The 72,089-nt window shown below is 42.0% G+C and overlaps 3 protein-coding genes and 1 non-coding gene across 5 annotated transcripts in view; 2 read left to right on the forward strand and 2 right to left on the reverse strand.

The window, feature by feature from the left end:
* Window positions 1–3,194: 3,194 nt before the first annotated feature.
* Window positions 3,195–7,339, forward strand: LOC142531065 (putative LRR receptor-like serine/threonine-protein kinase At1g67720). 2 transcript variants are annotated; one of them, XM_075637080.1, is made up of 15 exons: window positions 3,195–3,429; window positions 3,508–4,048; window positions 4,116–4,627; window positions 4,716–4,842; window positions 4,912–4,983; window positions 5,080–5,148; window positions 5,225–5,296; window positions 5,389–5,457; window positions 5,535–5,716; window positions 5,790–6,043; window positions 6,163–6,289; window positions 6,360–6,425; window positions 6,490–6,676; window positions 6,745–6,877; window positions 6,951–7,339. In XM_075637080.1, exons 1-15 carry the CDS (start codon window positions 3,357–3,359, stop codon window positions 7,257–7,259), a joined length of 2,793 nt encoding a protein of 930 aa, XP_075493195.1. In that variant the 5' UTR covers window positions 3,195–3,356; the 3' UTR covers window positions 7,260–7,339. The 2 variants fall into 2 exon arrangements, with proteins under 2 accessions (XP_075493195.1, XP_075493203.1); XM_075637088.1 differs by having other exon boundaries at window positions 3,198–3,429; window positions 5,553–5,716.
* A 48,455-nt stretch (window positions 7,340–55,794) lies between these two features.
* On the forward strand, window positions 55,795–55,882 carry TRNAS-GCU (transfer RNA serine (anticodon GCU)). The gene has a single exon. It is a non-coding gene; the product is annotated as a tRNA-Ser (tRNA).
* A 4,776-nt stretch (window positions 55,883–60,658) lies between these two features.
* On the reverse strand, window positions 60,659–61,675 carry LOC142537557 (uncharacterized). The gene is made up of 2 exons (XM_075643065.1): window positions 61,161–61,675; window positions 60,659–60,908 (listed from the first exon to the last, which is right to left on the reverse strand). The coding sequence occupies exons 1-2, from the start codon at window positions 61,673–61,675 to the stop codon at window positions 60,659–60,661; spliced, it is 765 nt and encodes a 254-aa protein (XP_075499180.1).
* Window positions 61,676–69,786: 8,111 nt separating this feature from the next.
* LOC142537558 (uncharacterized) overlaps window positions 69,787–72,089 on the reverse strand; it is a 4,798-nt gene continuing 2,495 nt past the window's right edge. The window contains exons 5-7 of the mRNA XM_075643066.1: window positions 70,883–72,089; window positions 70,206–70,316; window positions 69,787–70,095 (exon numbers count right to left, since the gene is read on the reverse strand). The exon at window positions 70,883–72,089 is cut by the window's right edge and continues 664 nt beyond it. Coding sequence (XP_075499181.1) covers window positions 69,787–70,095; window positions 70,206–70,316; window positions 70,883–72,089 — 1,627 coding nt within the window. The remainder of the gene's footprint in view (window positions 70,096–70,205; window positions 70,317–70,882) is intronic.

A 72,089-nucleotide genomic window follows, 5' to 3' on the forward strand; every position in this document is an offset into this window, starting at 1 on the left:
AAAAGACTTGCCTACATATTCATCAAGTTTCGAAAATAACACAACAAATCGAAAAAGTAAATGTATTTACCTTAAAACAGTAGAAATTAGATGAGAATATGAGATGAGTAAATTTCCTCCCTAAACCCTGCTATCTCTGTGATAAAGGAAGACGACGCTATAGTTTGATGAGGGTTGGGTTTTTTTTTTCATTAGTTTAATTATTTATTTTCTTTTATCAAAATTCTCAATTCACTTATGGCCTTAGTCCATTTCTTTATTATTTTAATTTAAAGCCCACTATCATTTGATTAGTATTAAGATTAAATATATTAATATGTACCTAAGCTTTGGGGTGTTACAAAATTAAACCGTAGAACACCGCCGTTTGAAGAATACGATTATTTACAATTGTATTGCCGTATATTGACGACATTTGAAAACAACACTTTTGAAAGTGTTGATTGAAGATTCCATTTTGTTGATCTAGTTTTTGGCACATAGTTTTTGCATTCTTTAATTATTATAGTGTTATTTTTATAATTCAATTTGATTTCTTAATTTGTTAGGGAATATAGTTTTTTTTTTTATATAAAATCACTAATGTTGGTATTGTAAACTCAATTTGTTTTCCTAGTGATTATTTCGTCTTGAGATATCGCGCAAGTATTTATATTTGTGCATAATTATCTCTGAGTTATTTTTATTTAAATTATTTATTTGTATGTTTTAATATTTCACTGCGTGTTGTCGCTAGTAGGTACAACATCTATGACAACTTAGATATCCGATACACACAATGTTTTTATCGTTCACGGAAAACAAGATCCTCTTACAGAAGCAACACAGCCCATGATTTTCTTAGGCTTTTCTACTGTCCATGATCCAAAGTTTACAAGGTTTTGCTGATGTTAAAATTTATACATGCAAGTGCTATCGTTAATTCCCTTATCATTGATACTGGGTGATTTAGCTTGTTATACACCTCTAGTGTGGCTTCTTGAACAAAATATATTTGAATGGCTTTAGCAGAAAGATGATTTTGGGGAATCTTATCTCATTCACAACCTGCATAATAATAAATTTTTTAGTAAAAACATTCAGAAAACAAGTGATGAACACGTGTGTCAGTATCAAGCACTACAAAATCATTTCAGATACTAAAAGCAAATGTGTTGTGCTTGAATTTTGCTAAGCTAGCTTGAGCTTCAACTCAAAGAATTTTGTTGGAAAATTAATCTCAATCCTTGATACATCTTGGAGATTGGTCTGATGCCATAAATATCTACTTTTGCTAAATATCGTTTTTTTTTTCAAATTTCCAACTACGTACTTTCTTAAGTTGGGTGATCAGCTTAATATGGAACCATTTAGCTGTGGGTCTGGTTTGGTTATCATTTATGTTGCTGAAAAATTTTCATTGGTGGTGGAAATGTTGAGGTAGAAATTAAGACGTATTTTATGGCTTAACTTGAGTTATTGTTACATTTATCTCCTGGTTTAATCCGTTAAAATACCAGCAGCCCAAAAATATTGCAACTGGTGAAATACCCGGCTCTTGAGGATACATCTATTTTCTTCTCGTCATTTTTCAGAAATTTATGCCATATTCTCCAGGTCTCTTGTAATTCCTAGCTGAATCTGTAAGGTGAAGATTCCACATGCACTTAACGATATACGCTTTTCTTCACTCGAGTAGCTGAAAAGGCTTTGTTTTTGTGGAACAAAGAACATATTGATAACCTCGTCAGACAAAACCGTGAGATTATACTGCCATGAATTGTTTCTTCGTTTCTTCCTCTTTTGTTGTTTTTAAATATCTTTGAGAGTTGGGGATTTAATTAGCTGCTAGATTAACACTTTAACTGTTAAAACGTGATTTATAATCAATTAAGTTATTTATAATTGCAGGACACATGAGTCTACATTTTTGTGCCACCATCTGACTTCTAACATTAGCACAACTACTTTGACCTTTAGATAAACAATAGATGTATACACTTGAAAACTACACCATGAAAAAAAACCTTCACCCAACACGCTCACTCTCAGTTTACATGAATAAAATTCCGAACTCCCAACATTTTGGGATCACCAGTTTTACCAGAAAGAAAATCGTTCAACTCCAAATCCGGAGGAGCCACTTATGGAGATTCAAGTAGAACCAGAAAATCTCATGGAATGAGGCTGTATAGTTTCGAAGTAGATGTTTTCCTAAGTCTGACCCATCATCAGCTTCAGAGCGGAGGACCTGAAAGATTTTTTGGCACCTAGATGATGCATTGTTGGTAACCTTCAGTATTGTCAAATATGATGTTGCGAGGATCTTCGTCGAAACTAGAAGCTCGGTTAATATACTAATTAGGAAGACACTTGATCAAATAATTAAGAAGGAAGACTTATGATTTGATCATTTACCTACAGCCTGATTCGAGTCACTGGACATGCAGTGCAGCCATTGGGTCAAATAATGTTCTTTTATCTCTAGGGATTGGATCACATCGTGTTACTAAAATGACATAAGCATTACATGAAGCACAAATGCTGCAACGAATCGAAATCTAAGGATCCAAAAGGAAAAACTTTTACTGTTTCTAGGCTAATAAATAAGTGAAAATTAAAAGAAAAAGCGGAGATTTGTAAATTGAAATATCAGCTACTATGTTGCTGGCTAACTGATATTAGTGTTTGCCAATAAATTTTTTTTCTTTTTGAGAATGTTTTTACTAGTATTTTGAAAAGTACAAGTCCTGATAGTTTGGGAGGCCCACCAAGTCTAATAGCGAAGAAAACCAGAGGCAAATTAAAAATCCACGGCTATTTAAAAAAAGAAAAGAAAAAACTCTTGAGGAAGATGTTTGGTAAGAAAAGAAGCATTGATTACTTTCGAATCAAACTTTATAAAGTGAGAGACAACGAAAAAGAGAAAGTAGGAGATAATATTGTTCTATCTTCATATTCTTTTTTTTTTTTAAATAATGTATTTTTGTTCAGACGATGCACCTTTAAGCATGGGTCAAAATGCATGTCACCATGTATTATTATTTTTTTAAAAAAAAATTTAATCCGGTGATGGATGTCGTGAGATATAAGCGGAAATTTTAAAATTCTAAGGTTCCCTGTAAGTTAAAGTAAACCATGGACATGTATTGGTTGGATACGGAAATTGAGTAAACAAACAATTACATAAAGTTATGATCTTGCTTTTATGGTGTCACATTCATATCCTAATATTCTTTTCTAAAGCAAACCTTTTCCTTCCTTTGAGCTAGCATTGCACCAATCAAGAAATAAAAAGTCTGATTTTTGGCCTAATTAAGGACCTTATTATCTCTTCGTTCACTCACACACAATAGAGCTGTTAGTGGATCTTCCATATGGGATCCGTCGTACATGTCTTGCTTTCAATATTTCTGTGGTTAATACCATCCATTTTATGCCAAGCTACGGGTAAGGCTTACTTACACCAAGCTTAGAATGTAGTTCTGTACGCTATTTTCATCTGTTCTTGTTTGATTCATCATGCAGAATTCATCAGTATAGACTGTGGAGGGTCAACTAATTACACAGACAAAGACACTGGTTTAGCCTGGATTTCAGATGCCCTAATTGCAGCTCAATTAGGCAAACCAGTGAAGGTAGGAAAGACCGATGAAAACTCAATTCAGTATCAAACACGGCGAGATTTCCCCACAGACACCAAGAAATACTGCTACTCACTCACCACAGAAGAAAGGCGGCGTTATATTGTACGAGCGACGTTTCTTTATGGGACTTCTTTAACTGAAGGATCATACCCCAAATTTCTGCTTTATCTGGATGCTACAAAATGGTCCACGGTAACTGTAATGGAAGCTGCAAGAGTCTATGTCAAAGAAATGATCATCCGGGCCCCCTCTAAGTCAATTGATGTGTGCTTGTGTTGTGCAACAACGGGCTCCCCTTTTATATCCACTCTTGAGATAAGACCCTTGAATCTGTCAATGTATGCCACTGATTATGAAGAAGAGTTCTTCATGAAATTGGCACAAAGAGTGAATTTTGGAGCACCAAGTCAAGAATCCATAAGGTAATCCTTCTGCTTTTAAAGATATTCCGATGCTGTGATCAATGACATGATACGAGGTTTCTTTCAGGTACCCAGATGACCCCTATGATCGAATATGGGTGTCTGATCTTGAGAGAAGGCCGAATTTCTTGGTAGGCATTGCGCCTGGAACGGAGAAAATAAGCACGACGAAAAGCATAGATATAAACACTAGAGAATATCCACCTGTTAAAGTAATGCAAAGTGCGGTAGTTGGAAGTAGAGGAAGCCTCAGTTACAGGTTAAATCTAGAGGATTTTCCTGCGAATGCTCGAGCTTATGCATATTTTGCTGAAATTGAAGATTTAGGAGCAAATGAAACGAGGAAATTTAAAATGGAGCAACCTTACTTTCATGATTATAGCAATGCTGTCGTGAACATAGCTGAAAATGCCAATGGAAGTTATACGCTATATGAACCTAGCTACATGAATGTCACATTAGAATTCGTGCTGTCTTTCTCATTCATGAAAACCCCGGATTCAACACGTGGACCACTGCTAAATGCAATTGAAATTAGCAGATATGTTCAGATTGTAGCCAAGACTGATGAACATGATGGTAGGGATATGATTTACTGGTAAAATTTACTTAATCCATCAATTTTATATCTTTATGACTTGACAAGTTCCATTGTTGATTGTGGAAGTGAGTAACCTGAATGCCCTGCGATTAGATAGCGGTGAATGGCTTGAGGTAGGTGGTGATCCTTGTATACCTACTAACTGGGAATGGGTGAGTTGCAGCTCTTCCACACCACCAAGAATCACCAAGATGTGAGTCATCTCACCAAACCTTCTCATGAAAAACTCAATTCTCTATTAATTCACCGACTCCTTAAACAGTTTCTTGTCAGGAAAGAAAATGGAGGGTAAAATCCCATGGAAGCTTAATGACATGGAAGAGTTAACAGAGTTGTAAGAACTGCAGTAGCATGCACAAGTTTAAATTTATTTCTGAATCATATATACATACAACCCCACATGGTATTTTGGTTGGTTTCATTTGTGTAGATGGCTGGATGGAAACTCTTTGAGTGGGACAATCCCTGATATGAGTAATCTTGTCAATTTGAAAATATTGTAAGCTCTTCACCGGTGTGCTCATTCTAACCAATTGAATTGATTTTTGTCATTATAAGTTACTTGGGATATGCAGGCATCTAGAGAACAACAAATTGACTGGTCCATTGCCTTTATACTTGGCGAGTCTACCACATTTACAACAACTGTAAACAGTTATCTTTGGCCGTCTTTTGAAAGTTTCATGGTATCATGTTTATTTAATTATTATTATTATTATTATTATTATTATTATTTCAGGTACGTACAGAACAACTCTTTGTCTGGGGAAATACCTAGAACATTGTTAAGGGGAAACTTATCCTTCGAGTGAGTATGCTTATCGTTTTCCTACACCCATCGTGTATGAACAATAGAATAAATCCAATACTCCATGTTGTAAATAGTATCTTTTTCTTTTTCAGCTATCAAGGCAATCCTCATCTTAGACGAGTGACAAAAATGCATAACAAATTAGTTCTTGCAACTTCTGTTGGAGTGCTGGCTATTCTTTTTGTCCTATCCATCGCAAGCATAATACTAGTTCGTTTTTTTAGGACAAGGATAACTTCAATAAGGAATGATAAAGGTTCTTGCCAGTTATTTTGCATGTTTTTCATTCTAGCTCATTAATAACAGAGCAAATATGCTTTACGAATCAGGAAGTTTGTGGTGCACCAGTAACAAGCCTTTGACGGGCTATTCAATGGGACGGGGTGGATTTTTGATGGATGAAGGCGTAGCATGCTATATTCCGCTCACAGACATACAAGAAGCTACTGCTAGTTTTTCAAAGAAAATTGGAAAGGGAAGTTTCGGACCAGTTTATTATGGGAAAATGAAGGACGGGAAGGAAGTTGCGGTGAAAATCATGGCTGATTTATCTAGTCATGGTACCAAACAATTCATGACCGAGGTGTATACCAGCATCTTTAATTTTTTTTAGAGGCAGAAACTGTGAGACGAAATGTCAATTTAGACAGTTGCAGCAAGTAATTTTATACCAGCGATTAATATCAAGAATCCATCTCACAGGTTGCACTCTTGTCAAGAATACATCACAGAAACTTAGTTCCTTTAATTGGATACTGTGAGGAAGAGAATCAGCGCATGCTTGTCTACGAGTACATGCATAATGGGACCTTAAGGGATCATATACATGGTTTGTATCTATATAGATGCGACTATCTTTAGATTTTTTTTCGTAGTAATGAGATAGACTTGCTCGACAGATTTTGATGGGCAGAAGCAGTTAGACTGGCTTCCACGGCTTCATATAGCTGAAGATGCAGCTAAAGGTTGATAATTCAACTTTTTACCCCTGTTCATTAATTTCTTACTCAGAAAATTATACTTGAACAGGTCTTGAGTACCTGCACACCGGATGCAACCCCAGTATCATTCATCGTGATGTTAAAACAAGCAACATTCTCCTAGACATCAACATGAGGGCCAAGGTATCAGATTTTGGACTGTCGAGGCAAGCTGACGAGGACTTGACACACGTATCAAGTGTGGCACGAGGAACAGTAGGCTATCTCGACCCAGAGTACGTAAGCATAGTCTAAATGTGTTTAGTTACTGGCTGAAACTAACTGTGTTGTCGTGTCCCCCAAGGTACTATGCAAATCAACAATTGACTGAAAAAAGTGACATTTATAGTTTTGGCGTGGTTCTCTTAGAACTTATCTCTGGGAGAAAGCCTGTCTCCACGGAGGAATATGGTTGTGATTGGAGTATTGTTCACTGGGTAACCTCTCTCAATCTTTTTGTGAGTTCTCACTTTAGAATTAACAGGAACTAAGGTTATTTTCTTTTCGTAGGCACGGTCATTGATCCGTAAAGGTGATGTAATTAGCATTATAGATCCTAGACTGGCAGGGAATGTCAAAATAGAATCCATATGGAGAATAGCAGAAATTGCGATCCAATGTGTTAAACAATATGGCTACTCGAGGCCAAGAATGCAAGAAATCATAGTGGCCATACAGGATGCAGCTAAGATTGAGAGTGGAGCAGATTTATCAACGAGTTCAAATGCACAATCTTCAAGGAAAACACTCTTGACAAGCTTTCTTGATATTCAAAGCCCTGATCTTTCCAGTGGAGCCTTAGCCCCGTCTGCTCGTTAAATACTGTTAATTATGTTTGAGTTGAACATTTTCATATTCTTATTTGTCTTATCATAATGAACCATTTAACCTTCACATCACGTAGCTAGTATATACCACAAAAAATATTGAAACTAGTGTTGGCATGCAATCACGTTGTAGTATAATAAATAAAACACATCAACTCCATTCTTTTCCCATAATTTTTATATTGAAACCACCAAAAAAGTGGTGGGGATTACTGATTAGGCAACAGCCCCTCTATGTTGAAAACCAAATCATGGAGAGGAACACTTGCTGCCAGAACCTTCTTATATCATATATAACTCAGTCTACCGGTCACCATTACTGAAAGAAATAGCTGTTTAAAGAAACAAATTTCATAACCTAACCAACTGGTCCTCATAAAAATATGTGAAATTTTAATATTTGTTTCTTTCAATCTTCTTTGAGATTTGAGAAAGTGTAACTGTAATAAAAAGTTTTTTCTAGAAACACTTTCCATTCAAACTCCTTTTTTTGTTGTTGAAGTTGTCGCTTATTTGTTGGTTGAGAAAGTGTTTCAAGTAACCATTGTTACTATTTCTTTGAAGTAACGGTCGTGGTTATTACTATTTTATGACTAGTGTAATTTTCAAAACTGTGAAGTTATGTTAATAGTCATTTGAAGTAGAAAACATATTGTAGTTGCTTCGGTTTTACTTCGTAATTTGATTTTTAACAAGAAAAGACGTGAGAAATCAGACACAGGTTTGTTCAACGCCTCAATAACCAAAATAACATTATATTCAACTAAGACATGCTTGCTCTTTAGCCAAATGAAGGCCTCTCGAAATAGCGGAAAAGATGAACACAAAAACAACTAATTTTCTTCAAAATAGGATTGACCAAGCAGAAAGATCCACCCAAGAAGAAACAGTAGCTCAAATGTGCAAATCTTTACATAGCATATCATAGCTGCATATGTTAACACAATGCCATCAATCCCGCCTACTAAAGAAAACCTATCGAGTCACAAATAACAAGCCACACTACGTGACTTAGAATTATACACAATACCAGTTTGTCCTACAGCTTCAAGAAAGAAGAGCCCAGGTCAACATGGGATACTACCGATAGTAATCGCAAATGTAAATTTAAGGGGGATGTATTCAATATAGGAGATTTATTGACTTTTAATTACTTTTGTAGATTTTAAAAGTCTAGATGTATTCAATTAAGACTTTTACATACTCTATAGAAGTCTAGTGATGTGGATTCCTTAGCTCCTAATCGTTATTACAATGCAATCTGATTAGGGTTAACTAATTACAGCGAAAAACGAGTTTAAAATTTCTTTACAATGAGCCCAAATCATTTTATTTGAATACTAAAAATAGTATTTAATCTCACATCATAAACATTCACACACGAAATCATAACCAATCATATACAAACAACTCATATCCTCGGGACATGCCCCGGTATATAAATACATATACATATATACTGGGAACAAGACATAAACATAAAACCTCAGCCCAAACCGTGGCTCCCTCCAGAAGTACTCTCTCCGGCCTCCTGATATCCTGGAGTACCTGCCATTGTCCACACACAAAGACAACAACAGCCCCCCTTGGGGGTGAGCAAAGCTCCGTATGGAACAACCATCATATATACCACAAGTATCTAAACAATGATATATGGTATGCAATGCATGTATGTCGTGGAGGTATCGGGTCAAATGCCCATCCACTGAGCACATGTCAGAATCAAACGAATCGCTATCAAATCAATGCTCGAGCTGGCACACCGGCCTCAATAAGGGATACTCGTATGATAGCGTCGACAAAGCGCCATCAAATCCCAGATCTCATATCCAATCGGGGCCACATTGTCTATGCTTTACGGGTCATATAATACCAACAAAGCAATTGTGTTCACAAACCCCAGAATCCAATCAAATCATATCAAGGTATCCAAGGATCATAGCTCAACGTGCATGTCATGTATCGATGTATGCACCAAACGATGTGTGTTAACAAAACATTTATTTTATACATCGATATATCAATCTCAATGTCATGTATGCCACATCAATCAACAAATAAGGCATATAGACATGTATTCTCTTTCCAATCAATCAAATCAATCCGACATATATCATATAATACAGATACCTGTCGTATGTTACCCGGTCGCAACATACCTCTATTCTTCGTTCCAGTTGATGTAGCCTGAAGATATCGGTATAATACTTTATCTACATCAATAACACATTCATTTCATTCAATAATATATTCAAATTCAATAATATAAGTTTCAAATATATTTTGAAACTTCGAAAATTCATATCAAATTCAAATCATAACATAATTCAATTTCGATTTCAAAACTTAGTTTCTTGTCGATTACTCTACCGCATATATAATCAGAATTAATAACCACTGACAAATAATTCTTCAATCTCAATTGTTAAATTCCCTAATTACAATAAATTGGGAATAATTCAAAATAACATCACTATAATCATCTCTTTTTCGTTAAAATCATACACTATTCAACAATCTTCAGTTTCTGTATGATTTAACAATTTATCGGATTTATTCCAAAAATTGATGAATTTCAAACATCACCAAAAATATAAAATTTATACCTCAAATCGAAGACCTCGTGTCAACGATCCCAGATCTGAAGTCAGTTCGTCGATTAGATAAACCGATAAATCGTACGATCGAAAAGAAAATAAAAAACCCTGTTTTTTTTCACCTCTCTCGTTCCTCTGCTTTAGGAAGAAATGAAACATCTCGTGAGTTTCATTTATAATTTTTAATTTAATTTTTTTATATTATATTATATTACATTAATAATATATAATATAATATATATACTATTTAACATTTTAACATCGGTATATCCCTTCGGACTAGTCAAACGATCAAATTTTCCAAAACTCAAAACATGAAACTTCTCTATCTTTGAGTTTTCTACGTTATATCCAAATTTCAAATCATTTGGATTTCATATGACCAAGGTATGTCATATTTTATTTTTTAAAATTAATTCATTATTTTTCAACTTATTTACGAAAATGCCATCAAAATAAATTCAATATTTTTCAACTTATTTATTAAAATGCCATCAAAACTATTTTATTTTCGGGTCTCATAAGTGGTATTCAAAATAGACTTTCATAGAGTTTTAAAAAGTCAAGTGGTATTCAACTTTGACTTTTAAAAACTTTATAAAAGTCTATAAGTATTCAAATTTTCCATAGACTTTTAATAATTTCATGGAATTCATTAACATACAAACATTATAAATTGTAAAAAATTGTATTTGGTTCAACCCAAAGTGCGTGTATTCAATTCAGAGTTTTGATGACTTTTAATGACTTTTTGAAATGATATACTTTTATGGATTTGATAGATTTTTATTGACTTCTAAAGAATTTCATAGATTTATAAACAGATTTATGTGGATTTATATAGACTTTTTTGCAAGATTTTTATAGACTTTTGTGGACTTTTTTTATATAGAATTTTATAAATTTTGTACTTAATCATAACATATTATTTTTTATTAATTTCTTTGAACCAATAATTAATTGACATATATAACATATTCAGTTTGAAATTATTTTTCAATATTTATATTAATAAATAAATTTACTTATTTAAAAGTTAAATCATTTAATCCTTACATGTGTATATATGTGAGTTTGTATGCATGTTCGTAACTTTTTTAAAATACATCAATTGATTAATCTTTAACCTTGTTTTTAAATTGATAATATACATGTGAAAATAATATTATTTAGTATGGTGTGAATATAATTTTGATAAAAATATCACAGCTTACATATTAATTGAAAATACTAAAATGAATTTAAAAAATCATGGTTCTTACGAGACTATTTAATTATTAAGAATTAAGCAACATCTTTTATTATTATTGAATATTACATTAATTTGTATAAATCATAAATTAAAAATTACAAAATCAATTCTAAAATTCAAAATTTCATGTGATATTAAAATAAAAAAAATTATTAAATGAACAGTCATCCAAAAAATGAAAAATTTGAAAAAGAAAGATGAAAATATATATAGAGATACACTTCGAAAATTTTAGAGAGTGATAGAGATATATGAGAGGAGAAAAGATAAGACGAGAGGAGATGTGAAGCGACAGAGAGAAAAATAAATAGCTTGTGTATGAGTTAGAAGTTTTAAAAATCCATCCAAATCTTTGGGTTGAACCAAATACAATTATTTACAATTTATAGTTGTACCTTAGGCTTTAATGTTTGTATGTTAATGAATTTCATGAAGTTATTAAAAGTCTATGGAAAATTTGAATACCTATAGACTTTTATAGAATTTTTAAAAGTCAATGTTGAATATCACTTGGCTTTTAAAAACTCTATGAAAGTCTATTTTGAATACCACTAGACTTCTGTAGAGTATGTAAAAGTCTTAATTGAATACATCTATACTTTTAAAATCTACAAAAATAATTAAAAACCAACAAATCTCTTATATTGAATACACCCCCCAAAGATTTGGATGGATTTTTAAAACTTTTAACTCATACACAAGCTATTTATTTTTCTCTTTGTCGCTTCGCATCACATCTCTTCTTATATTCTCTCCTCTCATCTATCTCTATCTTTCTATCAAATTTTCGAAGTGTATCTCTATATATATTTTCATCTTTTCTTTTCAAATTTTTCATTTTTTGGATGATTGTTCATTTATAATTTTTTATTTTAATATCACAGGAAATTTTGAATTGTAGAATTGATTTTGTGATTTTTAATTTATTATTTATACAAATTAATGTAATATTCAATAATAATAAAAGATGATCCAAAAAAATGTTGCTTAATTCTTAATAATTGAATAGTCTCGTAACAACCATGACTTTTTAAATTCATTTTAGCATTTTCAATTAATATGTAAGCTATGATATTTTTATACAAAATTATATTCACACAATAATAATAATATTCTTTTCACATGTATATTATCAATTTAAAAACAAGGTTACAGATTAATCAATGGATGTATTTTAAAAAATTTCCAAACATGCATACAAACCCACATATAAACACATGTAAGGATTAAATGATTTACTTTTTAAATAAGTAAATTTATTTATTAACATAAATATTGAAAAATAATTTAAACTGAATATGTTATATTTGTCAATTAATTATTGGTTCAAATAAATTATTATGATTAAGTACAAAATCTATAAAATTCTATAAAAAAAAAGTCCACAAAAGTCTATAAAAATCTTGCAAAAAAGTCTACATAAATCCACATAAATGTGTTTATAAATCTGTGAAATTCTGTAAAAGTCAATAAAAATCTATCAAATCCATAAAAGTCTATCATTTGAAAAAGTCATTAAAAGTAATCAAAACTCTGGATTGAATACACCATACTAGACCTTTTTGTACGTTAAATGTGAATGTGTGAAGCATTTTCAGAGATATCCAAGAAAGCACCAATTAAATTATTTATCTTCCCCAAGAAAAACAGAGTATTGCCTCTCTACTCCTGAGTAGAACTATTAAAGAAAAACTTAAAGTCGATAATTTAATAACACGTCCTCCAGAAGTCGTGATATATTATGATTACTGCATTACCCTATGGCGAAGGGTAAAGGTCTTTGTTATGATGGGAAAAAAGTAGTTTTTCACTAATAATTGCAGGGAGGTAAAAAGAAAGAGAAGGGGAACAAAGCTCGATAAAAACCATTACTTAAAGTTTACATTATAGCTACTTCAAGAAAACGAAAGGATCCACCGTATTCGCTCTACGCTTGCAGTGTTGAATAATAACAGATAAGAATTGAGTGCAGCGGCGACGCACAACAACAGCAATAGGAACATCCATAGAGAAAGGAGTTGGATTCTTAATGGCATTACCGTACTATCTTCAAAAAAAGAAACAAAAGGATGAATAAAGAAATATATAATTTTAATGAGTTAGCTGAACATTTGAGAAGCTAAAGTCCAAAAGTAAGTTGTAAATCACAAAGATGGTAAGTAGAAAACTTCATTGTCAACAATATAGTGTGCGACTAACACAACCACACATCTAACTACAAAATTTGCTATATAATAAAAGGAGGCTTTTGAGAATTGATATATTAGCAAGTCCAACTATTCTCTCAAGACCAGACTATGACTATGCTACACCTGAAATTTTACACATTAGAGAAATAAATTAGATATTCAAATTAGAAATTATGTCTTTTCTTACACATTTTGTGATGTAGAATATAATTTCTTTAACTCACATATTCAAAATGGCTGGTGCAATTATGGTGAATTTAAAAATTGGCTTCAACTAGCATTTAAAAAGGCTACAATATGTAAACTGATACTAGTGATTAGACATTAATACGGAAATTAAAGACAATAGTATTAATTTGAAACTATGAAATATTTTGTAGAAAAATCTAAAAGAAATAACTTTTCTTTTCCTTTTTTAAAAAAGACTAATAAAATTCTCAAAAAATTATCAATCCTCAATTTTTTTAAAAATTAATACATGAAGAAATGTTCTGATTGAGGTCCAAAAAAGTAGATATAAAGACGTCATCGTCCTCAAACTCGAAGATACTGTTGCTTTTCTTTCCCTGTATTATATTCTCCGACAAATAAGAAAAATGCACACATTGAAACGAAACGATGAATTCAATAACTCACCTATGACTTCTCCAAATGCACTAAACTTGTTAAGGAAAAATGAGGAAGGAAATATATCTTGAGACGAAGATATATCTGTATATTATGGCTGCATCCTTGTCCTGCAAACAAGAAGATGAATGCGTGAATAGGCGCCGGAGATGTGTCCAACATGGTCACTCCGATGCTTAATTAAGCAGGTGAAGATGATGAAAACGACTGTGCGTGTTGGTGTATGAGTATATATGAATCTGTGACTATGCGAAAAAAATCCTTTGAATAGAGATCAAACCTGCTATTTATTGGAAGGAAATCAATGATTAACTTGTTTTTAGTACCCACTTACTAATAGGACAAGATGGTTGCTCATACCCTACTTCTGACACTTTTCTGATACGCCAAACCCTTACGATTCTGACAGTAATGATTGCCAAGCATATAGTATCCCATACTGGTGCACTCGAGTGAGGTGATACTTTCGAGGTGGCCCTTGTAGAAATCACCCGAGAGCTTGTCTGAAAGCCCAGGCTTATGGTAGCCCGGGGTGAAGATGACTTGGGCATTCACCTGTAAGGACCTCGTATCGTATTATCATAAATCCTATGTTAATTATCGATAATTCATGAAATTGTTATGCTATTAAGTTTCTGAAGTACATAATTGACAATGAAAGTGAGAAAATAGGCTGTGATAATGAAAGATTGTATTAGAAATTGATTTGTGTTGAAAAGTATGCTTAACCGCAATGTAAAAGTAACACATGTTACAATTTTTACCATAATTATATGAGTATTAGTCCAAATGAAATGAAACCAATTTCATTAGAAAGCTAATATATAGTGATAAAACTTTCATGTATTGAGTTTTGTCCAAATCCATTTGGAAATAGGGGCAAAATCATTCTGAAATGTATCGTGTGCCTTGCAGATCCTGCACTGACACATTTTGGGAGAATAAGCATAAATCTCGCGTCCGACATCCAAATTGAGTGAGGTTGGTGGAAAATAAAAGCTAAGACATAGATCTACAAACTTCATGTTGACCACTTGTGCTAATTCGAAACTTAAATTAGGGTTTTGGACAGAACAAGAAGCGCTAGGGCGCAACCTCTTGCGCGCCCCAGCGCGTGGCCAAGAAAAAATGCGTTCCGGCCGAACCAGGCGCTAGGGCGCCACTTAATTTGCGCCCTAGCGCAAATATCTTAGTTGCACAATATTTAAGGCTGATAAGAATAAAGTTTGCTGCAAATCCTTTGAAGCTTAGAGAGAAAACAAGTTGGAAATCAAATTCTATCGCGAATCTACCTCGAAACGTTATTGAAACTCGAGACAAATTATATATTCGGAATCCTCGTGTTGAGATGTTCTTTTGAGGTAAGTTTCTTTTGGTTTCAGCACCTTTATTTATTGAATCGCTGGAATAGCATGTATTTGATATTGAGATCAATATATGCGATAAAATAACCGACAATAAACTAAGTTTTAAAGTCGGAATCAAATTATGTTACTACGAATTTTCAATGTTCCAAAAGATAATTGAAACTTGGAATGTTGATTTTAGATGAATTTATTGATTTAAATAAATATGTTGATTATGTAGATAGATTTTCTATACTGAAATCTTAAAGCTACGTTGACTAGAGACGAAGAATTAAGGTATATTACGACCGAGTAACATACGACATGTATCTGTATCATATACTACATGTTTGATTGATTTGATTGAGAATATGTGTCTATATGTCTTATTTGTTTAGTTAAAGTGGCATACATGACATACATGTTGAGCTATGATCCTTGGAGACCTTGATATGATTGGATTTGATTCTGAGGTTTGTGATCACGATACTATGTTTGGAATTATGTGGCCTTAAAAGCATAGTCATCGTGTCCCCTATGATTGATTGATTGAGATTTGGGATTTGATGGCGCTTTGCCGACGCTATCATATGATTATCCCTTATACTTGATTGAGGTCGGTATGCCAGCTCGAGCATTGATTTGATAATGATTCGATTGATTCTGATACATGCTCAGCGGATGGACATTTGACCTGATATCTCCACGACATACATGCATTGTATATCATATATCATTGTGTAGATATCTGTTGTATTTATTATGGTTGTTCCATACGGAGCTTTGCTCACCCCCAAAGGGGACTGTTGTTGTCTTTGTATTTGGACAATGAGAGGTACTCTAGGATATCATGAGACAGAAGAAGATACTTCTAGAGGGAGTCACAGTTTGAGTTGAGGTTTTGTGGTCTTTCCCAGTGTATATATGTGTCTATATATCGGGGCATGTCTCGAGGATATGAGTTTGCTTGTCTATAGTTGATTTTGATTATGTGTGAGCTTATTTTATATCATGACGTGTTTAGACGAGACTATATTATATACTATTTTTAGTATTATAATTACAGCTGACACGTTTTGGGTTCATTATAAAGAAAATTTTTACCCGTTTTCTGCTATAATTAATTAACTCTAATCAAATTGCGTTGTAATAACGATTAGAAGTTAAGGGCCCCAAAGGTTATGGTATCAGAGCATAGCTGGAAATGCTCAATCCATTGAGTCTTGTGTACACTTGAATATGCACAAATGAATTATGCGTTTGTGTTTGATCTATTTGTATTACTTGTTCCTACTTGATTTAGTATGAGTAAGTTGTTGACGAGATTAATGATATGAGATGATGATGATGATGATGTGTAATTGATATTTATTTATGATATTCATGCTATATTTTGTAGATGGATCCCACAAATGAAACTGCGAGTAGTATTACTGAGAGAATGGTTGGACAATTCGAAGGAATATCCATGGATTTGGTGATGGATCGATTCCAGGATCAGAAACCACCGAGGTTCTTTGGCACCGAGAGTGCAGAAAGAGCAGATGCCTGGTTAAAAGATATCGAGCACTTGTTTAATATTGTTGAATATTCCAAGACTCGAAGAATGAAACTTGCTCTTTATTAATTAAAGGATCGAGCAAAATCTTGGTGGGAATCCGCTGAGATTAGATTAAAAGAGGTCGGTATTGAAGTCACATGGGATGTCTTCAAGGCCCAATTTCTTGAGCAGTACTCTCCTCCTTCTTACTATACTGCCCAGGAGAATGAATTCAATAGTCTGCAGTAGGGAACGATGACTGTTGCAGAATATGATTCAAAATTTTCTACTTTATTGAAGTATGCGCCTCATGTAGCTGCAAATGCAAAAGCGAAATATAACAGGTTTGTGAATGATTTACATCCTTTTATATATACTTTTGTCATTTCTGGTTGGCCTACTAGCTACGCAGAGGCAGTTGAACGAGCCAAGGCAGCCGAAGCTGGATTAAGGCGAGGAGGTCCTCAGTATGTTCCTCCACCTCAAGTATCAGCTCAGCAGCCTACTTTGCGTCCAAGAGGCAGAAAGTTTAAGAAGACCGGTTCTACTACTTTTTCATCTTCTTCTAGTTCCAGTGGATCCCATCGAGGGAGTCCCGTTATCGCTCCTTATTGTAGCCATTGCGGAGACAAACATACTATCGAGCAGTGTCGTTATATGTTTGATACTTGTTATCAGTGTGGACATGAATGCCATTTCTCCCGTGTATGTCCGAATATGGGTATGTCTTCGTCTCAACCCCAGCCAGGATTTAGAGGTGGCCCTAGTATGATGAGACCTGCTATTCATGTTCCCTATTTTCAGCAGTCGAATGTTCCACGATATCGAGGACCTGGTAGTCAGAGTGCCCAATGCCCTCCTCAAGTTAGATTGTATTCCATGACCAAGGATCAGGCAAAGGAAGCTCTTGGTGGTGTGATTTCAGGTATCCGCATGCTTTGCGATTATCCTGCATGTGTTTTATTTGATACATGAGCATCTCACTCATTCATATCTCATGCATTTGTTGCATCTCGTGATATTATGTGTACTCTATTGTATGACACTTTGTCGATAGCCACGCCAGCAGGAAATATTATTTTGTCTGAGCAAGTTGTGCGTAATTGTATATTGATATATGAGGATGATGTGATGTTCCTGAATTTGATTGTCCTTCCAATGTACGGCTTTTATTGCATTTTTTCCATGAATATCTTGACAACCAATCGAGCTACTGTCGATTGTTTTCATGGAATAGTTCGATTTCGACCTGTTGATGGACCCAAATGGAATTTTTATGGTAAGGGTTCCCAACCTAAAATTCCATTGGTATCCTCTTTAGAAATGTCCCGACTTTTGTTTAGCGGGGATGAGAATTATTGTGGTGGCCCGTGATCCTGATTAATGTTTAATGACAAAAAAAACTGGATTCATTAATGTAAACAGCGAAAGCGAATAAAAATTTTTTCTTTTGGGCCAATAGAAATTTCGACATGTCCCCCCCATAAGTAGGATATCCAAAAAATTTCCAAACAACACAAACAACATTAATATACTCGAAATAAAGTCATAACATCAATTCACCAACCTACAACCACACTGACCAAAACTAACACATGCAGAGCCGACAAGGCTCGATCACACAAAAATAATCCAAAATATCGTAAAAGTAACACTACAATTACGCAGGGCATCCCCTGTCAGATATATAACTCGATAAGATAATACATACATATATTTACTTATATAGATGAGAACTCTCAACAATAATCCAACTACTGGGCAACGCTATCTGACACTCCACCAGACGCGTCAAATCCTCCAGGATAATCTTCTATGGCATCAAAAATACCGCAGCATAAACAGAAAAGAAGGGCCAGGCTCCAGTACGACGAACCAGTAAAATTATGACAATTATAATTGACATGAAATAAAATCAAGTAAAATGCAATTCAATGCATGTAGGTAACAACGAAATAATGGATACCAAAACGGAGTCCAAATGAAATGTATCAACAACAGGAACAGTGGCCACCCGTGCCAGGAATGCAACAACGAAACATGAAGTCACCGCTCATCCATGCACGTAGCATCGAGGGTCCGTAACGACCCGGTGAGTCCTCATGCAGTCATCAGGAGTGTGCTAATCATATCACTTGTTCCATCGATGAGATGTCAGGAGTGATCTAATCCTATCACTCGCTCCATAGATGACGCAACAGCTCAACAGATCAGTAATGATAGCAATCAACAGAGTCAAGGCTCGAAATGATATGCACTAATAGTATCAACTAAAATAAATGCATGAATGCAATCACGTATTCACAGAAGCACATAAAGCACACTACAACTCATTACAAAATACTTAACATCATTCCACATCACTATATACGTCATAATAAAACAGTTCATGCGTACCTCAACTGAACACCTAATATACGTCATAATAAAACAGTTCATGCGTACCTCAACTGAACACCTAATTATTTAACACTAAAATTCGAAAATCCAATTATAAAACTCTGAATTTTCAAAATTATGTCAAAATAAATTCTGAATTTTGTTAATACCTCCAATTAGCTCCGATATAGCACCTACAATCAATAATACAATATATATTAATGATTGGAACTCAATTGAATTAAAATGCCAAAATTCGAAACCCTAAAATCTGGATTATACCTCTGCAAGATTCGAATTTGGTTCTAAGCTTCGAATTCAAGCTTCAAACACTCTAAATCAAAGTTTCCTCTTGATTTTTAGACGAAAATAGGCGGCGATCTCTGACGAATTTACGGGAGTCGCGAGTTTCATAGTACCACGAAACGGTGATACTTTCAAAAAAACCTGATTGCCAACCTGAAACTCTAAAGGCCTACGCCTTCTATTAGCATAGCTGGCTTGACGATCATGAGCTGCTTTCATTCTTTTCCTGATCATATCAACCTTTTCTTACATTTCTTGAATAAATTCTAGCATTGACATCTGTCGTTCTCCTACATCTTTCCAGCATATCAAAGATCTACACTTTCTGCTGTATAAAGCTTCAAATGGTTTCATCCCGATGGTTGCCTGGAAACTGTTATTGTAAGAGAATTCAACAAGTAACAATGATTCTTTCCAACCACGACTAAAATCCATCACGACTACTCGCAACATGTCCTCGAGTGTCTGAATGGTCCTCTCTGACTGACCATCTGTCTGTGGGTGATATGCAGTGCTCATTGTCAACTTTGAACCCAATGCTGATTGCAAGCTGCCCCAAAACTTCGAAGAAAACCTAGGATCACGATTTGATACTATGGTTACAGGCACACCATGCAATCTCAATACATGATCAATGTACATTTTTGCCATTTTCTTATAAATACAAGCACGATCATAAGGAATAAAATGGGCTGATTTAGATAATCTATCCACAATCACCCAAATCTCATCACATCCACGATTAGAACGAGGTAGGTGTGTCACAAAATCCATAGAAATGTGCTCCCAATTCCACTGTGGCAACATACCACCAGGTCTCATTCTCTCAGCCTTAACCTGTTGGCATGTCAAACATCTAGCCACAAAATCAGAAATCTCTTTCTTCATACCTTCCCACCAGTAATGGGATTTCAAGATATGATACATTTTTCTGATTCCAGGATGAACACTGTGTCGACTACAATGAGCTTCTATAAGTATAACTTCTTTTAAGTCTATCAAATTTGGAACCACAAGTCTACCATTATAGCGCAGACATCCATATGAAGCAACACTAAACTTGTCTGATTGACCTGTCTGAGTCAATTCTTTCAATCTATGAACATGCAGATCAGTTCTATGTGCTGCTTTGATTTTAGAAACAATATGTGGTTCAACTTAAATAGCTGAAACTATAAAGTAGTCGCCCCTAGACTGGTAAGTCCATTCCGAAGTTCCCAAATGCTCATGAACTTTTGAAATAGTCAAAGATGCCAACATTTTATGCTGAACCTTTCTGCTCAGAGCATCTGCAACTTGATTCATTCGCCCTGGTTGGTACTGAATCTCACAATCAAAGTCCTTAAGTAATTCCAACCATCGACGTTGTCTCATATTCAAGTCGGATTGTGTGCAAAGATATTTCAGACTCTTATGATCAGAATAAATCACAAATTGTTCTCCGTACAGATAATGACATCATATCTTTAATGCAAACACAATGGCAGCTAACTACAAATCATCAACTGGATATCGAGTCTCACGTGGCTTCAACTGACGAGATGCATACGCAATCACTCGCCTATTTTGCATCAAAACAAAACCCAGTCCATTTAGAGAAACATCTGTACAGACAACAAATCCACCTGAGCCTGAAGGCAAAGCTAACACTGGAGCTGTGGTCAACTTTTCTTTCAAAGTCCGAAAGCTAGACTCACTTTCCACAGTCCACACAAAATGTCGATCTTTCTGTGTCAACTGGGTCATAGGCCTAGCTATTCTAGAAAATCCCTCAATGAAACGCTTATAATACCCAGCTAATCCCAAAAATCTTCGAATATCCGACACATTTGTTGGTTTAGGCCAATTGGTAACAGTTTCAACTTTACTAGGATCAACAGACACTCCTTGTGCAGATATAACATGGCCTAAAAATAAAACTCTGTCCAACCAAAACTCACACTTAGAAAACTTGGCATACAATTGCTCTTCTCTGAGTGTTTGGAGAATTAATTTCAAATGTTTTTTGTGCTCTTTCTTTGACTGGGAATAAATCAAGATGTCATCAATAAAGACGATAACAAATTTATCTATGAATTCCAAGAATACACGATTCATTAATCCATAAAAACCGCTGGAGCATTAGTCAAAACAAACGGCACGACTAGGAATTCATAGTGTCCATAACGTGTCCGAAATGCTGTCTTAGGAACATCTTCCTCTTGGACTCTAAGCTGATGGTATCCGAAATAAAGATCAATCTTGGAATACACAGAAGTACCCTGCAACTGATCAAACAAGTCATCAATACGCGGCAGAGGATACTTATTCTTCACAGTAGCCCGGTTCAACTGCCGATAATCGACGCACATTCTCATCATTCCTTCTTTCTTCTTTACAAACAATACTGGATCTCACCAAAGCGACATACTGGGTCTGGTATAGCCTTTTTCCAGTAAATCCTGAAGCTGTTCTTTGAGTTCTTTCAACTCTGTCGGAGCTAAACGATATGGTGCTCTAGAAATAAGATTTGCCCCTGACATCAATTCAATGCTAAGATCTATTTCCCTTTGAGGCGGAAAACCCGGAATCTCATCAGGAAATACATAAGGAAAATCCTTGACAACATGAATATCAGAAACTTTCAATCGTTCTTCTTGTGCCACGTCATGAGCATAAATCATAAAACCATTATTACCTATTGACAACAATCTGAACATTTCTATTGCCGATACTAACGGGATGCGAGACTGTGAATCATAACCATAAAAGTTCCATTTAATGTCGTAATACAGTTTAAATCTGACAATTCCATGGAAACAATCCACAGTAGCTCGATATTTTGTCAATATATCCATACCGAGGATACAAACGAAATCAGACATAGCTAACTTGATTATATTAGTTATGATAATATTATCCTCAAATCTGATCACACAATTTATGACTATCTCACAAGACATAAAGTATACACCGGAAGGAGTAGCCACAGACATAGTATCCAACAACGAAATAGTAGCAATCTCATGCTCATCCACAAATGTAGCAGATAAAAATAAATGAGATACTCCAGTGTCTATCAATATACGTGCAGGATAATCAAAAACATATCAAATACATGCAATCACTCTTCCTGGTGCATTCTGAGCCTGATTCTGAGTCAATGCATGTACTCGAGCCTGCTGCGGAACTGGAAATTGTTGCTGAGGAGGACCTCTAGGTGGTGGATAACCGGACTGCTGAAATTACCGTGCAGGAGCATATGACTTGAAAGCTGGTCCTCGTGGAATCTGTCCAGACTGTTGTGGCTGAAATTGTTGTCTTTGTGCATTGGGGTATACTTTGGCATAATGCCCAACTTGGCCATAGACATAACAAGACCCCTGAACTCCTACACACTGTGTACTGAAATGTCTTCCACCACATCGATCACAGTACACAACATTCGATTATCCAGCTGCACCGCCCCCTCTAATATTGCCTGAACTGGAGGAGCTAGATTGAGATTTCTTCTTGAATTGTTTGCCTCTTGCCTTGAATCTTTGTTGTTTCGGTTGCTGGGATGACTGTAGAGGCTGGTAAGGAGGTAAACCTACTGGCATCAACATATTACTTCCAGATCCCTGAGAAATAGAAGCTGGAACTAGAACTGGCTATGGTTATCCCCTAAGCAAACTAGTCTCTATCTTCTTCGCCATCTCTACTGCTTGAACATAGGTATTAGGCAATCCAGTCATAACCAAAGTATGAATACTCCTTCGTAGTCCATGCAGGAAACATGAAAGTTTGGACTGATCATTTTTTGCAACATGTGGCACATATGGAAAAAGAGCAGAAAACTGAGAAGCGTATTCAACAACTGTTTTATTGCCCAGCACCAACAGGTTAAACTCTTCCTCCTTGGCATAATAATATGAAGGTGGTGCATATTCCTGTGTAAATTGAGCAGGGAATACTTCCCAAGTAATGATTTCGCCAAATGCTTTAAGTGCTTCCTCTGTAGCTTCCCACCAAAGTTGTGCTCGGTCTTTTAACTGATAAATGGCCAGCTTCAGTCTGACACTTTGAGAATATTCGAGCAAATTGAATAGATGGTTTATACTTTTCAACCATCCCGCTGCTTTTTCGCCACTTTCATTGTCAAAGAATTTAGGAGGACGTAATTCTTGGAATTGAGATATTATCAACTGCATCCCTCCAACTTTCTGAGTCAATTGTTCTACCTCTTGGTTCACTTCTTCTTCCACATTTCTAGCGACCTGGGCTGCAGGACGACCACGTTTACCCCCGACAATATCCTCAAGTCCTCTGACATTCTGTGCTTCTGACTCCTGTACAACTTCTTTCCTTTTTTTGCCTTTTCCTCAGGTGCCATTCTATAAGACACAATGATTTAATACCAAGGCAAAATAATTTAATAAGCACAAAATAACTAAAGGAAAGCTTAAACTTATTCTAGTAGGTAGTTATTAAACCAAGTTCAAAGTCTAGTCAACTACTATTGCTAACTCAAGCAAATTCAAATAAATCATAGCACATAATTCAAACAAGAGCAAATAGTCAAACACATACGCAATCATTTTATTTGTGTCCAGACTCAAGCGCCCTATACTCTAATTAAATCATATCTCAGTTACGCTATGATACCAACTATGGGGGCCCCTGCTCCTGATTAACGTTTAATGACCAAACAAACTTGATTCGTTAATGTAAACAGCGAAAGCGATTAAAAAGTTTTCCTTTTGGGCCAATAGAAATTTCGGCATGATCTCCCTATCAGTAGGACATCCCAAAAATTTACAAACAACACAAACAACATTTATATACCCGAAATAAAGTCATAACATCAACTCACCAACCTACAACCGCACTGGCCAAGACTACACATGCAGAGCCGACAAGGCTCGATCACACAAAACTAACACTACAACATCGAAGGGCATCCCCTGGCAGATATATAACTCGATAAGATAATACATACATATATTTACTTATATAGATGGGAACTATCAACAATAATCCAACTACTGGGCAATGCTATCTGAAGCTCCACCAGACGCGTCAAATCCTCCTGGATAATCTGCTATGGCATAAAAAACAACCGCAGCATAAACAGAAAAGAAGGATCAGGCCCCAGTACGAAGAACCAGTAAAATTATGTGCGATAGAATAACCGACAAGAAACTAAGTTTTAAAGTTGGAATCGAATTATGTTATGATTTCAATTTGATATGAATTTTCAAAGTTTCAAAAGATAATTGAAACTTGAAATGTTGATTTTAGATGAATTTATTGATTTAAATAAATATGTTGATTATGTAGATAGATTTTCTATACTGAAATTTTAAAGCTACGTTGACTAGAGACGAAGAATTAAGGTATGTTGCGATCGAGTAACATACGACATGTATATGTATCATATGATATATGTTTGATTGAGAATATGTATCTATATGTCTTATTTGTTTAGTTAAAGTGGCATACATGACATACACGTTGAGCTATGATCCTTGGATACCTTGATATGATTGGATTTGATTCTGGGGTTTGTGAGCACGATAATATGTTTGGAATTATGTGGCCTTAAAAGTATTGTCATTGTGGCCCCTATGATTGAATGATTGAGATTTAATATTTGATGGCGCTTTGCCGACGCTATCATATGATTATCCCTTATACTTGATTGAGGCCCGTGTGCCAGCTCGATAATTAATTTGATAGCGATTTGATTGATTCTGATACATGCTCAGTGGTTGGGCATGTGACCTAATATCTCCATGACATACATGCCTTGCATATCATATATCATTGTGTAGATATCTGTTGTATTTATTATGGTTGTTCCATATGGAGCTTTGCTCACTTCCGAAGGGGTCTGTTGTTGTCTTTGTATGTGGACAATGACAGGTACTCCGGGATATTAGGAGACATGATAGGGTACTTCTGGAGGAAGTCATAGTTTGAGTTGAGGTTTTGTGATTTTTCCCAGTGTATATATGTGTCTTTATACCGGGGCATGTCCCGAGGATATGATTTTTCTTGTCTGTAGTTGATTTTGATTATGTGTGGGCTTATTTTATATTGTGACGTGTTTAGACGAGACTATATTATATAATATTTTTAGTATTATAATTACAGTTGACATATTTTGGGCTCATTGTAAAGAAAGTTTTTACCCGTTTTCGCTATAATTAATTAACTCTTATCAACCCCAGCCAGGATTTAGAGGTGGCCCTAGTATGATGAGACCTGCTATTCCTCTTCCCTCTTTTCAGCAGTCGAATGTTCCACGATATCGAGGACCTGATAGTCAGAGTGCCCAAGGCCCTCCTCAAGTTAGTGTGTATGCCATGACCGAGGATCAGACAAATGAAGCTCTTGGTGGTGTGATTTCTGGTATTCACATGTTTTGCGATTATCCTGCACGTGTTTTATTTGATACATGAGCATTTCACTCATTCATATCTCATGCATTTGTTGCATCTCCTGATATTATTTGTACTATATTGTATGACATTTTTCGATAGCCATGCCAGTAGGAAAGATTATTCTGTCTGAGGAAGTTGTGCATAATTGTGTCATGATATATGAGGATAATGTGATGTTCCTGAATTTGATTGTCCTTCCAATGCACGACTTTGATTGTATTTTTGGCATGGATATCTTGACAACCAATCGAGCTACTTTCGATTGTTTTCATGGAATAGTTCGATTTCGACCTGTTGATGGACCCAAATGGAATTTTTATGATAAGGGTTCCCAAGCCAAAATTCCATTGGTATCCTCTTTGCAAATGTCCAGGCTTTTGTTTAGTGGGGATGAGGATGATCTTATCTATGGTATTGATGTCTCTAAGAAGGATATTTCTTTATCAGATATTCCTGTTGCGAAATAATTACCGGATGTATTTCTCGATGAGATTTGTCCGGCTACTTATAAGCTCATGCTGCAAACTCACCATGATTCGAGCTACCCATTTAATGTCCCGGGTCATCCATGACATGGGGTCTTCCAAAGGTAACACCACCCCGCCCTTAAATAGTTGGGTTAGAGTCTTACTCGATGTCCCGATCAGTCATGCTTGGACTTCAATAGAAAGATAATCAATTCTTATAAAATCATCGAAGCTTCATGCCTCTTGGACATGAAACAAGGTGCCGGGGCCTCATGTCTCCCAGGCTTAGAATAAGATGTTGGGGCTTTATGTCTTCCAGGTTTTAGAAAAAGATATCGGTGCCTCATGTCTCTCCGGACTTAGAATATTTTTGTCGTTTCATATTCTCGGGTGGTAGGGATGATGTCATGATGACGTGTGCCCTAGAATTTGAACGGCCCAAAATGCTTCGAATTCAAATAATGCTATCAGTCTGAGACACCTCGATTTTCGAGCATGTCCTTTCATCTACCCGCATGATTTCGAAGACACCTCCTGATCGTCCGATTTATCTTTAGATCAACGGTTGAGATAATTCTCCTTTGTTTATATAAAACGATGAGACCCATTCATTTGTCACTTTTACACTCACTCTCCAAGAATTTCTACTCCTCTCTCCGTCGTATCGCGGTTCTTCGCTCCGGTGTTTTCCAACCAACAAGTCCTCCAATCAATCAATCTCGTAAGTTTTTTCTTCCATTTTTCTTCAAAAATGTCGAATTCCACTTCTTCTACCTCCGGAGCGAATGTGCGAGGCTCTTCTAGTTACGAGTCCACCGCAATGCGCTCCGATTCACCTCCTTCTCCTCCCCCAAAACGTTTTTCCACCCACCTTTCTTTAAGAACCAAAACCTTAAAATCCAAACTTTCCTCTGGTGGCCCGTCCCGAGCTGTGAAAAAGGCAAGGGTAAGGGCAAATCTTGGGCTTCCAATCCTCCATTCTGAGACCCTTGGAGCTCCTTGGTTCGCTTCAATGAACAACACTTTGCGCTCGGGTGCGGGTGCGGACGAGGAACTCATGGTTCTCGGCTATGGGGCCCTAAACTGCTAATCATTATTACAATGTAATTTGATTAGAATTAATCAATTACAGTGGTAAACGAGTAAAAAAATTTCTTTACAATGAGCCCAAAATATGTCAACTATAATTACAATACTAAAAATAGTATATAATAAAATATCGTCTTAACACATCACATCATAAAATAAGCCCACACATGGCTGAAATCAACTACATACAACCAAATCATATCCTCGGGGCATGTACCGGTATATAGATATATATATACACTGGGATAGACCAATCTACTTCAGCTCATATATGATTATCTCTAGAAGTACCATCTCGATCTCCTGATAACCTGTTGTACATGCCATTGTCCACACACAAAGACAACAACAGACTATTTGGGGATGAGCCAAAGCTCCGTAAGGAACAACCATAATATATACAACATCTATCTATACAATGACATATGATATGCAATGCATGCATGTCGTGGAGATATCAGGTCAAATGCTCATCCACTGAGCATGTATCAGAACCAATCGAATCTCTATCAAATCAATGCTCGAGTTGGCACACCGGTCTCAATCAAGTATAAGGGATGATCGTATGATAGCGTCGGCAAAGCGCCATCAAATTCCAAATCTCAATCTATCATAGGGGACACAAATGACTATGCTTTTAAGGGCCACATAATGACAAAGATGACATCGTGCTCTCAAACCCCAAAATCAAATCCAATGATATAAAGATATCCAAGGATCATAGCTCAACGTGCATGTCATGTATCGATGTATGAATAAAATGATGTGTGTTAACAAAAGATTTATTTTATACATCGATATATCAATCTTGAGTGTCAAGATAATCAATCTATATCATCAACATATTCATTTAAATCAATGAATTCATTTAAAATCAACAATTCAAGTTTCAAAAATCTTTTGAAACTTTGAAAATGCATATCAAATTGAAATAATAATATAATTCGGCTCCGACTTTGAACATGAGTTTCTTATCGGTTATTTTATCGCATATATTGATCTCGACTTCAAATACATGCTATTCCAACGATTCAATAAATAAAAGTTATGAATCAAGAAGAAAATTACCTCAAAAGAACGCTCTCGACGCGAGGATTTTGAATATATAATTTGTTTCGAGTTTCGACAACGTTTCGAGGTAGATTCGTACGATACAACTCGATTTCCAACTTTTCTTTCGAAGCCTCCAAAGGAAAGAAGAAGAAATGCAGAGAACGCGAGAATTATGCTCATTCTCCCAAAATGTGTCAGTGCAGGAACTGCAATGCACACGATACACTTCGGGATGATTTTGCCCCAATTTCTAAATAGATTTGGACACAACTCAAATCTTTCCTCCTTGAAATTGTCGGCCATTGTCCGATATCAATTTTCTGGGAAGCCCAAACCTGCAAACAATTTTTTTCCATGAAAACCTTAATACCTCAGCTTCGGTAATTTTAGCCAATGGCTCGGCCTCTTCCCATTTGGAGAAATAGTCCACTGCCACCAAAAAGAACTTCTTTTGTGCTCGGGCCATTGGGAAAAGACCCACGATATCCAGTCCCCATTGATCAAAGGGACAAGACACGCGAATAGGCTTCATGAGTGAAGCCGGGTTATGGTTGAAACTACCATGTCTCTAGCATCATTCGCAAGTTCAAACCATTTCCCGGGCATCAGTACTCATAGTGAGCCACCAAATCAAGAAAATAAGGCGTTCCTGGTGAGGGCTATGGAACCCAGGTGGTCCCCACAAGAGCCCTCATGAATTTCCTTTAAATCATAATCAGCTTCTTCTCCAGATAGACACTTCAACAGAGGACCCTGAAAAGATCACCGATACAATTCTCCACAAATATTACTAAAGCAAGGCCCCTGCCTTTTAATTTGTTGATCTTGCTGGGGATCTTCAGGCAATTTATTCATAAGGATAAAATTGAGCATATGGGTTTTCCAAGAATCTTCAGGAACAATGATCGGGTTGGTTTCTATGGCTGAAACTAACCGGGCACTTTGAATGACACCACCTTCAACTTCGTTTGTCAGAGAGGAGGCCATCTTGTCCAAGACATCAACTTCAACATTCTCCTCTCTAGGTATCTGCTCCACACTCTATTCAGTAAAATTATTAAATAACCCTTGGATAACCTTCAATACTCTTTCATTCTCCCTTCTCGAACTTCATATGAGCCTTTAACCTGTTGGATGACCAGCTGAGAATCTTAGTAAATAATGATCCGGGTGGCTCCAGTCTCTTGGTCAGTCTTCATTCCCAACACCACATACTCATACTCAGCTTCATTATTTGATGCTCGGAAATCCATCTTTATGGCCACTTTCATTTTTTCCCCTGTAGGAGAAATGAGAACAATTCTTGCTCCATTTCTCTCATTACTCGACGCCCCATCCACAAACACTCTCCATACTTCCTCTTGTTCTGGTTGTGCCATCTCTGTAAGAAAATCAGATAGAGACTGGGACTTTATAGCTATTCTTGGCTGATATGTAATGTCATATTCTCTCAGTTTGATTGTCCACTTCACCAGTCTTCCCGAGATATCCGAGTTAGTCATGATTTTTCCCAAGGAACTGTTGGTGAGGACTACGATGGGATGTGACAAAAAATAAGGCCTCAGCTTTCCTGCCGTTATTATCAAGGCTAGAGCTATTTTTTCCAATTCAGTATATCTCATCTCGGGTCCTCTCAAAGCATGGCTTACATAATAGACCGGTCTCTGATCTGTTCCCTCTTCTTGAATAAGGACTGAAATGACCGCACAATCGGTGGATGATAAATAAATCAACAATTTTTCTCCCAACCCAGGCTTCACCAAAACAAGCAGTCCGGCTAGATGTTTCTTTAATTCCTGTAAGGCTTGCTCGGCCTTGTCATCCCACCCAAACCTTTGGTGTTTTCTTAAAATTTGGAAAAATGGGTAGCTTGGGTGTGCTGATCAGGAAATTAAACGAGACAGGGCAACAATTCTCTCTGTCACGGCCCAGCCCACTTGTGATATTGTCCGCTTTGGTCCGAAGGCTTCACGGCTTTAAAACACGTCACAAGGGGTTGCTACTCGCTCATTTAAATGCCCAGCATATCTCCCGTTGTTTAGCGATGTGGGATTTTGCCTAGGGGCTTTTTCACCCCCCTTTCGAGACTCAGCGTCCTCGCTGAGGTTTGCCCCACCATCCCAAACCCACATGGAGTCGCTCTGATGCCAAATGTCACGGCCCAGCCCACTTGTGATATTATTCGCTTTGGCCCGAAGGCCTCACGGCTTTAAAACGCGTCACATGGGGTTGTTACTCGCTCATTTAAATGCCTAGCATCTCTTCCGTTGTTTAGCGATGTGGGATTTTGCCTAGGGGCTCCAAGCGCATCAAACACTGAAAGAATCAACGAGAGAAAGAATCTATTGGTGCGATTTCACTTGGTCTCTACTCTATTTGATTAATAATGACATCTATGATCATAAATTCAACCCGTTACTAATCAAGAATTATCAATTAATCTAATATTAATTCCAATATCTGTATTAAGAATCAAATATAAAATAATTTAAACTGCACCATAATTCTTTCCATGGATTTATAAACCTCTCGAAATCTATGAAAACCAACGATGTATTTTCCTATGGTTCTATTCAAAATCTCCTCTCTCGAGTGATAGACTTCAAATAAATATCAGAATTCAATTAGTGATCAAGTAATTGGACACAATTAATTCAAGAAAACACAAATAAACCAAGAAGTAAATTGAATATATAAATCAACGATTCAAAAATATAGTCTTGACCAAGCTACGTCGTCCCTTAGATAATTAAATTTGTTAATGACACAATAACAACAATAATAAATCATGTTTCTCAACGTAAACTAATTAAACAGAAAACTAAGAGGAAAATAAGGAAAAAGATCGAATCCGAATTTGTGACTCCGTCCTTGGAAGATGCGCTCTTCATCTTCGTTCCTCGTTTTTCGTTCTTCATCGCTCTCTATATTTTGGCTTGGTCTGCGGCTTTCCTCTCTTTCCTGTGAGGCTAGGGCTTCGTCTTTTTATATCCGTGAAAAACTTGCAAAATTCGAGAATTCTGGTTCTGCAGGTCTGCGTCGCGCACGGGTGCACATGGAGAACGCACAGCTGCACGCATCTTTCTGTTATGTGCATGCATCTTCTTTTCGCCGCGCAGCTGTGCGTCACCAGCGCGCCTCTTCCTATGCTATGCTACTTCATCGTGTGCGCACGGCCGCACAATGAAACCGTGAGGCTGCGCACTGTGTTTTGCTTCATCTTGGGAGCTCAGGCGCGCGATTGCGCAAGGACATCACGCAGCTGAGCACTTGTTGCTATCATGCACCTTCATTTGGACTTGGTTTCCTTTCCTTGGCTCATCATTTCCATTCCATGGCACTCTCTTTCGGTCGCAAGTTATGTGCTATGGTCCGCTCAACATCTAGCCTAATCTATGTTAAATCATAGGATAATTTTAGTGCAAAAAATCGCACTTATCAATCATCATCTACTTGCAGTGTTTTATCTACCCATCATAAATTCAAATTTTGGTCGAGTCGTTTATACACTTGCCACCTCTCATCTTCAAAACAAGTGCAATATGTTCTTTGAATCTCGTAATTCCTCCGTTTATGGTTTTTCCACAAAATTTGCATATTATTATCTTCCGATTATCACCAACGATGTGACCGAACTCCCAACCAATATCGGGTTTTGGAGCCATTCTACAAAATCAAGAGAGGGATTTGGGATAATTAAAATTTGTCGATGATTATATTTTCAACAAGATTGACAAACAAGTAGAGAAAAAAAACAGAGAAGAATGAAAAAAAACATCACCTTATTTAAAATTTGTCGATGATTAGCTTGCAAATCCAAATGAAAAAACAATCCGCAAATAAAATGATGCATCACCAATTCGGCAAAAGGCAATCAATGAGAAGATTTTTAAAATTTTTGTGTGATACCGAAAGACTTTTTTTTTTAAAGCAGATACCGAAAGAAACTTGAAGAAGAGAGAAGAATGGGGAAAAAAAACACCTTGTTCATACAGCTCACACAACACAATTATTGTATAATTACACAGATTACTTTGTTTTATAAATTGAAAACTTTCTTTATTTTATATTATATTTTTTGGCTTCATTTGTTTATTATTTACATCACAAATTTACTTCTGAATCGGATGATCTTTTTTGTCTTTTTTTATGTAGTGCAATCAGCGTCATGTATCACTTCCTCTTTCCAACTCACCACTTCAATCATCTTCTTCTCTATCAACAAAAACAAAACTCATGTCCATGTGAAAGTTGAAAATTCGAATTTCCCGTTCCGCTCGGCCGTTCTGTTCCGCATCGCCGTTAAATCGCCGCTAAAAAGTTGAAGAACAGCGCTGCAAAACAAGCACCGATTTGCCCCGAAACTTTGGAACGGTGTAATAATACCCAAAGAATGATGACGGGAAAGCCGAACAAAGGACTTTTGGCGCCTAGGAATACTAATGTGATTGTGGAAGCATTTCGTAGGTATGATTTACTTTTAACGGGGCAAATGCAATGTAATACTATACTGATACCAAACAATTTATTATTAAAAAATAATCAGTCTATTCCAACTAAGTAAACATGTTTAGAATACCTTTATATCAGTGGATATTTCGGGTTTGACACTAAACCACCATGTATATAATCAAATCAACCACTTGTTTCGGTTTTTGTTCAAATGAAACCCAATTGCTTTGATACGATTCCATCTTCGGCCCTATTGATTTCAATTCTGGTTTGGTTGCGGTACCAATGTATTTGGATTAAATTTTTTTCCTCTTAAGTTCAAAAAATCGAAACAAAAATGATAGCACAGCTTATAAGATAATTGAACTGGTAACAGTTTTGTTATGAAATTTTATAAATATTTAAATTTTATCCAAAGATAATAAATTTTGGAAGTAATTCTACTTTATATAAATTAAATAGACCGGTCGAATAGATTATTTAGAATGCAAAATCATATTTTAAAGATTAAATTAATATTTTTTTATCAGCGTTGTCGGAAAACATATCTATATCATAAATTGATACGTGAGACTATCACAAAAAATTTTTGTGAATTAAATTATAATCTTTTAATGGTAGGTTTCTTATGAGATGATATCACGAATTTATTACCGTAAGACGAGTCAACACGATCCATACTTAAATTAAAAGAAATTTTTTAGCATAAACTATAATATTTTTTATGAATCGGATCGGAATCCGTTACACAAAACAGATCCATGAGACCGTTACACATAATTTTTTGGGTTATTTTAAAATTTAATATAAAATTAGACAAGTTGGTTCCAGTGGGAAGTTGGATTTGTAATTATTGAGAGGCGAGGAAATCACGGAAAAAGGTGGAGTTCCCGGAGCCGCCTTAGGGGAAAAAGAGGGCTAGGACTGCAAGGGAAAAGCTAATTTCGAGCGATTTGTGGGCTGCTCATATTGAAAGGTACGTAACATTTTTTTTTATTAACTGTAAAAATATTGAAATTTACTTGCTAATGGTATTCATTTATGATGTTTGGGGGTTGAGTAGTTTGTGGAAAGATGTGGACGGTAATTATTGGTTCCGGGCATGGTGGTATGTTATTCCAGAAGAGACATCCGCGGGAAGACAACCTCATAATTTGAGGAGGGTGCTCTATTTGACTGATGATTTTGCTCACTACAAAAAAAAAAATTCAGCTTAGCGATGGAAATTAACACCGTCGCTAAAGTCATCGTCGCAAACATATTGCGACGGTATTTCAAAATTCGTCGCTAATTAGCGACAACTAAAAGAAAATAAACCGTCGCTAATTGCAAAACCGTCGCTAAATTAGCGACGGTTAGCGACGGTTTTGACAACAACCGTTGCCAATTTAGCGACAAAATATGCTCAAAACCATCGCTAATTGTTTCGTTTTTTTATAAAAAAGAGTTGTCTTATAATTTCTTAAAAAGTTTATTTTTATAATTATTTATATAAATTTCTAAATAATCTCCTCAATTCATCTAAAATAATGATTTTCAAATTTGTAAATAACGTATGAAACAATTAAATCTTGCGATAATAAACAAACAACAAAAACGCTTTAGAGAGAAAAATATATTACAATGTGGAGGTGTGGAGAAAATGGATCGGAACGCCCAAATTTATAGACAAATTGTGATGGTGTTTTGAAAAATCGTCACCCGTAGCGACGATTATTTTAAACGGTCGCTAATAGCGACGATTTTTAAAACCGTCGCCGAGTTAAATCGGCGACGGTTCAAATAACCGTCGCTATTAGCGACGGGTTTATCTAAAAAGGTCGCTAAATATAGCGACTGTTCTAAAAACGGAAAACCATGGCTAATTAGCAGCGACAGGCCTCAAAACCCTCGACTGTTCTCTAGTTAGCGACGGTTGTTATTAAACCGTTGCTAATTAGCGATGTTTTATTAACTATCACTAAAATTTGCGACGGTTTTTATATAACCGTCGCAAATGTTTATGTTTAAACCGTCGCAAATTTTTGCGACTGTTTTCCAAAAATCATTGTTAACACCTGATTTTTTTGTAGTGAATGAGAGGGATGATGTGTTTTTTTGTGAATACGAGTACAAGATGAAAACGAGAAATCCAATTTTTTTCGTGAGTATGAAAGGCCAATTGCGAAATATTGATCCCGAATAATATAAGTCAATCACAATTTCCAAAAGGTAGAGCCCAATTACAACTCTTTGAAACCTTTATGTAATTTTGTCACACGTTTGAGGAGGTTTTTCTTCATGTGTCGAGACCGACCCATAAATGTCGAACTTTAGTTTGGCGGTCGTCATGAGATCTCCCAATAATATATGCCAAAGTCATGAGAGTTCCATGTAGTTTACATCAAATATGTTAGTAAAAGTCATAGCTTTCCAACGTCCAGGCCTCCCCAATGATATGAGCCAGATACTTACTGCAGATAGCGTTCATCATTCAACTACTGTTGATAGAAGACTAAATTATTAAACTTTCTTTTAATTATCCTTTTAATGAGCTTGATTTAAATTTTGAATCTAATCCAAAATGAGGGATTTTAATTTTAAAATTTTGTCTCATCATTAATTTTAAAAACTCATGCCATGATTGTTTGTATGATTATCGGATTGATGCAACTTTTCTTATTATATTAATAATAACTGACATACTAATTATTTATCACATGTATCATAAATAATAAAGAATGATCGATAACCGAGATCTAAATGATCCGTACGAGTCATATACGGATTCATGTCCATAACCTAGCTAAATGCAGGGATGCAAATACAATATTACATAAACTTCCAACATTTTACACGTCTTCGATATTCAAAACTCCTTCCGGTGATCGAGCCCACCGTATTCAAATCTTGTTCTCCCATTAATTCTAATATTTACATTAAGTATCCATGGCACATTGAGATACAAATTTAGGGTGTGAGAACGTACCATAAACCAGGTCCACTTTGTTTTTTTATTTAGGGTTCGGGTTTCGGGTTTGGGGTTTTTTTTTAAAGAAGGAAACATCGCCGTAAGCGTGGGGTTTAGGGTTTTTTTTTTCTCAAAAAACACCGCCGGAAGCAGGGGGTTAGGCGGACATCTACCTGTATATATCAACAAAATGAAACAGTACATAAATAAAATCCTAAATGGAGTGGAAAACTAGACCAAGACCTCTCTAACAAGGTGACTAAGCAAAATACAAACAATAAAAAACCTAAGGTAGCAAATACATCAGCAAAAGCTAAACCCTAGAAAAGCGCATAAAAAGCTAAGCAACATAGACCAGCGCAAAAAACAACAAAATAAAAGTAAGCATATCTAAATAGTAATGATCAGGCTCTGGAACATGTGCAAAAAGACAATCAATAGCACCCGTCCCTGATCCATCTGCCTCTGAACATCCAATCTGATAGTAACGTAAGTAGAGATCTGATAGTGAGCTCATGATACCATAAATCCCAAGGTAGATAGAGCTCCAAGACAGGAATCCACTGAGAAGGGATCTCCAGAGCCACCAAAGTACTCGGCTAAAGTAGAGAAAAGAGATGAAGCAGCAAGCAAGGAGAAGCCTGCAGTAAGTGCCCGCTAGAAACTGGTGAAAAAGAGAGAAGAGAAACCACCGTAGAAGGTGCCTGAACTAAACGCCCACCAGTAACCAGGGATGGGCCAAATAGGAGCACCAATTGAGAAGATGTTGAAGCCCACCCGAAAGAAGTAGCAAAAAGAGAGCCAAAAAGAAGAAGGGGCTGCAAATGGCTAAAAGCATCTGTATCTGAGGTATGGAAGCCCTGAACGATCAAAGTGAGCAAGGATGGAGATGTTTCTAGGTAGTGAAGGACCTAATTCTAAGGTATAATGCCTAAGGGTATGAGCCTTCGCCGCCAAGGCATCCGTCACTGAATTTCCTTCCCGATAAATATTTGATAAATATACAGAACACCCCCTCAGTAGCAAAAGAATCCATGTATGAGAATGTTCAAGACCCCAACAGCACCGATAGGAGCGAAGTATAAGAAGAGAAATCCTAGAGTCAGTCTCAATCCAAAGGGGGAAGAGATTAAGATCAGAAGAAATGAGAAGACCCCTCCAAAGAGCCCATAGTTCAGCCCGGACATTGGTCCCAACTCCGATGAACTCACTGAAAGAAACCACCAACTAATCAGAGGAGTCACGAACAACGCCACCAACAGTAGAAGCCCCGGGACTATTACTCTGATCCCTATTTCCTCGGGGGAGCCCGACTTGGCTATTTGGGTGCACAGCTTAGGGTTTAGGGTTTTAGCGGTTTAGGGTAAGGTTTTAGGGGTTTAGGGGTTTTACGGGTTTAGGGTTTGGGTTAGGGGTTTAGGGTTTAGGGTTTTTCTTTGGGGTTTGGGGTTTAGGTTTTAGGGTTTTTTTTTAGTGTTTAGGGTTTAGGGTTCGGGGTTCCGGGTTCCGGGTTCAGGGTTCAGGGTTTAGGGGTTTTTTTTAGGGTTTAGGGTTTCGGGTTTCGAGTTTAGGGTTTAGGGTTTTTTTTAAAAGGGTTTAGGGTTTTTTTAGGGTTTAGGGTTTTTTTTTTAGGATAAACACCGCCGGAAGCGGGGGGTTAGGCAAACCCCTACCTGTATACATCATCAAACACAAAATACAAGATAAAACCTAAAGAGAGGAGGATAAAATCAACACCTCTCAAAAGGCTAGTCATACAAAAAGAAAAACAGAAACCTAAGGTGGCAAATACACAAGCCAAAAACTAATCTCTAAGTAAAATGCATAATACAAATAAACACAAGCGATCAGCGCTAAATACATGAAAACAAAGCGAAACATATCTAAACAGTAGTGATCCTGCTCAGAAGTAGGTGCAAAAGATCATCGATGGTACCCATCTCTGAGCCGTCTGTCGATGTAAAGCATCCCGCAGTCAAAAAAGTAAACAGCTGTAAAGTCACATCATGAGTCAAGCGAATGAATGGAATTCTAGGCCAAATAAACCACTGAGAGAAAATATCCAGAAACTCCATATCACTCGGCAAAAAACATAAGAACAGAAGTCGGCGGACAAGGAGAAGGCTGCAGAGAACGCCCGCCAGATAAGAGGGGTAGTCCAAAGAAAAGCACCAACGAGGCAAGTGCTGGGACCCACCCCAACCCAATGAAGCAAAACAAGGAGGGTGCAAGTGTCTGGGCCCACTTGCACAGGACAAAGTGGGTGCGAGAGTCTGATCCCACTCACACAAGACTAGCAAAACGGGGAAATAAAGAAACCCCCGAAATAACAGTACCTGCAAAGAAAAAATATACATATACATATAGAAAGATCGAAGAAATGGATCCAAGTGAAGGGAAGGGCTGCAAACAGCTAAGAAGATCTATATCTCAGGTAGGGAAGCCCGGAGGTATCCGAGCGAGCAAGTATGGAAATGTGCCTAGGGAGGGAAGGACCTAACTCTAAGGTAAAGTGCCTAAGGTTATGGGCCCTCGCCGCCAACGCATCTGCCACCGAATTACCCTCCCGGAATATATGCGAAATATGAACAGACCGCCCCCTCAAAAGGACCAGAATCCTGGATACAATGTGATCAAGACCCCAGCAACATCGACGGAAACGAATGAGCTGAATAGAAGTCAGAGAATCAAGGTCGATCCAAAGAAGGAAAAAAGAATGATCAGAACAAAGGAGAAGACCCCTCCAAACCGCCCAAAGCTCAGCCCGGACAGAAGACCCAGCTCCAATGAACTCGCTGAATGAGAGCACAACCCTCCCAGAATCATCCCGAACAACGCCACCAGCAGAGGAGTCCCCAGATAGACCACGCGAGCTCCCATTCACATTAAGCTTGAAACACCCGGATGGCGGTCGCAGCCAGCGAACAATCGCCGTCCTATGGAATCTGTGGAGAGCGACCGAAATACCCATCAATCTCGCCACATGAAACACACCCATCCAATGTCTGGGCTTGACAGTACGCGCAGAGTGGGCAAGATGCAGGTAAGACAAAATCTGATACTTCACCATCTCCCCAGAAACAGGGAGATGACGGTGCTTAGCATCGTTCCGTGCAGTCCAGAGGAACCACAGAACGATGCAGGGGAGAAACTCCCGCACATGGCCCCCCCGGGACCAGAGCAAATCCCTCTTCCACGCACTGAGGAACAAACTGAAATCCTCAGTGTCGGGAATACGAACCCGAAACACGGCGCCAAAGAAGTGCCAGACAGACCGAGCAATCGGGCTGCGAATGAATATGTGTGTGAATGTCTCTGACATATCACAACACTGACATCTCGAGGCTAACGCAAAACCCCGGCGCTGGAGCACATCATCAACAGGGAGCCACTGATGCCAGAATCTACAGAGGAAGAACGACATGGTAGGCCTCAACCAACTCCCCCAACACGGGCGGAATATATCATAAGACGGAGCACGTTGACGGATCAGCTCCCAAGCAGATCTCACAGAGAAAGCACCATCGGAGCTATGGATCCATCGTGCCAGATCAGGGTCTCCCGCAAGAACAGGAATCAAAACAATCTCCTCGGCAACCGAAGGAGCAACAACCGCACAAAAGCGATCAAAATCCCAGGACCCCTCAGACAGAAAATGAGAGATCCGAACATCACGGCCCCCGCGGATCACACACCGGGAGGACAAAGGAACGTCCCCAAACCAAGTTTCATCCCAAAAGGAAACATCTCCGAGTCCAACTCGCCAGCGAATGCCACGCTCCACGCGAGGGCGGATCCTGAGGAGACGACGCCAAATGGGGGATATAGAACCACGGGCGGGGACACAGGCAGGAGCATCCAGTCGGCAATACTTCCGAAAAAGGAATCTCGCCCAGAGAGAGGAGCCCTGCCGAAATCTGAACCACAATTTTATAGAAAAGCATTCCACGAGATCTTTCAATCTGCGGAAGCCAAGGCCCCCCTCAAGCACAGGGAGACAAGCCCGGGACCACCGGGCCCAATGCCACTTCTTCTCTAAGGGTCTCGACCCCCAGAGGAAGGCATTGAATGTCAGCTCAAGCTTCTCCATGACAGCCAGAGGTGGCTGAACCACTTGAAACATATAAATCGGCATGGAGAGGAGCACACTGCGTATCAGGGTCATGCGGCTACCCGGAGAGAGGGTCCGAATCTCCCAACCCTCTAACTTCCTACGAACAGACTGTAGGAGGGGCTCGAAAAGGGAGCATGCCCGATTACCCCGATAAAGGGGAACTCCGAGGTACTTGAGGGGCAGATGACCCTCGGCGAACCCGGTGATGCGCAAAAGCCGGGAGCGGAGGCGCCCAGAGCACCTCGGAGGCAAAATCAAAGAACTCTTGGCAGCAGTCACACGCTGCCCCGAACAGTTCTCGTAGTGATGCAGAAAGTCTAGAAGGCGCTGCATACCACGAGACCCACAACTGGCAAAAATAATGACATCATCAGCATAAGCCAGGTGTGAGATCAAAATATAACAATCAGAACGGTACCTGAGCGCAGGATGCTGCAGGTAGAGGCGGTCAAGGCCACGAGAAAGATACTCCGCCCCCAAAATGAAGAGAAGGGGAGACAATGGATCGCCCTGCCGGAGGCCTCTGGTGGAACCAAAAAACCCCGATAGAGAACCATTGATGTTCACGGAGAAATGACAATGGGAAATACAGGCCGAGATCAAAGCCACAACACGCTCTGAAAAATCAAAATATCTCAAAACGTCAAATAGGAAATGCCACTGGACCCTATCATAGGCTTTGGCCATATCCAACTTCAAGATGACATTATCACCACGAGTGGGAGAGAGTAATGCTGTGAGTGAGCTCCTGGGCAAGGAGAATATTATCAGATGTCATCCGCCCCGGAACGAAGCCACTTTGATTCGGAAACAAGTCTCTCCACCACATCCCTCATCCGAGAGTACAACAGCTTCGAGATGATCTTGTTCGTAACATTGCACAGACTGATCGGACGGAAGTCCGACCAAGCACGTGCACCCTCGACTTTGGGAATCAGAGTGATCGTGGTGGCGGTAAAACCCTGAGGCATAGGAGAACCCTGGAAAAAATCAAGAACAGCACCAAAAACATCCTGATGGACAATCTCCCAGCAATGCTGAAAGAATGCCGAAGAGAAGCCATCAGGGCCAGCAACGCTATCAGGGTGAATGGAGAAGACGGTCGCGCGGACCTCCTCCAAAGAGGGAATCGCAGCAAAACCATCATTCTCCACGTTAGAGAGAACCGAGGGAAAACCCGAAAAATCAGGGCAATCGAGCGCAGAGGGCTCCCCCGGTAAGAAGATCCTGGAAAAACAAGGCTCCCGACTGCTGAATGAAATCCTGAGATGTCAGGCAGACCCCATTCTCCCAAATGCGGAAAATCTTATTCGCAACGCGCTTTTTCCTCACCATGTTATGGAAGAGTCTGGTGTTCCGCTCACCATCCTCAAGCCAATGGCAAGCCGCTTTCTGTTTCCAAAAATCCGCCTCCATGGCGGTGATACGGGCCAGATCCTCATTGCGATCGGATAGGGAAGTCCAATTCGCGTCAGAAGAGTCGGCCTCACAGATAGCCTCGGCTGAACGAACAGCCCTCTCAGCCTCAGTGAGTCTATCAAAGATGTTACCAAAAACATCCCGATTCCACCACCGGAGGTGATGCTTGAGACGCTTCATCTTGGCAAAAAGCCGAGGCATGCCGCTCAGACTGCAAGGCATATTCCAATTAAGCCTCACAGTCTGCAAAAAACCATGGTGCCTAACCCACATACGCTGGAAGCAAAACGAGCTCGGCCCACGGGCAAAAACAGGAGCGGTGACCAAAAGCGGACAGTGATCCGAGACAGTACGAGCGAGATGTTCAACCCGAATCAAGTTGAAATGATCTCCCCAATCAACAGAAACCAAGACCCTATCCAACCGCTTCCAAATGGTCTTATTCGCCCAAGTGAACGAAGACCCCTCAAAACCAGCATCGATCAGGCCAGAATCTAGAATAAAAGTATTGAACTCCTCCATGGGTTGCAACCTACCACCACGGGAGCCCAAGCACTCAGACGCATCCCTGACGACATTAAAGTCGCCACCAACCAGCCAGGGACCCAAAACAGGCTTAACCAAAAGCAAAGAAGCCCAAAGATCCCTACGCTGAAGATAATCAAATCTAGCATACACAAAAGAACAAAATATCTATGTCGGCAAGAAAGAGGCAGAGACTCTGATGTGGAGGAACTGAGCATGGTCAAAAACACACTCCGCCCTCACATCAGCAGCAAAAAATACCCAGATATGACCGGAGAGATTAGAGATGATTCCAGAAAACCCAAACGGCGAGTCATGTATCTCAGATCCAGATCAATCATGGGCTCCAAAACAGCCAAAACCTTAATCTGTTTCTCCAACACAAAGGCATGAAGCCTCTGCTGAGACTCCGAACCACGAAGTCCCCGGATATTCCAGATTAAGAAATTCATGGGGAACGGGTGGAAGAAGGATCCGATCGCTTTTTACGCGATCGCCGACCATAATCCTGAGGTCTTTTTCTGGGATTGGACATGTCAGTGTCCAGAATACTACACTCAGACCCACAACTAACTCCAGACACAGAATGTCGATCAAAATCCTGATCAGGATCATCCGCCGACATGTGACTGGGAATAATCTCAAGAATAGGGGGTCCCTGTCGAGCAATCAACTCTTCCAGCATAGAAGTGGCATCAGCAGGGGATGCAGGAAAAGATGGGACCGAGTGGCTGCTATGATTTTCAATACAAACCTTCGGGGGAACAAACACAGTCACCACATCCGGGCGTGGAGATCCAAGGTCATCCACGCAATCCACATAAGGAACACTCTCATCGTCCTCAGCCACCGTGACCTAAGGGTGGTCAGAAATAGGGGCCTCCTGATGAGAACTCAAACCGACAGAGGGATCAGGAACACCTAATCCAAGCTCCTCAGAGCCTACCTCTGTCTCCTGCAAATGGGAAAGAACTCCAAAAGAGTTCGAAGCAAGAGGATCATCCCTCGGGAGAGCTTGACGAACAGGCCGCCGTCTCTGTCTATGTCGGGGACCATGGCCATTGACATGAAGCTGGGGTTGTGGTCCCGGAACAACCTCAGGGGCAGCACCCTCCTGGTGTGACTTTCCCACAGTCTCATCCTGAGTCGGGGGAACAGTACCAGCAGGTCTGATCCGGACTGGACGGGGATTCTTCCCATGCGAATAACAAACAGTGGTCGCATGCCCCAGCATTTTGCAATCAGAACAATAAGCTGGAATCTTTTCATAGACTACCTCAATCTCCTGAACGTGATCACCTCAAGACACCTAGATGGACTGGACAGAGGGCTCCAAGACATTAATCTCAACACAAATGCGAGCAAAGGCTCCCCGAGTACCATCTGCTGTGTGATCATCAATCTTAATGGGAGTGCTCAAAAGCTTCGCAAGAGCACAAAGGCTCTTCTTATCATAAAGATGGAGTGGTAACTCCAGAAGTCGGACCCAAACCGGAGCAAGTGGGGACTTCGCCTGGAAATTGAACTCCGGGGGTCCACTTGGAGATTCTGATACCAAGTGGACCGATAAACAAACTGCCCTTGGTCCAAAGACGTGCATAATCCTCCTCACAGGAGAGGACAATCACAAGAAAACCCCTTGGCAAGAATTTCAAATTATACGGTCGCCCAAAACCGAAAGTGGTAAAAGCCGCAGATATAGCATGATTGGGCACAATCGATCGGTTGCCAGAAATTTTACCGACCAAAGCAAACTTGAACGGAGCAGATAAAGATGAAATAGTCTCATCCGAGAAGTGAATGCCCGGCTTACCGTCCTTAAAGGACGGTGCAGGCATCTCATCCATCGACCCAAGAACATCCTCGAAATTGTTCTTTGTCGTCCGAGAGGACGACGGGGCCAAAACATCTCTAAAAGACAGTGGTGGTGTAACAGTAGCAAAAGGGCCAGAAAAACCCGAAGAAGAACCTGGATTAACCGAAGTGATTTTCCGTGATCTCGGGTTTGACTGTTGACTTTATAGTTGACTTTTCGATCGAAGGACCACCGGTGAATGGCGACGGCGAGCAGAGCACAGAACCTGGTACCAGTCGGAGCAGAACCGGTCGGCGGAGGGGTCAAATCAGAGGGAACAGTAGCCGGAAAATGAGAAGAAATTGAAATTTGGGCGTTTCCGGTCACGATCGATTTTTCAGAAATTGAAGATACAGGGCTCTTACCCATGCCTGGACGATCAATCCGTGAAGAGGAATTGAAAAAATAGGCCGGGGAAACGCCAAAAATCGAAGAAGAAGAAGACGTGAAGATCGCGCCCTTCGCTGGAATCGTAGATCTAAAATCGCCTGGCGACTGAGAACGGCGTTGGAGTTGAAACCGGTGCCATTGTGATCGTCTGGGGGTGGGCATTACAAATCGGGGATGGAATTGAACCAAGGTTGGAAGAAACGGCCGGAATCGAAGTAAGCATTTCCGGCGATTTGATGAACAGTGAAGGCGTCACTTTGAACGCCGATTCCGGTGGATTGACTGACTTATTGTGAGCGAGGATGGTGCCAATCGAATCGTCTGGTAAAGGCGATCAAAGTGATGGCTGTCCGGCGCCGGCGAAAAGATGGACGAAAAATGCGCATGTTCAGGCGTGAAATTGAAGGGGTTGCCGGACTCCAAATGTTCTGAAATTTTGTAGGTAGTGTCACCGGACGATGGCGGTTCAAGTGGGGGTGGTGGCCGGCCGGGATCCGGCGGCGGTAGCATAGTGGCAGTTGGGCGTGAATAGTGACGAAAGTTGTGTGTTTTTTCTCACGCTTTTAGTGTGTGTTTTTTGAGAGCTGGTTTAGGGTTTGGGGTTTGGGGTTTGGGGTTTGGGTTTAGGGGTTTGGGGTTTAGGGTTTAGGGTTTAGGGTTTTTTTTTTAAAACGCCGCCAGAATGGCGGGGGGTTTGGCAGACCCCTACCTATAAATAACTGAAACATAAAAATGTCGTCCGTACAAAGAAAAGAAAACCTAAGTGAGAAGGGGGACTAGACCAAGACCTCCTCAAAAGGCTAAAAGCATATGAAAACAATAATACGTGAATCAAAAAACAGATAATATAAGGGTCACTCCAGTGAGAGCAGAATAGCAATAGACTAAGATGACACAAGGGAGGCGTATGATCCCGCCAGAACTCCCTGGTAAGTGGAAAGCTACAGTGGCGAATCAATGCGCTGAAAGCAAGCATCTAAATCTCCAGCATATATGGGTCCAAAAGAGTGACCCTCCTAAACCCTGAAAAAGGTGGCAATGGGCGTCTGGTCCCACCCTAGAGGCAAAACTGTCCTTCATAAGAAGTTTATCAGGCGTCTAAGATCCGACAGAAGGGGGCGCACAATACCAAGCAGTAAGAAACTGAGCAGCATCCTCCTCCTCCGCCTCCTTGGCCCAGGGACGAGCTAGAGGGGCACATTTGATCGAGAGGGATGCCTGCGACGGACTTGGAAGGGTAGACTTACTAGCAGGAGTGAGCGGGATAGAAGGAGAAGGGTGCGAAGGCACGAGAGGGGGATCGGGACCACGGCCCGTATCCTCATACAGATGCTGAAGGACCTCGAAGGGGTTAGAGGTGGACGGATCATTTCTAGTGTGAGTTGGTCTCACATTGCGTCTCCTCCTGCGTTTAGCAGCTCTAGTTTGGGGAGGGATCTGGGCAAGCGGCTCCGACGAGGAGGTGTGTGGGCCCTCCTCAGTGGGTGGATGAGTCGAGGGTGATGGGGTAGGGGTGGGGTGGAGCGCCATCCCCTGGGCTCTAGGTCGAGGGGGGCGAGGGTTTTTGCCGTGGGAAAGACAGAGCTCAGTAGAGTGCCCCAACATTTTGCAGTCCAGGCAGTAAGAGGGGATTTTTTCATAGATGACAGTGATGTCCTGAGAGAAGTCACCCCAACCCACCCAGATTTGGTCCCTACGGGGTTCTAAGACATTAATCTCAACACAAACCCTAGCAAAGGCGCCACGGGATGCATCAGCCGTGAAATCATCTATCTTAATAGGGTTCCCCACAAGTTTAGCGATGGAAAAAATGCTTTTTTTGTCGTATAAGTGTAACGGCAATTCTGGAAATCTAACCCAGACAGGTGCTATGGGCGATTCCGCCTGAAGTTTGAACTCCGGAGTCCATTTGGAAAAACGGATTCCAAGTGGGCCCACAAACATGACACTCTTGGACCAGAGGAGAGCATAGTCAGATTCACATGATAGAATTATAACCAGAAAACCTTTGGGAAGGAATTTCAGGCTATAAGAACGAGTGAAACCAGCTTTAGAGAAAGCAGCATCTATTAAATTGTTAGGAACGATGGATCGGTTCCCCGAAATCTTCCCAACCAGGGCATGCCTAAAAGGTTCGACTAGAGTAAAAATCATCTTGTCGGGAAATCGGATACCTAATTTCCCATCGACAATGGATGGCTCCGGAATATCCTCCATTGAATTACGGATATCATCGAAACTTTTTTTAATCGAACGAGGTGAGGGAGGGGATAAAACATCACGAAAAGACACGGAAGGAAGTGACGTACCTGGGAGAGAAGCTGCCGAGTTCGAAGCAGAGTTGACCCGCAAGGGTTGACTCGGACGAGTTGCTGCGTGGACTCGGGCTGAGGGTGGCGGCGCACCGCCGAGGGACGACGAGGAGGCGGAGGGCCTGGAACCAGGCTGGAAAGCAGCAGACTCGGTCAATGGGGCAGTGCCGTGGTGGTGACTCGGTGGTGGACTCGGTGAGGGGAGGGGAAATTGGGCGTTTTGGATCGAGACCGACGATCCTAAAATTGACGGTGCAATCGGAGGGGTAAATGAACTCCGTTTGGCTTGAAATTTTGACAGTAGACTCGTCTCAAGAAGACAAATCTAACGGTGTATCATTTGTGGGTAAAGGATTCGGAATCGGTGGGGACGACGGTAAGGCCGGAATTTTCGGGTTTTTGGGCAGCGATTTGGACGAGTAATCGATTTCCGATTGGTCTGATTTTTCAGTATGTTGTTCTCCATGGGGTGGCGAATCATCGGAACTGGTGAATTGACGGTGAACTGGCGGCGGCGGCTTGGAGGACATATTAGGGCAAAGGTAGGGAATATTTGGAGCTTTTTGGCAGAGAGAGCATTTTTTTTTCTAGGGTTTAGGGTTTAGGGTTTCGGGGTTTCGGGGTTCGGGGTTTAGGGTTTAGGGGTTTAGGGTTTAGGGTTTTGGGGTTTTGGGTTTAGGGGTTTATGGGTTTAGGGTTTAGGGTTAGGGTTTTGGGGTTTGGGTTTGGGTTTTGGGTTTTGGCTTTTGGGTTTTAGGGTTTTGGGTTTGGGGTTTGGGGTTTAGGGTTTGGGGTTAGGGGTTTAGGGTTTAGAGTTTAGGGTTTAGGGTTTTTTTTTTTTTTTTCCGGAAAACACCTGCCGGATGCGGGGGGGTTAGGCAGACCCCTACCTGTATATAACCACAAAATAAACAGTAACAAAATACAGAATACAGAAAAAAAACCTAAAAGAGGAGGTGGATAAAACCATAACCTCCTCAAAAAGGCTAAAGCAGTAGAAACATAAATACAAAGCAACCTAGGGATGGAATTACAAAAGCAAAACGAACCCTAGAAGACTACCAAATAAGCGGCAACAACTAATCAAAAAGGAGAAGCGCTATGAACCACATGCTGAGGAAGACAAAATGATAACGGCGAGATGATCGCAGAGTCCATGCAAAAGCTCTCATCCCGGAGCTATCATCCTGGAGAGTCCAATCTGTCAATATAAATATAATCTGGTAGCTGTCAACTGTACCAAACCACTAGTCAAAAGAAAATCTGGCCAGGAAGCCACTATACAATGGCGATCACAGAGTAATATATAGATCGCAATCCCGCCAGAACAAAAGATATCTAGCATCTGAATCAAAAGAGCAGAGAGCTCGATCCCATGAAGTAGGAGTCTGACGAACATGTCATAAAAAGCAGAGGATCCTTTAGAAAGCACCCCATGAATCCACCATGACATCCAGCAAACACCTCTACAATAACTGATACGGCGGCCAAGGAGAACCAGCAGTAAACGCCCTCCAGGAACCATGAATGTGCCAAAGGAAAGCACCAACAGAAATAGGGCAGAAACCCACTCAGAACAAACAAGAATACACACATCATGTGCAAGTGTCTGGACCCACTTGCACAGACCATACGGAAGTGAAAAACAACCTCCAAGTACACTAACCTGCAATAAAATATATATATATATATATATATGTATATAGATATAAATAGATATAGAGCCAGAGACCATAAAGAAAGAGATCCAAAAAAGAAGAAAGGGCTACAAATGGCTAAGAGGATCTGTTTCTGAGGTATGGAAGCCCAGAATGATCAGATCTAGCAAGGGTGGAGATGTCTGGAGGTAGGGAAGGACCTAACTCTAAGGTATACTGCCTAAAAGTATGAGCCCTCGCCGCCAAGGCATCCGCCACAGAATTCCCTTCCCGGTAAATATGCGATAAATGAACAGATCGCCCCCTCATCAACAAAAGAATCCGTGTAACAAAATGTTCAAGATCCCAGCAGCACCGACGAGAACGAAGTAAAAGAATGGAAATCCAAGAGTCAGTCTCAATCCAAAGAGGGAAGAGATGAAGATCAGAAGAAATGAGAAGACCCCTCCAAATAGCCCATAATTCTGCCCGGACATTGGTCCCAACTCCAATGAACTCACTGAAAGAAACCACCACATGCCCATAAGAGTCACGAACAACACCACCAACAGTAGAGGCCCCAGGACTACCTCTCGAACTCCCATCTACATTCAATTTAAAACATCCGAACGGCGGCCGCAACCAACGAACAATCGTCAGTTTACGAGCCCTACGCAACTGAACAAAAATCCCCATAGCCCTCGCAGCCTGCAAAACACCCCGCCAGTGCATGGGCTTAACAGTAGACGCAGCGTGAGCGAGGCGCAAATAAGACAAAATCTGAGACTTAACAGTCTCCGCGGAAATGTGCAAATGACGGTGTTTCGCATCGTTACGAGCCGTCCAGAGAAACCATAAAACAATGAAAGGCAAAAACTCCTTCACGTGGCCCCTAGGAGTCCACCCCGGATGCCTCTTCCAAGCACTGAGGAAGAGTCTGAAATCACTGGTAAGGGGAATACGGACATGAAAAACAGCCCCAAAGTAATGCCATACAGACCTGGCAAGAGGGCTATCAATGAAAATGTGCGTGAATGTCTCAGGCATCTCACAACACTGACATTTAGACGCCAACTCGAAACCACGACGCTGGAGCACATCGTCAACTGGAAGCCATTGATGCCAAAACCTCCAGAGGAAGAAAGACATAGTAGGCCTCAGCCAACTGCCCCAGCAAGGAGTGAAGATATCAGAAACTTGGTCTCTCAAGCGGACAAGCTCCCATGCGGATTTCAGCGAAAAAACACCGTCAGAACTATGCACCCAAATAGCCGAATCGTGCTCCCCCGATGCAATAGGGATCAGAGTAATAGTCTCAGCAACAGAGGGTGGGACAACTGAGCAGAGGAGGTCAAAATCCCAAGCCCCATCTGAAAGAAAGTGAGAAACACGGACACCCCGATCCCCCCTAAGATGGACCTGACTAGACAAAGGAACATCCCCACACCAGATGTCACCCCAAAAAGCAACATCTCCCACCCCAATTCTCCATCGAATGCCAGATTCAGCACGAGCCCTAATCTTAAGCAAACGACGCCAAGTGGGAGAAATGAACCCAGCAGATGAAACATAAGCTGGATGCACCAACTGGCAGTATTTTCTCATCATGAATTTGGCCCATAGGGATGAACCTTGACGAAAACGAAACCATAATTTAATGGAGAAGCTATCCACAATATCTTTGAGCCTGCGAAATCCAAGACCCCCTTCAGAGACAGGAAGACATGCACGAGACCACCTCGCCCAATGCCATTTCTTATCCAAGGATCTGGATCCCCACAGGAAACCATTGAAAACATTCTCAAGCCTCTCCATAACTGCCAGAGGTGGCTGGACTACCTGGAACATGTAAATGGGAACCGAAAGGAGGACACTCCTAAGGAGAGTCATACGGCTCCCAGGGGAAAGAATTTTATGCTCCCAACCCTCCAACTTCTTACTCACTATCTGCACAAGGGGATCAAAAAGAGAGCAAACTCTATTCCCACGAAACAAAGGAACTCCGAGGTATTTGATAGGAAAACAACCCTCCCCAAACCCAGTGATACGAAGGAGACGGGAACAAGTACGACCAGAACACCTCGGAGGCAAAATAATGACACTCTTAACTGCATTCACCAACTGCCCCGAGCAGTTTTCATAGTGATGCAAAAAATCCATGAGACTGTTCATCTCACGAGTCCCACCATTGGCAAAAATAATGATATCATCAGCATAGGCCAGGTGGGAAAGAAGGAGATCACAACCAGATCGGTACCTAATCGCCGGATACTGACGATAAAGACGATCAAGACCACGCGAAAGGTACTCTGCCCCCAAAATGAAAAGAAGTGGGGACAAAGGGTCGCCCTGCCGGAGACCCCTAGTGGATCCAAAGAATCCAGTGATTGAACCATTGATATTAACTGAAAATTGGCAATGAGAAATGCAGGCAGATATCATCGACACTACCTGCTCTGAAAAGCCATAATGCCTCAAGACATCCAACAGAAAAGAGCATTGGACCCTATCATAAGCTTTAGCCATATCCAGTTTCAAAATAACATTGCCACCACGGGTGGGGAGAGAAAGACTTTGAGTGAGCTCTTGAGCAAGGAGGATATTATCCGAAATCACCCGCTCTGGAACAAAGCCACTCTGATTCCACGAAACCAGCCTCTCCGCCACCTCCTTTAGCCGAGAATATAAAAGTTTGGAAATTATCTTATTAGTCACATTACACAAGCTGATAGGACGAAAGTCCGACCAAGCCTGAGCACCCATGACTTTGGGAATCAATGTGATCGTGGTGGCAGTAAACCCCTGTGGCAAGGGACTACCCCGAAAGAAATCCAGGACCGCATCAAAAACATCCTGATGGACAATCTCCCAGCAATGCTGAAAGAAGGCCGAAGAGAATCCATCAGGCCCCGCCACACTATCACGATGAATGGAGAAAACAGTCGCCCGCACCTCCTCCAAAGAAGGAGGGGCAGCAATATTTGCGTTCTCCAAATCTGAGATCACCAAGGGGAAATCAGAAAAAATCTGGGCAAGAAAGCACAAAAGGATCCCCAGTAAGCAGGTTTTGAAAAAAGGCGGCCCCAGACTGCTGAATAAGCTCAGGGAAGTAATGCAAGAGCCATTATCCCAAATACGGAAGATTTTATTAGCCACCCTTTTTTTCTTGACCATATTGTGGAAGAGTTTGGTGTTACTCTCACCATCCTCTAACCACCTACAAGCGCCTTTTTGCCGCCAAAAATCCACCTCCATGGCGGTAACCCTAGCAAGATCTGCATTGCAATTGGACAAACTAGTCCAATGCAAATCCGAAGGATCAGCCTCGCAATCAGCCTCAGCAATCCTGACAGCCTGCTCCGCCTCAGCAAGTTTGGCAAAAAGATCACCAAAAACACTCTTATTCCACCACTTCAGATGGCTTTTGAGGCGCTTCAATTTCATAAAAAGACGGTGCATGCCGTTCAAATGACACGGCAAATTCCAATTAAGCCTCACCTTCTGCAAAAAACCATGGTGCCTGAGCCACATGCTCTGAAAGCGAAAAGAACTCGGCCCACTAGCAAAGACCGGGACTGACACAAAAAGAGGACAATGGTCAGAGACCGTACGAATGAGGTGCTCCACACGAATAGAATGAAAATGGTCACCCAATTCAACAGACACAAAAACCCGATCAAGACGCTTCCAAATGGTCTTGTTCGTCCACGTGAACGAAGACCCCTCAAAACCAGCATCCACTAACCCAGAATCCAAAATAAAGTGATTAAATTCTTCCATGGGAAGCAACCGCCCACCAGAAGAACCCAAACACTCCGACGAATTTCTAACTACTTTAAAGTCGCCACCAACAAGCCAAGGACCCTGAGCAGGCTTAACCTGAAGCAAAGAAGTCCAAAGCTGTCTGCGCTCAATGTAATCACACTTAGCATAAACAAAGGAACAAAAGACAGTGGTCGGCAAAAAAGTAGCAGAAACCCGGAAGTGAAGGAATTGAGTGTGATCAAAAAGACACTCAACCATGACATCCTCAGCAAAGAAAACCCAGATATGACCCGAGGAGTTCGATATAACTCGAGAAAAACCAAAACGACGAGTCATAAAACGAACATCCAGATCAATCATGGGTTCCAAAATAGCCAAGATCTTGACTCTCTTATCTTTAACGTGGGCATGTAGCCTTTGTTGAGACTCCGAGCTCCGAAGCCCCCTGACATTCCATATGAGAAAATTCATGGAGAATGGGCACCAGAACCGCCCTGTCGCTTTTTACGCGACCTATGAAAAGCATTCTCCTTCCTTTTCTTAATATCCCCCATATCAGCATCCAGAATACGACCTTCAGACCTACATCCATCACCCGACTCAGAATGCCGATCGAATTCCTGATCAGTATCTCCAGCAGATTCCAGCCGGAAGACCAGCTCACTGACAGAAGGACCCTGCCTAGCAACCAATTCCTCTACCGTATAGGAAGCATCATCAGGAGACAAAGGAACAGAGGGGATGGAATGACTACTGTGATTCAAAGTACAAGGCCCCAGAGAACCAAACACAGGCAACTCACTAGTAGACGGGACCCCAATACCATCCACACAATCATCCAACTGAAACCCTCCATCAATAACCTCATCACTGAGGATCACACCTTCAACAAGAACAGACTCCAAAGGATCCTTTCCAGAAGACCCAACACCGGCATCCTCCAGATTACCACATGGAGGGTCCATATCAACACAATCTAATCCAACAGGATCAGGCTCCGCATCCTGCCCATGCGAGAGCACCTCAAAAGGATTCAACTCAAGAGGATTCTTTCTTGGAAGAACCTGCCGAACTGGCCTCTTTCTCCCTCTACGTCTGGGACCCGTGCCAGTTTTCTGAAGCTGAGACTGGGTCCCCAAATTAAAACCAGAATTAACACTCCCTGGAGAGGCAGACTCTGTAGATGGGGGAGACTGGCCAGAAGCACGGTCAGCAGGCTTAGGACGAACAGGTTTGGGATTTTTCCCATGGGAATAACAAACACTGGTCGAATGACCCAGCATTTTGCAATCCATGCAGTACCCGGGGATTCGCTCATAAATGACTTCAATTTCTTGAGCATGATCACCCCAACCCACCCAAATCTCTTTGACTGGCGGTTCGAGCACATTAATTTCAACACAGACGCAAGCAAAAGCGCCCCGAGAAGAATCTGCAGTATGATCATCCATCTTCACCGGTTTCCCCACAATTTTGGCCAAAGCAAAGAGACTTTGCTTAGAAAACAAATGAAGGGGAAGACCCTGGAAGCGGATCCAAACAGGGGCAATGGGTGACTCCTCCTGAAGATTAAACTCTGGCGTGCACTTAGAGAAGCGGACCGACAGAGGTCCCACCTGCATAACCCCCTTAGTCCAAAAGAAAGCATAGTCTTCTTCACAAGCAAGTGTGAGAACAAGAAAACCCCGAGGCATGAACTTTAAGTCAAAAGATCTAACTAGTCCCAATTTAGCAAAAGCCGCAGAAATACTAGAATTTGAAACTAGAGATCGATTCCCTGAAATTTTTCCAACCAAAGCAAATTTGAAAGGTTCTGCCAGGGTAGAAATTACCTCATCCGGGAAGAGAATACCAGGTTTTCCATTTCGAAGAGTCGGCACAGGCATGTCATTCATCGAATTTTGCAACTCATCAAAGCTTTTTTTGGCCGTCCGAGGGGACGGTGGAGTCAGGATATCACGAAATGACACAGTAAGCGGAATTGGAACACGCGTACCTGGTTTGACCGAAACATCACAAGTGTTGACTGCCGAGTCAACTCGCCCCACTCGGCTGTTTGACCCCACCAAGTTGACTGGCGAGTCCCCTACCGGAGCACCACCCTGGAACGGCGACGGTGAGGGGAGCCCAGAACCGGGACCAATTGGGCTAGAACCGGGCAATGGAGGGATCGATTGGACTACAAAAGATGAAGAAAACCGAGTTGGCTCAAGAAATTGGGGGTTTCCGACCGGTGGCCGGAAACCTGAAATTGAACAGGGAAGAACACGACCCATGACTGGACAATCACAATGGCCAGAGGAATTGAAGAAAGACGGTGGCACGACGCCGGAAATCGGAGATGAATGTGACGAAACAAGCGTCGGCTGGTGCGGAAATCTCAGATCTGAAATTGCCGTCGATTACAAACGGCGTTTTGGATGAAACCGGTGCCATTGAACTCGCTTTGGAATGTAGATTACAGATCGGGCCTTGGATTGACGTTATGTTGGACGAATCGGCCGGAATCGAAGAAATCAATTCCGGCGAGTTTGAAAACAGTGCAGGCGGCACTTTGAACACCGGTTGCGGCGGTTCTACGAAGTTGTTTGAGGTGAGGCTGGTACCAATCTCTTCGTCTGGTCGAGACGCATCTACCGGTAGGTACTCGACGCCGAGATGAACAGTGGACGGCGAAGTCGCGAATTTGAACGGAATTTGCGCGATTTCAATCGGTAAAATAGGAAGGTTGCCGGACTCTGATGACTCTGAAATTTTAGTATGATGATCGGCAGGGAAAGACGGTTCTAATGGTGTAGGTGGCCGGCCGGGATCCGGCGGACAGTGACATGGCGGCGGTTGAGCGTGAATAGTACTATTTTAGGAAATTTTTTGGGATATTTTTTTTGAGAGCGTTTGTAACTGGTTTAGGGTTTAGGTATTTTTTTTTTTTTTTTAAAGAAAATTTTATTTATATACAACAAAAGAGCAGTACAAAGAAAGCCTGATGGGAGGGGGACTAGGCCAAGACCTCCGCAGAAAAAGGCTACACAAGCATAACATCATAACAAAAGTAACGACATACTACAACAGGGCAACCCAGAATAAAGCAAAACACAGAAATAAAAACATCGGGCGCCCCGGAATACATCAGACAAACTAATAACACTGATGGGCAAGGAGAACTCTGCAGTGAACGCCCATCAGAAAATCATATCAACCTGAATCAGGCGGTCGCCCATAGGGTAACCCCGCCTGACTCTTCTGAGATCTGTAAAACCGACGCTGCTGTGAGCGCGTGCGACCTGGTAATGGCAAGGACTGACAGGAAGTAGTAGGAGGAAGATCCAAATCAGCCACTCGAGAACCATTCCCAAGGTCGATGTGTAACGAAGTAATGGGACCAGAAGCTGTAGGAACAACCATCTGTGCCGGAACAGTGGAAACAATCATCGGGTCTGTTACCACTGGAACAACATCCACCAGAGAAGAGCTCGCCCTAGAACCAGACCCCTGAGCATCACCTGCAATAACTGATGTAACAACCACAGGTATAGCAGGAGGAGAATGCATCGGAGCCACAACAACCTGAGGCACCAATGGAACATCCTCAACAATAGCCTCTAAAACATGAGAAGAAGACGATGGGCATGAAGATGAACCAACACCAGAATTACCACCTGGAAAGGAATCTCCTGAAATGGAGTGAAGAACCGCAAACTAATTACTCGAAATAGGAGACTGTGGAGTAACCTGACTAGAAGCATGGCGGCGCTTACGTCTCTACATATACATTATATATAATAGAGCAAAGAAGAGAGAGAAAAAAAAAGACTCCTGACATTATGGGTAATGTAGTAATTAGCTTTTTCAATTGGGAGAGATGGCTGAGTGGACTAAAGCGTCGGATTGCTAATCCGTTGTATGAGTTATTCGTACCGAGGGTTCGAATCCCTCTCTTTCCGTTTCCGTTGATGACTTGATTGATTTTTTCAAATTTTTCAAATCTTAGTTAAACGTGTAGAATATAGATAAAATCCTAAGAAGATTTGAAAATTAATCAAAGAAAACCCTTAGGATCTTATTTTTCACGTCCAGGATTACGTCCCGGATCATTAGATAGGAATCCAAAGATAAAGAGAGAAACAAAAAATATCACTACGGTATAAACGAAGAGTTTCAGAGTAAGCATTACACAATCTCCAAATGATTTTTTGGAAAAAAAAAGAGAATAGATCTTCCATTTTTCTACCACATATCCTATTTTGACACCTCTTTTTTTTTTTTAGAAATAGAAATTAATTGTTACAAAAAAAATGCATTTTTTTTTCATTAACAAAAATATCTTTCATATCGAAATTAGATATTGTGGTAGACCCTAATAGGGTTAGGGTCTTTTGCTGCAACAAGGGGTCAAAAAATGAAGAGAAGAAATGGTTGGTAAGCCAGCCACTAGCTCAATGTACGAATCGAGGGTTTCGGGTTTGGGGTTTGGGGTTTCGGGTTCGGGGTTCGGGGTTCGGGGTTTGGGGTTGCGGGGTTGCGGGTTCGGGGGTCGGGGGTCGGGGGTCGGGGGTCGGGGTTCGGGGTTCGGGGTTCCGGGTTCCAGGTTCGGGGTTCGGGGTTCGGGGTTCGGGGTTCAGGGTTCAGGGTTAAGGGTTTAGGGTTTTTTTTTTTTTTTTAATATAAACACCGCCGGAGACGGGGGGGTTAGGCAGACCCCTACCTGTATATATCATCAAAAATAGAGATACAACATAAAACCTAACGAGAGGGGGACTATACCAAGACCTCTCGAAAAGCTACCGCAAAACACACATAAACCAAAAATCTAGGGTGGCAAGTATATGAGCCAAAAAATAATCCCTAGATAAAGCGCATAATACAAATGAACAGCAAGAAACAAAGCTAAATACATGAAAATAAATCGAATCCTCTCTAAGCAGTAGATACCCGGCTCAGAAATAGGTGCAAAAGACCACCGATGGTACACACCTCTGAGCCATCTGCCAGTGTAATGCCAAACTGAAGAATACATCCTAATCCGAGATCGGTCTGCTATACACGATCTGGCCGTCAAAATAATATGCAGCTGGAAAGTTACTGTGCAAAAATGGTCGAAACACAAAAGGAGGACCATAATCCAGCTCAAGTCAGAAAAGCTCCAAGACCCAAGGAGAGGGGGACAACTGACGGAGCTCATAAAATCAGAAATCCAAGCATGACTGTAACTCTGAAAAAAGAGGCAACCAATAGTGAACGTCCAGAGCCACCAATGCACGGAGCAAAAGTAGAAACCATATAACTCCCGAGATGAATGAGGCTCCGGGCCAAAGAGACCACCGAAATAAATCATCCAGGGCCACCATAACAACCGACAAGAGAGCATAAAAGTAAGAAAGCGGCGGGCAAGTAGAAGTCTGCAGTGAGCGCCAGTCGGATAACAGGAATGGTCCAAAGAAAAGCACCGAAGGAGAAAGTGCTGGGACCCACCCAAATCCAAAGGAACAAAATATGAAGAGTGCAAGTGTCTGGGCCAACTTGCACCGCTCAAATGTGATATAAAAAACAACCTCCAAGCACAAAAGACCTGCAAGAAAAAAATATACATATATATAGAAAAAGAATGAGAGCCAAAAGGAAGAAGGGTTTTCAAATGGCTAAGAGTATCTGGATCTGAGGTATGGAAGCCCTGAATGATCAGAACGGGCAAGGATGGAGATGTGTCTGGGTAAGGAAGGACCTAACTCTAAGGTAAACTGCCTAAGGTCATGAGCCATAGCCGCCAAAGCATCCGCCATCGAATTACCCTCCCGGTATATGTGCGAGATATGAACCATATGCCCCCTCAAGAGAGCCAAAATCCTAGACATAATGTGATCCAACCCCCAACAACACTGACGAGAACGGAGGATCTGAATAGAAATCTGGGAATCAACCTCAATCCAAAGAGGGAAAAGAGAAAGATCAGAACAAAGGATAAGACCCCTCCAGACCGCCCAGAGTTCCGCCCGGATAGTAGACCCAGCTCCAATGAACTCACTGAACGAAAGCAAGACCCGCCCAGAATGATCACGAACGACGCCACCAACCGAAGAATCCCCAGGATTCCCTCTCGAACTCCCATCCACATTAAGCTTAAAACAACCGAACGGCGGCCGAAGCCAACGAACAATCGCCGTCCGATGATATCTGTAAAAGCAAACCGAAATCCCTAGCGAACGCGCCACCTGGAAATAACCCACCCAATGCTTGGGTTTGACAGTACGCGCAGAATGGGCTAGGCGCAGGTAAGACAAGATCTGGAACTTCACCGTCTCTCCAGAAATGGAGAGCTGGCGGTGCTTCGCATCATTCCGAGCCGTCCAGAGAAACCACAAAATAATGAAAGGGAGAAACTCCCTCACATGGCCCCCTGGAGCCCAGACCAGATCCCTCTTCCACGCACTAAGGAACAACCTGAAATCCTCAGTGTCAGGGATACGAACCCCAAAGACAGCACTAAAAAAATGCCAAACAGGCCTAGCCACCGGGCTGCGAATAAACACATGCGTGAATGTCTCAGACATATCACAACACTGACAACGAGACGCTAACGCAAAGCCACGGCGCTGAAGCACCTCATCAACTGGGAGCCATTGATGCCAAAATCTCCAAAGAAAGAATGACATCGTAGGCCTCAACCAGCTACCCCAACAGGCGCGATTAATACCAGAGATCGGGGCGCGCAAACGGATCAACTCCCAAGCGGACTTGACAGAAAAAGCACCATCGGAGCTATGAATCCAACGAGCCGAATCCAACTCTCCCAAGAGAATCGGGACCAACACAATATGCTCCGCAATAGAAGGAGCAACTACTGAACAAAGGAGGTCAAAATCCCAGGTTCTCTCCGAAAGAAAATGGGAAACCCGAGCACCACGATCCCCACAGACCTCAGTCTGACTGGACAGAGGAACATCCCTGAACCAACAATCATCCCAAAAAGAAACATCTCCATGGCCGACACGCCAGCGAATACCACTCTCCGCACGAGGCCTGATCTGGAGCAAACGCCGCCAAGTGGGAGAGATAAAACCACGAGAAGAGACACAAGCTGGGTGCGCCAAGAGACAATATTTCCTCATCAAAAATTTGGCCCAGAGGGAAGATCCCTGCCTGAACCGAAACCACAGTTTTATGGAGAAGCTATCCACGAGATCTTTCAATCTGCGGAAGCCAAGACCCCCCTCTTCCACGGGGAGGCAAGCCCGAGACCAACGAGCCCAATGCCATTTCTTGTCCAAGGGCCTGGACCCCCAAAGAAAGGCATTAAATGCTTTCTCAAGTTTCTCCATGACAGCCAAAGGAGGCTGAAAAACCTGAAACAAATATATGGGCATCGAGAGGAGCGCGCTACGAATGAGGGTCATGCGGCTCCCCGGAGAAAGAGTACGAATCTCCCAACCCTCCTGCCGCCTCCTAACAGACTGTAAGAGGGGCTCAAAAAGAGAACACGTCCTATTTCCCCGAAATAAGGGAACTCCTAGGTACTTGATCGGCAGATGCCCCTCCGCATAGCGAGTGATACGCAAAAGTCTAGAGCGAAGGCGCTCAGAGCATCGCGGAGGAAGAATCAGGGAACTCTTGACAGCATTCACCAGCTGTCCCGAACAGTTCTCATAGTGATGCAGAAAATCTAAAAGACGCTGCATCCCACGAGACCCACCATTGGCAAAAATAATGATATCATCAGCATAGGCCAGGTGGGAAATCAAAAGATCACAATTCGAACGGTACCTAATAGCAGGATGACGCAAGTAGAGTCTGTCAAGGCCACGCGAAAGATACTCCGCCCCTAAGATGAAGAGAAGGGGGGACAATGGGTCTCCCTGCCTGAGGCCCCTGGTAGAACCGAAGAAGCCCCGAAAGAGAACCATTGATATTAACAGAGAAATGACATGAGAAATACAGGCCGAGACCAACGCCACAACCTGCTCAGAGAAACCAAAATGGCGCAAAACAGCAAAAAAGAAAGGCCATTGGACCCGATCATAGGCCTTAGCCATATCCAACTTCAAAATGACATTACCACCACGAGTGGGAAGAGTGAGACTATGAGTGAGCTCCTGAGCAAGGAGGATGTTATCAGAAATCATCCGTCCCGGAACAAAACCACTCTGATTCAAAGAAATAAGTCTCTCCGCCACAGCCCGCAAACGAGAGTACAACAATTTAGAAATTATTTTGTTCGTGACATTACACAGGCTGATCGGACGGAAATCCGACCAAGCCCGAGCACCCTCGACTTTTGGGATCAAAGTAATCGTGGTGGCAGTAAAGCTCTGGGGCAGGGGAGAGCCTCAGAAAAAATCCAAAACCGCATCCAACACATCCTGATGAACGATCTCCCAGCAATGCTGGAAAAACGCCGAAGAGAAGCCATCAGGGCCTGCCACACTGTCAGGAGAAATGGAGAAAACAGTCGCACGCACCTCCTCAAGTGAGGGGGTAGCAGTAATCCCATAATTCTCCTAATCAGAAATCACCGAAGGAAACCCCGAAAAATCAGGACAATCAAGCACAAAGGGATCCCCAGTGAGTAAGTTCTGAAAAAATGAGGCACCCGACTGCTGAATCATCTCAGGAGACGTCAGGCAAACCCCATCATCCCATATGCGGAAAATCTTATTAGCCACACGCTTCTTCTTAACCATGTTATGAAAGAGTTTGGTGTTCCGCTCACCATCCTCTAGCCAGTTTCATGCAGCTTTTTGTTTCCAAAAATCCGCCTCCATGGCGGTGACACGGGCCAGATCCGCATTACGATCGGACAGGGCAGTCCAATTCGAATCAGAAGGATCGGCCTCACAAGCAAGCTCAGCGGAACGAACTGCACTCTCAGCCTCGGTGATTTTATCAAAGATGTTACCAAAAACATCCCGATTCCACCACTTGAGGTGATTCTTAAGACACTTCAACTTAACAAAAAGACGCGACATAACAATCAGACTGCAAGGCAAATTCCAATTAAGCCTGACAGTCTGCAAAAAACCATGATGCCGAAGCCACATACGCTGGAAGCGAAACGAGCTCGGCCCACGGGCAAAAACCGGAGCGGTAACCAAAAGCGGACAGTGGTCAGAAACAGTACGGGGGAGATGTTCAACTCGAATGGAGCTGAAATGATCACCCCAATCATCAGAAACCATAACCCTGTCCAACCGCTTCCAAACGGTCTTATTCGTCCAAGTGAACGAAGACCCCTCAAAACCAGCATCAATCAAACCAGAATCCATAATGAAAGTGTTGAACTTCTCCATGGGTAGCAACCTACCACCACGGGTGCCCAAACACTCAGACGCATCACGAACAACATTGAAATCCCCACCAACCAGCCAAGGACCCAGAACAGACTTGACGTGAAGCAGGGAAGACCAGAGGTCCCGACGCTCAATATAATCACATCTGGCATAAACAAAAGAACAAAAAATAGATGTGGGTAAAAAAGGGGCAGAAACCTTAATGTGAAGGAACTGAGCATGATCAAGGACACACTCAGCCTGCACATCAGCAGCAAAAAACACCCAAATGTGACCAGAGAGATTCGAAATGACTCGAGAAAAACCAAGACGACGAGTCATGAATCTCTGATCTAAATCAATCATCGGCTCCAAAACAGTCAAAATCTTAATCTGTTTCTCCTTAACAAAAGCATGAAGCCTCTGTTGGGACTCCGAACCCCGGAGTCCCCGGATATTCCAGATTAGGAAATTCATGATGAACGGGCAGCAGAAATGCCCGATCGCTTCCTGAGCGACCCAGGGGGATCATCCCTCCCCCTCTTTTTCTTAACATCTGGCATATCTGAGTCCAGGACGCCGTCCTCAGACGCACGGCCATCACCCGGTTCAGAAAGTCTATCAAAAACCTGGTCAAGATCCTCAACAAACCTCTCACGGACAACCCTCTCAGAAATAGGAGAACCCTGTCTATCAACCAGCTGAGTAAACAAAGAAGACGCATCAGCAGGGGACGAAGGGCCAGAAGGGATCGAGTGACAACTATGATTCTCCAAACAAATCACGGGTTCAGAAAACACCGTGTCAATACCAGCATGCGGAGACCCCAAAACTTCCACACAATCAACAAAAGGAATAACATCCTCCTCCTCCAAATCTTTAGCCCCAGACTGGGCTGACACACCTACCTAATGCCAACGGGGAAACAACAACGGTGGGTGAACTCAAACCAACAGTATCCATACCCTCGGATGGAGCATGCTCCAAAGGAGGACCCCCGGTGAAATCAACACCCACATCCCCAAAGCGGGGCCCAGACTCAGAAGTGGAACCAACTAACGCACTAGAATCAAAGAGCTGCGCCTCCTTCTGCCAAGGAGAAAGGACATCAAAAGCATTCGAAGTACTCTTCGACTGTGAAGGAGCCTGCCCTGAAGGAGGAACAGCAGCAGGTGGAACTCGACGCGCAGGCCGTCTCCTTCTACGACGCTTAGGGCCAACAAAAGTCTCAGCATTAGGGTCCTGATGACCCTGGACCTCACCAGAAATGACACCCTCCTGGGATGACGGACCCGAAGCAGCCGTCTGAGATGGAGGGACTGGACCAAATGACTTCGCCCGGATCGGCCGGGGATTCTTGCCATGAGAGTAACAAACACTCGTCGCATGTCCCAGCATTTTGCAATCAGTGCAATAAGCCGGGATCCTCTCATACACAACCTCAATCTCTTGAGTGTGATCACCCCAGCCCACCCAAATGTGCTTAACGGGAGGCTCCAACACATTAATTTCCACACACACGCGAGCATAGGCCCCACGAGACACCTCAGCAGTGTGGTCATCAACTTTGATAGGCTTTCCCAAGAGCTTGGCAATAGCACAAAGGCTTTTTTTCTCATATAAATGCAAAGGTAATTCCGGAAGTCGAGCCCAAACTGGCGCAACTGGCGACTCCGCCTGAAACTTGAATTCTGGTGTCCATTTAGAAAAACGGATACCAAGTGAGCCAACCATCATATTACCACGCGCCCAAAGCCGTGCGTAATCCTCTTCACAAGAAAGAGTAATGACCATGAAACCCCGGGGTAAAAATTTCAAATTGAACGGTCTGACCAAACCCACTTTGCCAAAGGCAACAGAAATCATCGAATTGGGCACCACAGAACCGATTCCCAGAAATTTTACCCACCAATGCAAATTTAAATGGCTCAATAAGGGATGAAATAACCTTATCCGGGAATAAAATACCCGGTTTCCCATCCAAAAAAGAAGGCTCGAGAATCTCCTCCATCGAGTTGAGAACATCATCAAAGCTATTCTTCACCGTACGAGGAGACGGGGGAGCCAAAACGTCCTTAAAAGACACATGAGGAGAAACAACTTTCGAACTTACATTGACCGCAGAAGCACCAGATGTGACTGCCGAGTTGACCCACTACACTTGACTAAGAGACTCAACCGAGTTGACTCGGCCCTTACCCACCGGACCACCACCGAGGACCGGCGACGTAGCAGCGAACATGAAACCGGTGTCGGAACCAGCAGAATCGGGCGGCGGAGGGGTGAACTCGGTAAACACAGTAGTCGGAAACGGTGAAGAAATCGGAAATTGGGCATTTCCGATTGCCGGACAGAAACCAGAAATTGAAGATACCGGGATGTTGCCCATGACAGGGGGAGTAAACGCCATGGAGGAATTGAGAAATGGAGGTGCGAAGCCGGAGGAATTGAGCAAGGAAGCCGTCGCGATCGGTGAACAGTGACTGAAAATCGTAGATCTGAAATTGCCGTCGCATACGAACGGCGTTGGGGCTGATACCAGAGGCAAACTGATCGTCTGGGTGAGGGGATTCAAGATCAGGGTTTCATTAGCAACGAGGTTGCCGGAGATGGCCGGAATTTGGAGAAAACCAGACGGCGCAGACGTGAACAGTGCCGCCGAGGACAAAAACGAAGAACACGGCGGCTGAGGTGAATAATCCGGTCGCGCATGGGTATCACTGGAAAGCTGACTAAAAACCGATACAGGAGAAGTACCTCCGGTGCCGGGAAGAGCAGCGGCCGCCGGCGACGAAGAAGAAGTAAAAACAGGCGAAATTTCGATCTGAAAATCGGGGACGTTGCCGGAATCCAATCGGTCTGAGATTTTGGTATGTTGATCGGCGAGGGGAGGCGGTTCTAATGGGGGTGGTCGCCGGCCGGGATCCGGCGGCGGTGACATGGCGGCGGTAATGACGTGAATAGTGCCAAATTGGGGTAATTTTGGAATTTTTTTTTGAAATGGTTTGGGGTCTAGGGTCTAGGGTTTTTTTTTTTTTTTTAGGGTTTAGGATTTAGGGTTTAGGGTTTTTTTTTTTTTTTAAACTAAAAAGTTTATTTATTAACAAATAAAACTTAACGGAGGGGGACTAGACCAAGACCTCCGGAAAGGCTATATCACAATCATAACATAAAAACATAAATAAAGACATACTACAACAGGGCAACCTGAAATAAAGCACAACAAAATACAAACAAACCAGCGAGTGCCCCGGAATACATCACACAAAATAGAACAAAATGGTGAGCAAGGAGAACTCTGCAGTGAACGCCCACCACATACCGCCAAAAATGCGGAAAACGAAATCAGCCTGGATCAAGAGGTCGCCCATAGGGCAAACTCGCCTGAGCCGCCTTCTGCCTATAATAACGCCGCTGCTGAGATCGCGTACGGCCCGGAAGTGGTAGAGATAAACATCATTCACTCACTGAACCCATCTCAAACTCTGGCAGAGCAGTAGAAACAGGAGTATCACCCACAGGATCCGGAACAGCGGGGGCAATCTCAACAACCGGAACAGTAACAACCACAGGTGCAGTAACAACTGCTCCAGAAGTAGATGCCACCTCAACCATATCCGTGGCCTGAGACGAGATAATTGGATCCAAATCATCGTGAGACGGACTACTCACCGCAGCATTCTGCTCTGCCGCAAGCTTACTAAGAAGGGACTTAAACCTCTGGGGACGGGGTTTAACGGTACCCGAAGTCTCACCAGGACCTAAAGCAGTGGGTAAATCTTGCAGTATCTCATAGTAATTCTTCGTCGAAATGGGCCGAGCCGGATCTTTCCTCACAACAGGTCGGCGTCGGGGACGCTTGGAAACATGTCCTATAAAATCAGTATCACCGGACTGTGGCGGATCAGACGCAACACCCTGAGGCTGCTCGGAAGGAGCCGGAAGCGGGGAATCCGATGCAACACCCTTACCATGAGGTCGGGTCCGGCGCGGGCGAGAAGACTTTCCATTACGAGAGCAAAAATCAAGTGAATGGCCCAACAACTGGCAATGTGAACAATAATGGGGAACTTGCTCATAGACCACCTCCACAACCTGACTATGATCACCCCAACCCACCCAGATACGCTCCGGACGAGCCTGAAGAACATCAATCTCAACACAAACTCTAGCAAAAGATCCTCTAGTCCCATCAGCGGTAATCTCATCAATCTTAACTGGATTACCTAAAATCTTAGCAATAGGAAACAAGCTCTGTTTAGCATAAAGATGCAATGGCAAATCAATAAATCTGACCCAAACAGGAGCAATAGGAGAATCCGCCTCAAACTTGAATTCGGGAGTCCATTTCGAGAAACGAATCACTACATACCGAATCGAAACAAGAGGCTGAGTCCAAAACCTCAAATAATCCTCCTCACAGGAAAGGGGGAGAACCATATACCCACGAGGAAGAAAACGAACAGTATGAGAACCCAACAAACCAATACAAGAGAAAGCAGATAATATATCAGAATTGGGAGTCAAACCCCGGTTCCCAGTGATACGCCCTACCAGAGCAAACTTAAAAGAAGCAGAGAGGGACGAAATAACCTGATCCGGGAACAAAATTCCGGGAATCCCATCTCGAACAATCGGAGCGGGCACCTCATCCATCGATGCAGCAACATCAGCAAAACTCTGAGCCTGCGACGGTGGAGAGGAACGACGCAAAACATCCCCGAAAGACACCGCATGAGGGACAGAGCGAGGAGAAACAACTGCCGGAGCAACGGGATTAGGAGAAGGCAATTGACTTACTGCCGAGTCAACCCGCATGGGTTGAATGGGTGACTCGACCGAGTCAACCCGAAATGGTACCACCGGAGGACCACCGTCGGCCGGCGATGATGGGAAGAGCATAGAACCGGTGAGAGAACTTGAAGAATCGGCCAAAACAGGAGATAATTTGACGGAAATCGTTGGTTGACTCGGCCGCAACTCGGCAAATTGGGCGTTTCCGACCGATGGCTGTGAACCTGCAATTGACGGTGGGGAAATATTACCCAAGACCGGACGAACATAACCGGAAGAGGAATTTCCCAAAGGAGCTCGGACGCCGGCGTAATTGACAGAAGAAGCATGCGCGACGAGGGTTACAGGCGGTGCCGGACTAGATCTAAAATTCCCGGTGAATGTGAACGATTCGGGCAACGGGCCATGGACAAACTTATTCGTCTGAGGACGGGCATTCCAGATCGGGGCTTGGATCGGAGAAAGAACGCCGGAACTAACCGGAATCGAGCAAAACGCGGACGGCTCCTGCGTGAACAGTGCAGGCGGAACTTTCGTGGTGAAATCGGGCGGGCAAATCAACTCTGAATGACTTGAAATTTTCACAGTAGCCTCGCCTTGACGAGACAAAGCCAACGGTACCTCATTTGTAAAAAACTGAGTTGAAATTGCCGGAGATGAGATTTTGGCCGGAATTTGCAGATTTTCGGATGAGCTTTTGGTTGGGCAATCGGACTCCGTTTGCTTTGAAAGTTTGACAGCAGCATCGCCTCGTCGTGGCGGTTCAGATGGTCCGGTGAACCGGCCGGGAACCGGCTCCGGCATGTGAGGCGGAAATTTGGAGATTTTTTGGCTTTTTATTTCACTATTCACTTTGAGAGAAAATGTTTTGGGGGCGAATGGTTTAGGGTTTAGGGTTTAGGGTTTTTTTTTTTTTTTTAAACTAAAAAGTTTATTTATTAACAAATAAAACCTAACGGAGGGGGACTAGACCAAGACCTCCGGAAAGGCTATATCACAATCATAACATAAGAACAGAAATAAAGACATACTACAACAGGGCAACCTGAAATAAAGCACAACAAAATACAAACAAACTAGCGAGTGCCCCGGAATACATCACACAAAATAGAACAAAATGGTGAGCAAGGAGAACTCTGCAGTGAACGCCCACCACATACCGCCAAAAATGCGGAAAACGAAATCAGCCTGGATCAAGAGGTCGCCCATAGGGCAAACTCGCCTGAGCCGCCTTCTGCCTATAATAACGCCGCTGCTAAGATCGCGTACGGCCCGGAAGTGGTAGAGATAAACATCCTTCACTCACTGAACCCATCTCAAACTCTGGCAGAGCAGTAGAAACAGGAGTATCACCCACAGGATCCGGAACAGCAGGGGCAATCTCAACAACCGGAACAGTAACAACCACAGGTGCAGTAACAACTGCTCCAGAAGTAGATGCCACCTCAACCATATCCGTGGCCTGAGACGAGATAATCGGATCCAAATCATCGTGAGACGGACTACTCACCGCAGCATTCTGCTCTGCCGCAAGCTTACTAAGAAGGGACTTAAACCTCTGGGGACGGGGTTTAACGGTACCCGAAGTCTCACCAGGACCTGAAGCAGTGGGTAAATCTTGCAGTATCTCATAGTAATTCTTCGTCGAAATGGGCCGAGCCGGATCTTTCCTCACAACAGGTCGGCGTCGGGGACGCTTGGAAACATGTCCTATAAAATCAGTATCACCGGACTGTGGCGGATCAGACGCAACACCCTAAAGCTGCTCGGAAGGAGCCGGAAGCGGGGAATCCGATGCAACACCCTTACCATGAGGTCGGGTCCGGCGCGGGCGAGAAGACTTTCCATTACGAGAGCAAAAATCAAGTGAATGGCCCAACAACTGGCAATGTGAACAATAATGGGGAACTTGCTCATAGACCACCTCCACAACCTGACTATGATCACCCCAACCCACCCAGATACGCTCCGGACGAGCCTGAAGAACATCAATCTCAACACAAACTCTAGCAAAAGATCCTCTAGTCCCATCAGCGGTAATCTCATCAATCTTAACTGGATTACCTAAAATCTTAGCAATAGGAAACAAGCTCTGTTTAGCATAAAGATGCAATGGCAAATCAATAAATCTGACCCAAACAGGAGCAATAGGAGAATCCGCCTCAAACTTGAATTCGGGAGTCCATTTCGAGAAACGAATCACTACAGACCGAATCGAAACAAGAGGCTGAGTCCAAAACCTCAAATAATCCTCCTCAGTGGAAAGGGTGAGAACCATATACCCACGAGGAAGAAAACGAACAGTATGAGAACCCAACAAACCAATACAAGAGAAAGCAGATAATATATCAGAATTGGGAGTCAAACCCCGATTCCCAGTGATACGCCCTACCGGAGCAAACTTAAAAGAAGCAGAGAGGGACGAAATAACCTGATCCGGGAACAAAATTCCGGGAATCCCATCTCGAACAATCGGAGCGGGCACCTCATCCATCGATGCAGCAACATCAGCAAAACTCTGAGCCTGCGACGGTGGAGAGGAACGACGCAAAACATCCCCGAAAGACACCGCAGGAGGGACAGAGCGAGGAGAAACAACTGCCGGAGCAACGGGATTAGGAGAAGGCAATTGACTTACTGCCGAGTCAACCCGCATGGGTTGAATGGGTGACTCGACCGAGTCAACCCGGAACGGTACCACCGGAGGACCACCGTCGGCCGGCGATGATGGGAGGAGCATAGAACCGGTGAGAGAACTTGAAGAATCGGCCAAAACAGGAGATAATTTGACGGAAATCTTTGGTTGACTCGGCCGCAACTCGGCAAATTGGGCGTTTCCGACCGACGGCTGTGAACCTGCAATTGACGGTGGGGAAATATTACCCAAGACCGGACGAACATAACCGGAAGAGGAATTTCCCAAAGGAGCTCGGACGCCGGCGTAATTGACAGAAGAAGCATGCGCGACGAGGGTTACAGGCGGTGCCGGACTAGATCTAAAATTCCCGATGAATGTGAACGATTCGGGCAACGGGCCATGGACAAACTTATTCGTCTGAGGACGGGCATTCCAGATCGGGGCTTGGATCGGAGAAAGAACGCCGGAACTAACCAGAATCGAGCAAAACGCGGACGGCTCCTGCGTGAACAGTGCAGGCGGAACTTTCGTGGTGAAATCGGGCGGGCAAATCAACTCTGAATGACTTGAAATTTTCACAGTAGCCTCGCCTTGACGAGACAAATCCAACGGTACCTCATTTGTAAAAAACTGAGTTGAAATCGCCGGAGATGAGATTTTGGCCGGAATTTGCAGATTTTCGGATGAGCTTTTGGTCGGGCAATCGGACTCCGTTTGCTTTGAAAGTTTGACAGCAGCATCGCCTCGTCGTGGCGGTTCAGATGGTCCGGTGAACCGGCCGAGAACCGGCTCCGGCATGTGAGGCGGAAATTTGGAGATTTTTTGGCTTTTTATTTCACTATTCACTTTGAGAGAAAATGTTTTGGGGGCGAATGGTTTGGGTTTAGGGTTTAGGGTTTAGGGTTTAGGGTTTTTTTTTTTTTCCGGAAAACACCGCCGGATGCGGGGGGGTTAGGCAGACCCTTACCTGTATATACCCACAAAATAAACAGTAACAAAATACAGAATACAGAAAAAAAACCTAAAAGATGAGGTGGATAAAACCATAACCTCCTCAAAAAGGCTAAAGCAGTAGAAACATAAATACAAAGCAACCTAGGGAAGGAATTACAAAAGCAAAACGAACCCTAGAAGACTACCAAATAAGCGGCAACAACTAATCAAAAACGAGAAGCGCTATGAACCACATGCTGAGGAAGACAAAATGATAACGGCGAGATGATCGCAGAGTCCATGCAAAAGCTCTCATCCCGGAGCTATCATCCTGGAGAGTCCAATCTGTCAATATAAATATAATCTGGTAGCTGTCAACTGTACCAAACCCACTAGTCAAAAGAAAATCTGGCCAGGAAGCCACTATACAATGGCGATCACAGAGTAATATATAGATCGCAATCCCGCCAGAACAAAGATATCTAGCATCTGAATCAAAAGAGCAGAGATCTCGATCCCATGAAGTAGGAGTCTGACGAACATGTCATAAAAAGCAGAGGATCCTTTAGAAAGCACCCCATGAATCCACCATGACATCCAGCAAACACCTCTACAATAACTGATACGGCGGCCAAGGAGAACCAGCAGTAAACGCCCTCCAGGAACCATGAATGTGCCAAAGGAAAGCACCAACAGAAATAGGGCAGAAACCCACTCAGAACAAACAAGAATACACACATCATGTGCAAGTGTCTGGACCCACTTGCACAGACCATACGGAAGTGAAAAACAACCTCCAAGTACACTAACCTGCAATAAAATATATATATATATATATATATATATGTATATAGATATAAATAGATATAGAGCCAGAGACCATAAAGAAAGAGATCCAAAAAAGAAGAAGGGGCTGCAAATGGCTAAGAGGATCTGTTTCTGAGGTATGGAAGCCCAGAATGATCAGATCTAGCAAGGGTGGAGATGTCTGGAGGTAGGGAAGGACCTAACTCTAAGGTATACTGCCTAAAAGTATGAGCCCTCGCCGCCAAGGCATCCGCCACAGAATTCCCTTCCCGGTAAATATGCGATAAATGAACATATCGCCCCCTCATCAACAAAAGAATCCGTGTAACAAAATGTTCAAGATCCCAGCAGCACCGACGAGAAGGAAGTAAAAGAATGGAAATCCAAGAGTCAGTCTCAATCCAAAGAGGGAAGAGATGAAGATCAGAAGAAATGAGAAGACCCCTCCAAATAGCCCATAATTCTGCCCGGACATTGGTCCCAACTCCAATGAACTCACTGAAAGAAACCACCACATGCCCAGAAGAGTCACGAACAACACCACCAACAGTAGAGGCCCCAGGACTACCTCTCGAACTCCCATCTACATTCAATTTAAAACACCCGAACGGCGGCCGCAACCAACGAACAATCGTCAGTTTACGAGCCCTACGCAACTGAACAAAAATCCCCATAGCCCTCGCAGCCTGCAAAACACCCCGCCAGTGCATGGGCTTAACAGTAGACGCAGCGTGAGCGAGGCGCAAATAAGACAAAATCTGAGATTTAACAGTCTCCGCGGAAATGTGCAAATGACGGTGTTTCGCATCGTTACGAGCCGTCCAGAGAAACCATAAAACAATGAAAGGCAAAAACTCCTTCACGTGGCCCCTAGGAGTCCATCCCGGATGCCTCTTCCAAGCACTGAGGAAGAGTCTGAAATCACTGGTAAGGGGAATACGGACATGAAAAACAGCCCCAAAGTAATGCCATACAGACCTGGCAAGAGGGCTATCAATGAAAATGTGCGTGAATGTCTCAGGCATCTCACAACACTGACATTTAGACGCCAGCTCGAAACCACGACGCTGGAGCACATCGTCAACTGGAAGCCATTGATGCCAAAACCTCCAGAGGAAGAAAGACATAGTAGGCCTCAGCCAACTGCCCCAGCAAGGAGTGAAGATATCAGAAACTTGGTCTCTCAAGCGGACAAGCTCCCATGCGGATTTCAGCGAAAAAACACCGTCAGAACTATGCACCCAAATAGCCGAATCGTGCTCCCCCGATGCAATAGGGATCAGAGTAATAGTCTCAGCAACAGAGGGTGGGACAACTGAGCAGAGGAGGTCAAAATCCCAAGCCCCATCTGAAAGAAAGTGAGAAACACGGACACCCCGATCCCCCCTAAGCAGGACCTGACTAGACAAGGGAACATCCCCACACCAGATGTCACCCCAAAAAGCAACATCTCCCACCCCAATTCTCCATCGAATGCCAGATTCAGCACGAGCCCTAATCTTAAGCAAACGACGCCAAGTGGGAGAAATGAATCCAGCAGATGAAACATAAGCTGGATGCACCAACTGGCAGTATTTTCTCATCATGAATTTGGCCCATAGGGATGAACCTTGACGAAAACGAAACCATAATTTAATGGAGAAGCTATCCACAATATCTTTGAGCCTGCGAAATCCAAGACCCCCTTCAGAGACAGGAAGACATGCACGAGACCACCTC

The sequence above is a fragment of the Primulina tabacum genome, chromosome 2, assembly GCF_025594145.1.
Source record: "Primulina tabacum isolate GXHZ01 chromosome 2, ASM2559414v2, whole genome shotgun sequence".
NCBI lineage: Eukaryota > Viridiplantae > Streptophyta > Magnoliopsida > Lamiales > Gesneriaceae > Primulina > Primulina tabacum.

Bases quoted from the DNA above. Each gene is read 5' to 3' on its own strand.
- LOC142531065 (XM_075637080.1), top strand. From the start codon at position 3,357: ATGGGATCCGTCGTACATGTCTTGCTTTCAATATTTCTGTGGTTAATA. The intron at 5,149-5,224 runs GTAAGCTCTTCA...TGGGATATGCAG, and splicing joins CTTGTCAATTTGAAAATATT to GCATCTAGAGAACAACAAAT. The intron at 5,297-5,388 runs GTAAACAGTTAT...TTATTATTTCAG, and splicing joins CTACCACATTTACAACAACT to GTACGTACAGAACAACTCTT.
- LOC142537557 (XM_075643065.1), bottom strand. From the start codon at position 61,675: ATGAATTTCCTAATCTGGAATATCCGGGGACTCCGGGGTTCGGAGTCC. The intron at 60,909-61,160 runs GTCTTCGTTCAC...TTTGCCTTGCAG, and splicing joins ATTGATGCTGGTTTTGAGGG to TCTGATTGTTATGTCGCGTC.